Source organism: Halichoerus grypus, chromosome 8 (assembly GCF_964656455.1).
Source record: "Halichoerus grypus chromosome 8, mHalGry1.hap1.1, whole genome shotgun sequence".
Lineage (NCBI taxonomy): Eukaryota > Metazoa > Chordata > Mammalia > Carnivora > Phocidae > Halichoerus > Halichoerus grypus.
In genome coordinates this window covers 132,825,620-132,897,708 of record NC_135719.1, presented here as the reverse complement: position 1 = coordinate 132,897,708, position 72,089 = coordinate 132,825,620, and the positions used below count along the sequence as shown (strand labels likewise).

General features: G+C 35.8%; 3 pseudogenes; 2 read left to right on the top strand and 1 right to left on the bottom strand.

The window, feature by feature from the left end:
- Positions 1 to 16,768: 16,768 nt before the first annotated feature.
- On the bottom strand, positions 16,769 to 17,610 carry LOC118550741 (small ribosomal subunit protein eS6 pseudogene; annotated as a pseudogene).
- A 24,209-nt stretch (positions 17,611 to 41,819) lies between these two features.
- Positions 41,820 to 43,264, top strand: LOC118550749 (tyrosine-protein kinase CSK-like; annotated as a pseudogene).
- A 25,106-nt stretch (positions 43,265 to 68,370) lies between these two features.
- LOC144382799 (elongation factor 1-alpha 1 pseudogene) lies at positions 68,371 to 69,869 on the top strand (annotated as a pseudogene).
- Positions 69,870 to 72,089: the final 2,220 nt, after the last annotated feature.

Here is a 72,089-nt window from a genome sequence, read left to right as displayed (position 1 = left end):
ACTGTCTGAAACTAATGTAACATTGTGTGTCAACTACACTTCAATAAAAAAAGAAAAAGTAATAATTTTGAACTAAAAAAAAAATGTGGGGGGGAGGGGGTGAAGTATTGAAACTTGCTACAATGTCCATGCACCTTGAAAACATTATCCTAAGTGAAAGAAGCCAGACACAGAAGGCCACATATTGTATGATCCTATTTACATGAAATGTCCAGGATTGACAATACTATAGAAACAAAAGTTAGATTAATAGATATCAGGGGAAAGGAGCAGGGGCAAATTAGATGGTGCCAGTTTTCTTTTTACAAATATTTATATGAATATTTAGTGATGCAAATAGTCTGGAATTAGATAGTAACAATGACTATGCTACATTGTAAATATTCTTAAAACCACTGAATTACGCACCTTAAAACTATTTAAATGGTGGATTTTATGTTATATGAATTTTGTGTCCATTAAAATGGTATTACTTTACATGTGATATAAATTATTTGTCACATTTAAACTACACAGGGGCGCCTGGGTGGCTCAGTCGTTAAGCGTCTGCCTTCGGCTCAGGTCATGATCCTGGGGTCCTGGGATCGAACCCCACATCGGGCTCCCTGCTCGGCGGGAAGCCTGCTTCTCCCTCTCCCACTCCCCCTGCTTGTGTTCCCTCTCTCCCTGTGTCTCTCTCTGTCAAATAAATAAAATCTTTAAAAATAAATAAATAAATAAACTACATAAATTTATATATTTCATTCTTTATTTAAATTAAAAAGATGAAATAGAATGAACAAAATATTTTTGAGATCCAAAGTTACCTTTGCCTGAAGAAAATAAATTTTTAAGTATTGATGGACTATTCTTTAAATTTTTCAATTTTATTTCTAAACCTCATTGCTTTCCTAAAGTTGAATCATGCTTTCACATAGCGCGTTCATCAGGCTGAGAAAGACCTAAATCCCATTACTAATTCACTTAAAAATAAATTTCTGAATGAAGATAGATCATCTGAGATAATGAGATAGAGCAATGCAGAAAAATAATGACATAATTCTCTCTCTCTCTCTCTCTCTCTCTCTGTTTTTTTTTTTTTTTTTTTTTTTTCCATTTATACCTTTCACAGATCATCTCTTTTGGAAGATGTCTGCGGTCAGTGCTGCTTATCTGATCTTTCTTCCCATGCCAACATCCATTCTTCAGTTTGTGGGCTTCTGCCAAAACTGAATTCACTTAGCTCTAGAGTTGGGCAGGTAACTAAGGTCTGGGCAATCAGAGCAATACAGTATGCTGGCCCTGTGATTAAGTCATGGGTGAATGTGTTTCAAGCTGAGGAAATAATAGCAATTAGCATTTTGCTTGGAATGTGACTCTAAATCTGTGCTGTCAAATACTGTAGGCAGTAGCACAATGTGACTAATTTAAATTGCAATTAATTAAATTTAAATAAAATTAGCAATTTAGTTTCTCAGTCACACTACCTATACTAGTCAAGTGCTCAATAGTCAACAGTTGCTTGGCTATCATGTTGGACAGCAAATATACAAAAACATTTCCATCATTGCAGAAATTTCTATTGGACAGTACTACTACAGTTCATCTCAATCAGCATTGCTCAATATTTATAGTTTAAAAAGTTTAAGGGGTGCCTGGGTGGCTCAGTCGTTATGCATCTGCCTTCGGCTCAGGTCACGATCCCAGGGTCCTGGGATCGAGCCCCGCATCGGGCTCCCTGCTCAGCGGGAAGCCTGCTTCGCCCTCTCCCACTCCCCCTGCTTGTGTTCCCTCTCTCGCTATGTCTCTCTCTGTCAAATAAATAAATAAAAATCTTTAAAAATAAAAAAAATAAAAAGTTTAAAATTATAGCCACATTAAAAAAGTAAAAGAAACAGATGGTTACTTTTAATAAAACATTTAACCCAATAAATCCAAAATAGTATCATTTTAACTGGTTATCAATATGAAAAATTTTAATGGGAGATTTTGCATTATTTTTCTGTAATAAGTCTTCAAAATCTGCTATGTATTTTACTTAAAGCATACCTCAATTTGGATCAGCTGCATTTCAATTGTCCAATAGCCACATGTGATTAGTGGCTACCATACTGGATATTGTTGATCTAGAGTTGAGGCAGGATTTCTCAACTTGAGCATCATTGATATTTTGGGGGCTATCCTGTACCTTGCAAGGTGGTAAGCCGTATCCCCAGCCCTTACTACTCCCTAGATGCCAGTACTTTCAAACCCAGTTGTGACTAACAAAATATGTACAGACATTGCCAAATGTCCCTTGAGGGGTAAAACTGTCCCATTCAAGAACCACTGCTCTAGAGAAAGGACTGCTCTTTTTTCTGGAACTACTGTCCGTTAGAACAATGTAAACCTTGAGCCATTTGGGTTACCAAGTGGAAACTGAGAATAAAGACAATAGAACAGGAGACAGAGCACAGAAGTGGGAAGCTCTGAGTTTGGTAATATGATTTCAGTCCCGGGGTGCCTGGGGGGTTCAGTTGGTTAGGGCCCAACTCTTGATTTCAGCTCAGATCATGATCTCAGGGTCCTGAGATAGAGCCCTATTTGGGGCTCCATGCTCAGTGGGGAGTCTACTTCAGGATCCTCTCTCTCTCTTTCTCCTCACCTCCTTCACCTCTTTCTCAAATAAATAAATAAATCTTTTAAAAATTTTTGAATATGATTTCAGTCACTTGATGAAGACTCACCTGAATGTACTTATACCTCTGGACATTGCAGTAACATAAACCAATATATTTCTTTCCTTAACCTAAGCCAGTTTGATTGGCTTTTCTCTAATTTGCAACTGTAATAATCTTAAATGATCTGTCATTACAATCTACATACATAAAATACACTCATTAGTATTTCTACCTCAAAAAGCAAAGAAGATTAATTCTTCCTCCCATATGATTTATGACAGCTTTCAATTTCCTTTGCAGAATTACCCCATATAGAATGAAAGCTACTTTTTGCATGCTTTATGCTTCAGATAAATGTATGCAATTGGAAGCCTTGATAGAATTTTATGCTAAGGCATCGGCATTAAATTTGTCTATTATTAATAAAATTCAATCATCAAAATTCTATGATAAGATGGGCTGTTTGTATATCCTTAATTGGCTGTTGCTCTATTTTGATTCTCAAATTTTCAAGGATGAAAATTATGCAGCCAATGTGGCAGTTCCCACTGGGAGTAAAATTGTAGTATTCTTTATGTGATTCTGTTCCTTTTTATCTGAGCTTTACTCAACAATAATGTCACCCTTGGATGAAGCTAAAAAATCGAGATACAATCTAAATAAAGCTTTCATCATGGTGTGAACATGTGTCACCTCCACTGCATGGTGTTTTTGGAAAGATGCTGTGGATTTTTCTGAAAAGGATCTGCTTAATTGCCATTAAAAAGTGAAAACACTTCTTTAAAATAGATCTAGATAAAATAAGAATTCTTTAAAGAAGTAAAGAAGGATGAAAGTCAGTTTGACTTGTACAAAGGAAATTTTAGCTTGATTACACCACTTTTTACATCAATTTTGGGTATTTTACCTAAGTCACATGATTTTCTCTCCACACAAATAAACTCTGCCAATACTTTGCTGTACACATACTTCTCAACATAAAATTTTCAGATCATTTTTCAAAAGATGCATTAGAAAAAAGTAGTTAAGGAGTACTTGGGTGGCTCAGTCGGTTAAGCATCTGCCTTCAGCTCAGGTCATAATCTCTGGGTCCTGGGATTGGATCCAGGGATCAGGTCCTGGGATCAAGCCCTAGGTCAGGCTTCCTGTTCAGTGGTGAGTCTGCTTCTCTCCCTCTCCCTCTGCACCTCCCCAGTGCTCGTTCTATCTCTCTCAAATAAATAAAATCTTTTAAAAAAAAAGAAAAAAGTACTTGAAAATGTTCTCAATAAGAGATACGATGAGTGTCATTTTTTTCTTTTTAAACTTGATGTATCTATATCAGTCCAGAGGCCAGCACACTTCCAGGCATTTCATTGCTTCACTCATATACTTATGAGCCCTTTTACAGAAGAAAGTGAATATACAAAGAATCTGTATAGAGGTATGACCAGAAATAGGCCTTTAGGTCAGCTCATGGTCCCAAAAGAACTGGTGATAGACAAAGCAAATTGGTAGAACCATTCTTTGCCAAGGAAAACTCACAGACATTTTGCAATGAAATAAAATCATGTCATTCCAGAGACTTTCATAACGGTTAAAAATTTGGTTATTTCATTCTGACAATTGACCTCCTTTTTGGAATGGCTTGATGAAAAAGAAATAGGGTAACATCTAAAAAAGAAAATATTTTGAAGTGTTTAATGACAACTGCAATAAAGGTGGTACCATATTATAAGTCTAAAGAACCTCATTTTTAATAATACTTCCTTTAATGTGGTAAAACATAAATAACATAACATTTGCTAATTTAACTATTTTAAGTGCACAATTCAGTGGTATCAAATACATTCATACTGTTGTGCAATTATTACCACCATCCATCTATAGAACTCTTTTCATTTGCAAAGCTCTAACTATACACATTAAACAATTACTTCCCATTCTTTCCTCCCCCTAACCCCTGTTAACACCTTTCTATTTTCTATCTCTATGAATTTGAGTATTCTAGGTACCTCATGTAAGTGGAATCATACAATATCTGTCTTCTTGTGACTGGATTATTTCACTTAGCATAATATCCCCAAGATTCATCCATGTTGTAGTATATGTCAGAATTCCTTTTATTTTTAAGGCTAATATTTCATTTTATGTATATACCACATTTTGTTCATCTATTCATCCATCAATGAGCATATGCATTGTATGAACATGAGTGTACAAATATATTTTTGAGAATGCTTTAAATTATTTTTGGTATATACTAAGGAGTGGAATTGCTGGATCATATGGTGATTCTATTTTGAATTTTTTGAGGAGTCATGATACTTTTTTTCATAGCAGCTGTACCATTTTACATTCTCACCAACAGTGCACAAGAGTTCCAAATTCTCTGCATCTTTGCTGACACTTGTTATTTTCTGTTTTGTTTTTTTATATAGTATCCATTCTGATAAGTGTGAGTGCCAACTCATTGTGGTTTTGATTTTGATTTGTTCAATGATTATGATTCTGAGCATCTTTTTATGTGTTTATTGGTCGTTTGTATATCTTCTTTCAAAAAAGGTCTATTCAAGTTATTTGCTCATTTCTGAATGTTTTTTTTTTTTTTGGTTGCTATTGTTGTTGACTTTTAGAAGTTCTCTATATATTCTGAATATCAATCCTTTATCAGATAAATGATTTATTAATATTTGCTCTCATTCTGTGGATTGTTATTTGACTCTCTTGTTAGTACATTTGACATTTGAAGCCCAAAAGTTTGCTTTTTTTTTTAATTTTCATAAAGTCCAATTTGCCTATTCCTTTTGTTGCTTGTACCTTTGGTGTCATAGCCAAGAAATCATTGCCAAATCCAGTGTTGTCAAGCTTTTGCCCTATGCTATTTACTAAGAGTTTTATAGTTTTAGCTCTCATGTTTAAGTCTTCAATGTATTTTGAGTTATATTTTGTACACAGTATAAGGTAATGGTCCAATTTTAATTTTTGCATGTGGATATCCAGTATTCCTAGAACCAGTTGTTGAAAAGACTGTCCTTTCCTTATTAAATTGTCTTGACAATTTTGATAAAAACCATTTAACTATCTATGCCAAGGTTTGTTTCTGGACTCTGTATTCCATTCCATTGCTCTATATAACTGTCTGTCATTACAAATACGTCTATATGCACTGCCACTGTTTTGATTACTACAGATTTGTAGTGAATCTTAAAATTTGGAAGTGTGAGAATAGGTTTTGAGATTCTTTGAGAAGAGAAAACTAAGAAACAAAAAAACAAAAAATCTTGACATTTTATTATTCAGAACAATCTCACTAAGACAGGTAAAATGTTGGGTTAAATGTAATGAGTGTGTGTGTGAGCATATATGTTTAATTACCAATATCATACTTACAATTCTAATAATTCATAGTAGGTATATAAATGAGGTAGATGACACTGAGAATTAAATCATTGAAAAACATTTTATTTTTAAAAATTTAAATGATTTTTAAAATAAAGTAAAAAAAATTCCGCTAATCTCATTCTTAGTGGATGTGTGTGTGCTGAAGGCTCAGGGCAATTTTCTTCTACATTTTTTCAAAGTATAATGTAATAAATATTTATTAGGTAAATTTTTTTAAGGTCCACATAAAGAAAAACTGACCATGTCAAATTCAGTCTCTCTTAACTGATTACTGAGAGACTAAAAAAGCTAGGACAGAAAGGGAAGGATGACCCTAGTCTGCAAAAATTGGTTTTCCTTTGAAAGGGATAACACTCATCTTAGTTGCTCTTAGAAAAGTGAATGTTAACTTTTGATTGCAAAAGCAAGAGATTTTTACCTTCTTATAAGTAAGCTTTCTAAATTAATTTATCCATTTTTGACTTCTTATTATTTTATTGAATTTATTGATCATTTCAGTGAATCTTTGAAATTAAGCTCCAAGTAGTGATGAGTTTGGAACCAATAGCATATTTTAAATACTTTTCATAAAACCTGTTTAAACACATAGAAGAGTTTTTTAATACATTGGAAATGTTTCAGTATTGATCCAGTTTTACATTCCCTTAATGTATAAATTTATTTCACTTTCTAGGTTTCACCAAAAGTTGTATGATACAGAATGGAGAGTTTTATATGCATCCAACCAGTTTTAAGTAAAACTTTATAATTAAAAATAACAAACATAAATTGACCTCTGAATATATCTAGGAACCTAATAGATTTAATGTATTATCTAGAGGTGGTTATTAATGATAGGCATTAATGTTTTTTTAGAAATAGAAAGGAATGATTGGCATTACATCACTTCAACATTTAAGTCTGTGCAGGAAAAAATGGGCCACTTATTACAGTCAATGAACTTTGGTTGTTGGCTATTAAGAGCATGCCATTTATCAGATGAGACAGTAATATAAATTGGTATTTAGATTCTGATATGTGCTATATAGAGTGTACACTCAAAAGCTTTTCAAGTACAAAGAAGGGAATGAATGAGGGGTATTGAGTTTGTGGAAAGCCTTCCAAGGAAGGGATTTTTGAAATAGGCTTGGAAGAAATGACATTTTCTACATCCCCTTTTTTCTCTAAACTTTCTAATCATTCTACTCCTTCCAGCCTACATCCTATGTTTTAGTTGCTTCCATTTACATGGCTTCTTAGATCCTCCAGAATGACCACAGATTGTACCTGATGCTTTTATAACACATTTGCATATATTACATTATATTGTAATTTCAGGTTTTTTTATGTTAATCGCCATATATTACATCATTAGTTTTTGATGTAGTGTTCCATGAGTCATTGTTTGCATATAACACCCAGTGTTCCATTCAATTCGTGCCCTCTTTAATACCCATCACCAGGCTAACACATCCCCCGACCTCCTCCACTCTAGAACCCTCAGTTTGTTTCTCAGAGTCCATAGTCTCTCATGGTTCGTCTCCCCCTCCAATTTCCCCCCCTTCATTTTTCCCTTCCTACTCTTATTTTTTTTAACATATAATGTATTATTTGTTTCAGAGGTACAAGTCTGTGATTCATCAGTCTTACACAATTCACAGCATTCACCATAGCACATACCCTCCACAATGTCTATCACCCAGCTACCCCATCCTTCCCACCCCACACCACTCCAGCAACCCTCAGTTTGTTTCCTGAGATTAAGAATTCCTCATATCAGTGAGGTCATATGATACTTGTCTTTCTCTGATTGACTTATTTCACTTAGCATAATACCCTATAATTCCATCCATGTTGTTGAAAATTGCAAGATTTCATTTTTTGATGGCTGCATAATATTCCATTGTATATATATACCACATCTTCTTTATCCATTCATCTGTCGATGGACATCTTGGCTCTTTCCATAGTTTGGCTATTGTGGACATTGCCGTTATAAACATTGGGGTGCACGTACCCCTTCAGATCACTATATTTGTATTTTGGGGGTAAATACCCAGTAGTGCAATTACTGGGTCATAGGGTACTTCTATTTTCAACTTTTTGAGGAACCTTCATACTGATTTTCAGAGGGGCTGCACTAGCTTGCATTCCCACCAACAGTGTAGGAGGATTCCCCTTTCTCCGCATCCTCACCAACATCTGTCATTTCCTGACTTGTTAATTTTAGCCATCCTGACAGGTGTGAGGTGGTATCTCATTGAGGTTTTGATTTGGATTTCCCTGATGCTGAGCAATGTTGAGCATTTTTTCATGTGTCTGTTGGCCATTTGGATGTCTTCTTTGGAAAAATGTCTGTTCATGTCTTCTGCCCATTTCTTGATTGGATTATTTGTTCTCTGGGTTTTGAGTTTGAAAAGTTCTTTATAGATTTTGGATACCAGCCCTTTATCTGACAGGTCATTTGCAAGTATCTTCTCCCATTCTGTTGGTTGTCTTTTGGTTTTGTTGACTGTTTTCTTTGCTGTGCAAAAGCTTTTTATCTTGATGAAGTCCCAATAGTTCATTTTTGCCCTTGCTGCCTTTGGCAATGTTACTAGGAAGAAGTTGCTGCGGCTGAGGTCAAAGAGGTTGCTGCCTGTTTTCTCCTCTAGGATTTTGATGGACTCCTGTTTCACATCTAGGTCTTTCATCCATTTTGAGTCCATTTTTGTGTATGGTGTAAGGAAATGGTCCAGTTTCATTCTTCTGCATGTGGCTGTCCAATTTTCCCAACACCTTTTGTTGAAGAGACTGTCTTTTTCCCATTGGACATTCTTTCCTACTTTGTCAAAGACTAGTTGACCATAGAGTTCAGGGTCCATTTCTGGGCTCTCTATTCTGTTCCATTGATCTATGTGTCTGTTTTTGTGATCTGCCTCATCACACTGACTTCCCTGAAGACCACGGGAAGAGGTTTTGTTAATTTATGTAGCAACAGCATGTGAAACAATATCTGTGCCAGCACTAAAAAGAATGGATGAATCAATTAATATATCATATTTTCCCAGATGGAGAATTGGGGGAAAACATATTCCTGAAAGCTGTAATAGCACCAACAAAATGCAGTAAAGAACTAACAAGAATATTTCGTGACACTAGAACTTAGTATGGTTGGAAGTGTCTTACATTATTCTACTTCTTGATTTTTCAGATTTTATCAGGTTCTATACTATTTTTTATATTAATTGTATTTATTTATTTTCTCTCACCCTATAAGATCATCAAAGTAAGGATATAGTGCTCCCCCCCCCCTTTGTGTTTTGCCAGAGTCAAGAATAATGTCAAAGGTGATTTCATTTGGGCAATATTAGAGTTGAAATTCCAACTCAGTTCTCGGTTATTCATAAAGTAATTTTCCAAAATCAACATTCAAAAATGGACATAATAACTAATGATAATCTTTAAAATTCATTTCAACTACAATTGTATATTGAGGACTTAGCATTTCCAAAATAACTTATAAATAATAATAAAATGTAAAAAAGTAAACAAAGTAGAATCTATTCTCTTGAGTGTTAGTCATAGTCTACTATGAAGTTCAGACAATTACAGATCTCATTATAAAGTAGAGAGGTGTTAGTTATGACAGAGATAAGAAAGTATTTTCTTAAAGCATGGGGTTCAATCCTGTTTGGGAAGATTGAAGAAGGATTTATGGATGAAAATTTAAATATCTTCTTTCTTTGAAAAATAAAATAATAATAAAAAATAAGTTATCTAAGCTTAGCACTAAAAAATTAATTTATACAAGGGGAGAGATAGTTAGATGTAGATACATTTGCAGCTCACATTCTTATCATCTGAGGTTCAACATTCAGTTATTTGTTACCTGACAACATTTATGCTTTTCTAGGAAGTGAAAAATGAGAAGTACCCTATGGAAAGACAAATCATGAGGGACAGTCTTGCCTAAATTTTTTAACTTACCATGGTTGTGTCAATTTTCTCCCCTCACTGAAAACTTTTCAAAGGCATTGACTTTACTGTTTTTTTAAAGGAAGATGATTCCTGTGTTGTTAATTTTAGCCATTCTGACAGTTAACAGATATTGGTGAGGATGCAGAGAAAGGGAAATACTCTTATACTGGTAATGGAAATGCAAACTGGTGCAGTCACTCTGGAAAACAGTATGGAGTTTCTTCAAAAAGTTAAAAATAAAACAACCCTACAACCTAGCAATTGCACTATTAGGTATTTACCCAAAGGATACAAAATACTGATTTGAAGGGGCACATGCACTCTGATGTTTATAGCATCATTATCAACAATAGCCAAATTATGGAAACAGTCCAAATGTCCATTGATTGATGAATGGATAAAGAAGATGTGGATATATATATATATATGCACATATACATATATACATATATATATACATATATACATATATATATACATATATATATACAATGGAATATCACTAAGTCATCAAAAAGAGTGAAATCTTGCTATTGAAATGACATGGTTGGAGCTAGAGTGTATTATGCTAAACGAAATAAGTCAGTCAGAGAAAGACGAATACCATATGATCTCACTCATATGTGAAATTTAAAAAATAAAACAGATGAACATATGGGAAGGGAAAAAAGAGAGAGGGGGGCAACCATAAGAGAGTCTCAACTACAGAGAATAGACTGAGGGTTGCTGGATGGAGGTGGGGGAGGATGGGCTCAATTGGTGATGGGTATTAAGGAAGGCACTTGTGATGAGCACTGGGTATTATATATAAGTGAATCACTAAATGAATTAGTGAAACCATTATTACACTATATGTTAACTAACTAGAATTAAATCAAAACTTGATATAAAGAAATAAAGAAAATGATAGTTCCTTTATAGAGAATAAAATTTCAAAAACAGAAACATGGCATAGACACTTCAGCCTCAAGAACAACATACACAAATGCACAATTGTGCAAAAGAAATATTGTCAGGGCATCTGGATGACTTGGTTAGGCATCTGCCTTTGGCTCAGGTCATGATCCTAGGGTTCTATGATTGAGCCCCCTATCATTCTCTTTGCTCCACAGGGAGCCTGCTTCTCCCTCTGCCTGCCACTGCCCCCTGCTTGTGCTCTCTCTCTCTCTGTCAAATAAATAAAAAAGAAATCTTAAAAAAGAGGAAATATTTTCAAATGGAGGATGATTCTGAGTTTGCAGTGTGGAATAAGTATGAGAGTGTGTAATGGGGAAGACTGGAGAATAGACTAAGGCAAGGGTCTTTAGCATCTTATTGATACATTGGATTTTGTTAAACAAATCATGGGGGGTTAGAAAAAATATGCCAATCTGTCTTCAATGTGAAAGATGGATTGAAAAGATCATAAAACAGAAGCACAGATCCTCAAGATAATATGCAGAAATTACTGCCCAAACCTAGGCCAACAGAAAATAAGTCATGAGTGTAAGAGTTCTGAGTAGGTTCTATAAAACGTAAAAACAATAAAGTCACAGAAGCACTGAAGAGTAGAAAGAGATGGAGCTGGGCTTCTTCTGCATTATACCTAGTAAATTCCAGAGAGACAACATTAACCTAGAAAAGATGCCAGGACGGGCGCCTGGGTGGCTCAGTTGGTTAAGCGACTGCCTTCGGCTCAGGCCATGATCCTGGAGTCCCTGGATCGAGTCCCGCATCGGGCTCCCTGCTCAGCAGGGAGCCTGCTTCTCCCTCTGACCTTCCCCCATCTCATGTGCTCTCTCTCTCTGTCTCAAATAAATAAATAAAATCTTTAAAAAAAAAAAAAAAGATGCCAGGGCTAAATTCTATAATGAAAATATCTTAAAGATTCATATAATAATCAAATGGAGTTCTATAGATCCAATTAATAACCAAATCTCAATGTAACATGGAAGATCAAAATCACAAAACTATGAATCTGACAAAGAATTTTCTTTCTAAAATCCACCACAAAGATTTACAGTTAAAAATAGCAAAACTAATCTGAAAAGAAAGACGGTGTGTGGCTTAAAACCCCAAATATGTAAATCTATACTCTATCTTAATGGAAATCTTAGTAGTAGAAAAGGAATAAATAAAATAAGATGACTGATCAGATACATATCTATATATAACATATGTTTGCTTGGTATTTAACTTTCCTTTATTTTTTGACACACAAATATTTTGTGGGAAATTAATTGTTGTTCTTCTGTTTGTAAATTTTTGTGTACACAGAGGCATCTATATTTCTTCTTTTATTTTATAAATAGAAAAGCAATCATCAACCTGAGGTGAAAATAATTATTCACAGATATTTTTTCTAGTTATTTTATTTTAGATTTATGTATTTACCCTTCCTAACTCAGCAGCAAAATATTTTACAATATATTGCTAGATAGGAATCTAGCAATATATTTTCAAACTCTTTAGCTTTAACCTCAATGTCATTTATTCAATACTCTATACTTCCTTCACTAAATTCAGGTGCATTTTTGTTATGTAATAGCTAATTATATAAACACTACTCAAATAATGTTACTAACAAGTAAATTAAAAAGACCATTCAAATTAATATTCCAAGAATATTGGCAAGACTGTACAAGAAAAGAAATATGAAAGGTTATCCATCTTTTATTTTTTTTATTTTTATTTTTTTAAAGATTTTATTTATTTATTTGAGAGAGAGAATGAGACAGAGAGAGAGAGCATGAGATGGGGGAGGATCAGAGGGAGAAGCAGACTCCCTGCCGAGCAGGGAGCCCGACGCGGGACTCGATCCAGGGACTCCAGGATCATGACCTGAGCCGAAGGCAGTCGCTTAACCAACTGAGCCACCCAGGCGCCCGAAAGGTTATCCATCTTTTAAAAATGTTCCACTTCATTATGCTAGTGAAGAGTCTATTTACTCTCCCAGAATGTGTTTTTAGTCATTGAAATACTTTGGATGTTTGCACCCTTTGAGGGAGGGGAGTTGTTTGTTTTTATTGGAGAAAGAGATGGTAATTTGGCTTGGGAAGAAGACAAGTAGACAAGCTGAGGGGAATGGAGTTTAAGGAAAGGTATCTCATAATTTTCTGATCCTAGGCACTTCTTTGGTCTGCTATGGAAATAAGAGAATGCACTCTAAATAGAGGGAATTGTTCATTCTGGACTTCGAGACTATTGATCCTGCAAAGCCACTGTGAGATGCAGGTGACTGAGCTGGGAAGGGACTGCTCTGACATGTCTCTAGGAAACTAACAGCCTCTAAGAATGGAGAGATTTAAGTAAACACAAGGACCGCCGCTGGCAAGCAGGCACATTGCAGCTCCTATGCTGGTCAGTGACCGACGCAGAGACTATAGCACTGCCCTAGTAGGAATAGGAGTAGAAAAGGAAGAATAAAAGATTACTTGGTAGGCATGTGTGGAACAAGCCCTTGAGAAGTTGAGCAAATTACTTTCTCAGAAGCCGATCTTCTCTTTCAGCAGAATTCCACGATTTTTTGTCTATAAAATCAAATGTGATTTTATTCTGTAGAAACAGGCTATTAGGTCTTAGATGTTAAGGTTACACTTGCAATCAAAGAAACAAAAATGAAATAATAGGTAATCATAATAACCAACACAGTTTGAGGTTCTATTATTTTGCTGGATGTTGTTCTATGCACTATAACTATAGTCAGTCTTGTCATATCCTTATATAGGAAGGACCATTAAATTATGTGACCAGAGTCCACACTGTAAGTTTGCAGTGAAGAAATTCCAGTTATCCTTTAAATGTCTATAGTAGTAGCAACCCTAATATACAGAAAAATTAGGAACATAATTCAGAATCTCATGAAGCAGTAAATAGCCTAGTGGAACCTATCAAGTGGTAGAGTACCTAGGTTGATGATACTGATTCTAATTTGCCCTGGAAATTGGGTAATGAGATGACTTAATCTCAAGGATGTAGGTTTCTACTTTCTTAAGTTTTAGAATCAAAGAACATAGTAACTATATAAAAGGGTTTATCTTGATAGATTCATAAGCATAATTTTTCCTTAAAATGCAATAGTTTTAAAAAAACTGAGAGTTTCTAAAAATGTGAAACCTGCAAGTCCCCTGTGCTGGAGCAGTCCCACTGCTGGATACATACCTTAGATAAATAAACACTTATGCTCACTCAAAATCCATACACAAATGTTTAGAGTGGCTGTATTAATAATCATCCCCAAATGAAAGCAACCCAGGGTCCTTCTGTAGATGAATGGATAGACATGCTTTGCTTTATCCATACAATGGAATATTAACAATAAAAAGAAAAGAACAATTGATAAACACAACTGTATAGATGAATCCCAAAGACGTTATGCTAAGGAAATAAACCAGTCTCAAAAATTATATACTGTATGATTTATGTAACTTTCTATGAAAGCTAAACTATAGTGACAAAGAATAGTTTGGTGGTTTCCAACGGTTAAGATTAGAGGGAATTTGTGATGAAAAGGGCAGCAGATGAGAATTTTGGGGGGAATGGTACTGAAAATATGCTGTATCCTGATTGTTGTTACATGATTCTATACAAGTGTTAAAATTCATAGAACTATAGATCACAAAAGAGTCCCTTTTATTTTACATTAACTTTAAATATTTTTATAAATAACTAAAAAGATTGCACTGATAAGATATGCCCTCAAGCATTATTTACTAGTGGATGAACAAAGTTAAAACCAGAAAAAAATAGAATTAAGTGAAAAGATATTTAAAAAAAAAACAAATATTTGTTATTTTCATGGAAAATAGAAACCTAAACATGTGAAATGATTTAAGTGCAAGTAGTTACTTAAAGAAAATTTACCTTATAGGGGCGCCTGGGTGGCTCAGTCGTTAAGCGTCTGCCTTCTGCTCAGGTCATGATCCTGGTCCTGGGATCGAGCCCCGCATCTGGCTGCCTGCTCAGCGGGAAGCCTGCTTCTCCCTCTCCCACTCCCCCTGCTTGTGTTTCCTCTCTCGCTGTCTCTTTCTCTGTCAAATAAATAAATGAATAAAATAAAATCTTTAAAAAAAAAGAAAATTTGGCTTATAAATTTAGTGTAATAGCTTCCTAATTACAATTTAAAATAAATTGTTTAGCAATCTATTTAGACTTTTACTTTAATGAAATCCTACTAACTTTATACAGTCTTATTATCTAACTTATATTTTACCATACTTAGAAATTTATTATACTTCTAATAATTACTTAAGTAACTATAAATATTGTGTTTAAGTCAAGTAATTAGATGATTTAAAGTGAAAACAAATGGTATAATTTTAATTTAACATATTCGGCCTTAATTTCACTATGTATATTAATGATGTCAAGCATTATTCAAAGGCCATTTTTAAATGGTTTTCAAATTTCTTATACTTGTAAATAGAATAATCAAAATCATAGGTTGAACAAAAGCTTATGGAAGAGGTAGGCAATTGGAAATTTGTATATAAATTCTAAGATCAAAATAACACCTAAATAACTTTTTCTTCACATAAACTTGTCTTCAAGAACATCAAAGACCTGACACAAACAAGTACTATTTTTTTCCCCATTTTGCAGAAGAGGAACAAGACACAAAGAGGTTAATTTACATCTCACGTACAGAAATACTACCCAGTATTTCTGCAAAAGTGAAGTATTAAGAGCCCTTGTATGGTTCTGCTTTATTTATTTATTTTTTTAAAGATTTTATTTATTTATTTGACAGAGAGAGACACAGCGAGAGAAGGAACACAAGCAGGGGGAGTGGGAGAGGGAGAAGCAGGCTTCCCGCGGAGCAGGGAGCCCGATGCGGGGCTCGATCCTAGGACGCTGGGATCATGACCTGAGCCTAAGGCAGACGCTTAACGACTGAGCCACCCAGGCGCCTATGGTTCTGCTTTAATTGCAAATTATAAAACCCCAGAGGGCAATTAAGCAGCATTGACTTTTTAAAATATGTCATTATATCTGATAATTCTTTTAGTGGTCATATTTTTCTATTAAAAATTTAACCTTTAAAAAAACCTAACTTTTATTATACTGAAAAATTGGGAAAAATAATGCCCTATGTTAAAGAATTGGTTAAAAAAAAGAATTGGTTAAATCTATACAACATAAATGGCTCAAGAGCTATTTGATATAACACAATAAAGCTCTGAAAATTTTCTTCTAGAAGAATATTTAAATATTGGTATAAAAATTTATTAAGTGAAAAAAGTTTAAAGTAGTAAGGACATATGATTTTAAGTATGCTGATTATATACTCACATAATGAAATGACATGGAGAGAAAAAAGAATTGAATCATATATACTAAAATGATTGCAATGTATTTTCCTAAGTGGTGAGCTGATTTTTGCTTTACTCTTTTTTTAGCTTTCCTGACTGAATGAAAATATATCTGAAAGAGAAAAATATATTCCATTGAAAATAGTCAGGCAGTGCTTATCTGCAATATTGTGTACTGATTCATTCATTCACTGAGAGAAGAAAACATAAGCTTGTCATCGGCTTCATGAGTGCCTTCTCCTATGTAATTGTCTTAACTAATGCTGTTCTCATGGTCAGCATCTTCTCTCATAGGACTTCATGGATCATAATTTCACATACGGGTACTTTTGGTAGTTTGGGAAATTAAACATATAAAGAAAATACCTTTTTCTGGTCGGTATCTTATTTCTTATTTTACTTGTAGTTTTTTCTTCTAAGATGATAAACTCTGTGTCTTTAGAATACATTTTTTCCTTTTATTTTTTAAATTTTATTTTATTATGTTATGTTAATAACCATACATTACATCATTAGTTTTGTTTTGGTTTTGGTTTTGTTTTTTTTTTTTTGATGTCTGATCTTATTTATTTGTCACTCTTAGAAAATCTCATTTTTGACTGGACTCAGACAGAGGTAGAAGCTCTCAGAGAGGACAGGCTCCGTCTCTTGGCAATCTGTTCCTGGCGTTTTTCTTTGGCCTCCTTCATTCTCTTGGCCAAAAGTTTAGCATATTCTGCAGCCTCTTCCTTATTTTTCTGAGTGCACTGCTTCTTCAAAGCAATACACCGACGTTTGTGCTGGAGGACACGTGGAGTGACAAGACGCTGAATCTTAGGCGCTTTGGTTCTAGGTTTCTTACCTTCTTTGTTTAGGGGCTTTCTCACAACATACTGGCGGACATCATCTTCTTTAGAGAGATTGAAAAGTTTGTGGGTTCTGCTGGCTCTTTTGGGCCCCAGGCAACGAGGCACAGTAGTATCAGTGAGTCCAGGAATATCCTTCTCCCCCTTTTTTACAATGACCAAGTTGAGAACACTGAGATTGGCATCCACAGTGCAACCCCGAACACATTTGTGCGTTCTCTCTCCAGTCCTCCTTGGTCTATACCAAGAATGCCCCTTACTCAGCAGCAGGCGAACAGGGTCATGGGTCAAGACACCCTGCTTCATGGGGAAGCCTTGTTTGTCATTGCCACCACTGATTCGGACCACATAACCCTTCCATTCTTCACCCAGAGCATCAGCAGCAACTTCTGTGGCCATACGCTTCTCATAAAAGGTACGAAGTTTGCATTCATCGTCCACTTCAATGAGTTTCTGGCAGCCAGTAGCTGAGATAGAGATGTTGAGCTTCATCCTGAAGCAGCCTACCGCCTCCGAGGCACCACGAGAAAGACATCATTAGTTTTTGATGTAGTGTTCCATGATTCATTGTTTGCGTATAACACCCAGTGCTCCATTCAGTACGTGCCCTCCTTAATACCCATCACCAGGCTGACCCATCCCCCCACCGCCCTCCCCTCTAGAACCCTCAGTTTGGTTCTCAGAGTCCATAGTCTCTCATGGTTTGTCTCCCCCTCCGATTTATCCACCTTCATTTATCTTCTTCCTACTATCTTCTTCTTCTTTCTTTTCTTTAACGTTACATTTTCATAGATACTCTCCAAACTCCAAAGAGCAAACGTATGCATGGATGTTTAACCTCTAAAACTCAGAGCAAAACCAAAGGCCAAGAAAGACACAATAACTTAGCCAAATTCCTGGTTCATGCTCTACATTTTTCTTTCTGGCTAAGATATCGTAACCTGAATTGGATTTCCTTTAGGCCTGAGTGCCACAGACTTCTCCAAAGGGCTGGAGGAACCCTTCTCCTTGCTGTTTTCATTCAGTCATCCAGATTTTTGAACAGGGTCATGTGCAATGTATAAGATTAATCTTCTCCTGAAAACAGCATTTCCCTTGCAGTGGTTAATCCATGAAAGCCTAAAAATTGAAGGAAATCTTTTGGCTTCAAGTAACATAAAGCAGGGATTTGGGATAGTGTGTTAGTCTCTTGTTCTGCCTTTGATATTTAGATCCCTTTCTGAGCCCACTTAGACATTTGTAGACCTCCAGGTATGAGGGATATATGGCTTTGTTTTGACATCAAAGTTCAGGGGGAGCGTGTAGAATGCTAACGAGCAGGGTGAGCTCCAAAGGACATGATTAAGCTATAAATGGTAAGCAGGTGCAGCTCAGTGAATAATTGGTAGGAGAGAACACTCAACCTGAAAAAATAAAATAAAAATAATCTCATCTGATTTGTCTTTTCTTTTTTTCTTTTTTTGGTTTTATTTTAGATAATAGTGCACCGTTAATAACAGGAGATACTGAGTCATTGATTTTTCTGCAGAAATTGCTGATGAAGGTAATAACCAATGGCAAACAGAGCAGATTAAATGTTTGTCACAAGAAACTGGATTGAAAGATCGCAGACTAAAAAAAAAAAAAGATATTTCCAGTTTGGTTGCTGTGAAGTAGAATACGTTGCAACCCATCCTCTACGTCATCCTGCTCATGAAATTCTTGCCCCGACTACTGATACTGTGATGAGCAGTCTACTGGAATCTGTGGGTTCCCCTTCAATGTCAAGCAAAGCAAATCCTGGAATCCATCTGTTGGAGTGTGCCTGCTATGAGGAGTGAAGCCATTCATCTGGGCAGCAACACTACAGGACCTTAATGGGAAAAGAATCTGATTGCCAACACCAAATTTGTTTCACAACGACTAGCCAGCATCTATTTGTAAGGAACTGAGAAAAGACTGGCACTCAGGTAATGGGATGGAATTAAGCATGGTATTGAACGGCTATTCTACCAAACAGTTATCTGAGCTCAGCGTTGAAAGTTACACTCAATTTTAGCCACGAAAATTATGCTTTCTCCTAAAAGCACCTGATTTTTCACTGTGAGAACAAGTGCCCTCACCATTAAAACAATAACAAAAAATACAACAAAATATTCTCGTATAACTCTGCCTCTCATTTTAAATGGGAGAGTAACATATGTAAGCTTTTTTTTTTTTTTTTTTCTTAAAGATTTTTTTTTAAAGATTTTATTTATGGGCGCCTGGGGGGCTCAGTCAGTTAAGCGTCTGCCTTTGGCTCGGGTCATGATCCCAGGGTCCTGGGATCAAGTCCCGCATCAGGCTCCCTGCTCTGTGGGGAGCCTGCTTCTCCCTCTTCTCCCCACTTGTGCTCTCTCTCTCACTATCTCTGTTTCTCTCTCTCAAATAAATAAAATCTAAAAAAAAAATTAAAAAAATAAAATTAAATAAAGATTTTATTTATTTGACAGAGAGAGACACAGTGAGAGAGGGAACACAAACAGGGGGAGTGGGAGAGGGAGAAGCAGGCTTCCAGCTGAGCAGGGAGCCCGATGTGGGGCTCGATCCCAGGACCCTGGGATCATGACCTGAGCCGAAGGCAGACGCCCAGGAGCCCAGATTTGTTATTTTTTTAAAAATTGTATTTCACATAATGATCTGAGATTTTCTTCTGAACCAATGTGTGTGTAGTTTTGTGTGTGTGCGTGTGTGTGTGTGTGTGTGTGTGTGTGAGAGAGAGACAGCAAGAGGGAGAGAGAAAGTTTGTGTGGTTTCTTTATTGTTGTACTTTTGTTATTTTATGGTCCAAATCTGCCACTTATAAAACAAGGTTATTGAATTAAGTGGTGTGAAGGGTACTTTCCACCACATTGATGACATCAATTTCCCCAATGCCTTATAATACAGTTAAAAATATGTAATAGTTTGTATCAGCTGAAAGTTTTTATTTTTTTATAATACTCCTAAAAATCAAATAAATTATTTTTCCCTGACAAATTAGGGAAACATCTGAAAATCCCTTCACCTAGGGATGTTTGGAAGAGATTTGGTCAATAATAATAAGCTGTCTTAAGTCTTTCTATACATACCTTCCCACAGTGCTCTAAACAATTATAGCACTTTTCTTTTACCAGCAGTGACTATGTTCCATTTCACCAAGTCCTCACCAATTTGAACTCATCAATCCTCTTTTTTTCTATTACTTGATTGCTTTTTTTTAAATCTCATTTTAATTCTTTTGATTACTACTGAGTCTAATTTAATACTTGCTTATTTGTATTTCTTCAGTGTATTTTTTGTTTTTTTCATTTATTTACCACTATCACTGGCATGTATATGTAGTATTTATTCATGAGTTTACCTATAGGAATATAGCTCTCTGTAACAATTGATGATATTCATCTGGATTTCTTAGACCACTTCACTGAGGTATGATAGACATTACTTGTTATATCTATAGACTTGTTATGTCTACTTGTTATGTCATTGAGTGTGAGCTGTACACACTCAATGTATACTATAGGATCACCATAGTCTATGTCGTAAACATACCTCTCACCTCCAAAAGTTTCTTCCATTCCTCCTTATTTATTATTGTTGTTATTTTTTGTGTGTGCTAAAAACACACCATAAGATCTATCCTCTTAGCAAATTCTTAAGTATACAACACAGTATTGCTAACTATAGGCACTATGCTGTAGGGTAGATCTCTAAGGCTTATTAATCTTGTATAACCAAAACTTTGTCCCTTTGACTAATACCTCCGCATTTCCCCCTACCTCTGCCCCTGGCAACCACCATTCTCTCTGCTCATCCAGACCTTTCATCTTTTGGTATGTTTTGATTTTTTTTTTACTTTATAAAAACAGTTATTTCAAGATAGTTTCTTTTAGTATGTTTATGAATTACTTTTTATCAGTTAGTTTTTTATGGATTCTTATATTTAACTTTTTAAAATATTATTTTTTTCTGATTAGGGAAAAAACATACATGATCTAAAAGTAGGAAAACATAAAGAAGAAAATAAAAATTATCCATAATATTTATATTTATTTGCTTTACAATGCACATTAAATGCACATCACAACACTCAAACAACTGCTTTCTAATTTGAAAGTTCTTTATCAGGCGATTTGATTCAAATTAATGTGGCCAGCTACTCTGTTTGATTTAATTACCATATGATACCGTAATTCCACTCCTGGGTATTTACCCAAAGAAAATAAAACCACTATCAGTATTTCTGATAGAAATAATTATTAATACTTTGGTTACTAATACTTCTTTTCAGAATATGGTAAATACAGGGATGTCTTGGTGGCTCAGTCAGTTAAGCACCTGCCTTCAGCTCAGGTCATGATCTCAGGGTCCTGGGATCAAGCCCCACATGGGCTTCACGTTCAGCAGGGAGTCTGGTTTTCCCCCTCCCTCTGTGATTGCCCTTACTCTCTCTCAAATAACTAAAATCTTTTTAAAAAAAGAATATGGTAAATACATTCTGTAGAAAAGTGGTAAGTGGCATGTGTATGTGCATATGTGAGCATGTGTGCACTTTTTAATAGTATGTAATAATCATGATGTATTTATCTTTTTTTACTATGGCCCTTTTGTTTACTTTTTACTTTAATTATTATACAAGTTCTGATAAGAATTATATGCATATGTAAATTTCTGAATGTACCCTTGAATATTTCTTCAGGTTAATATCCAGAACTGAAATAATCATGGCAAAGAATTTTCCCTTTCCTTGAAACTCAAAAATTTCACACAACTGCTATTTAAGAGTTTATGTCTTCAAATTTCCTTGGATCTGATGAACCTATTGATTTGCAGATGTAAGTCTTAGGCTCTGGATAATTTTCTCCTATTATATTACACTTGGTGCATCTTTTATTTTTATTCTGTTCTAACGCTCAAAAATATTATGTATGTATACGTAAACATGTACAACACACATCATGTGGATAAATCCTCCTTAGATGACATTTTTGCTGTCATTAATTTAATCTCTTTGGCTTTTTTCTTAGGATTTCTCCCCACCATTGCGTAGATGCTTTACTGCCCATATCCTTCTTATCCATACCACTTCTAATTACTGATTCACATCTCAAACTGCAAACACTATTTGGTCTATTTCTGCCCCTGGATATGTTGCACTATCAGAGGTATAACCTTTAAGTGCATTTTGATATATGATATAGACCAAAGGGCAGTAAGGTGAATAGGGATCTGAAATTCTCATGGACACCTTAGAAAGCAGTTGTTTGAATGTTGTGATGTGCATTTAATGTGCATTGTAAAGCAAAAAAATATATATAAATCAAACAGAGTAGTTGGCCACATTAATTTGAAAGTTCTTTATCAAGTGATTTGACTCTCTCAAATATCCAATAAGTAGGAAGGATTTAGAGCCCTATTTCTATGTATCAATGATGAAACAGAAGCCCAAAGACCTTAGCAATGTTTCTCAATTATGACTGAATATAAGATCACAGATTTGGTTATTTCTGCTGAACTCATTGTAGCATGTACTAATATGGGAGTGAACAGAATGAGAATAATCCTATATTTTTCATGGGCTTTATTTCCCATGGGCAAATCATCTCATGCCAGGCTATATACCATCGTGCCACATATTTATTTTTAATATAAAAGCAAAACCAAATTGTTGGCATAGTTGTCAAAGTATTCATTTGTTTATGAATGTAGCTACAGCTTTTGAAGATCTTTAAGTGTAATAAAATGGAATACTTGGTTTTCAATTTGTCACTAAGAATATCATGCCAGCCCCTAAAGTCTAGATGCCTATAGCTGGTTTATAATAAGACTGAGGAAGGCAACTTGATTCCTTTATGAAATAAGTAACATTTATGATCACAGTTGCACTTCCAACTCTGCACAGTGGTCCCATAACTCCAAGCTCAGAAATGTATTTTTTAAATGCAGAGAGCAAAAAAAAAAAAAAAAAAAAAAAAAAAAAAAAAAATCTGGCTGCTGATTGAAAGCCAGCTCTTGGTATTCATGGTTCACCTACAGTTATTTTTGGTGGTTTGTTATATATACTTACATAAAGAGTCACTTATTATACAAGAGTAATTATTTCACTTTTGTCGAAGACTATGTTCATAGTACACTTAAAGAAATAAATTTTAAAGGATTTGCTCTCTTGGAGGTATGCAGGATTTTCTCTCTGATATTGTAGTATTTTTGATGTTTGTTTTCTCTAAATCCAGTTATACTGTTGAAAAGGATTTTAATTTCAATCAAACTTTGTACATCACTGGAACATATAATTACATTTTAAATGTTATTTCAGTAAAAATTTATTATTTATTCATTCCTTTATTAAATATATATGAATGTAGATATTCATATCAATATAGATATGTACATATATAAAGATCATATATAGATCATGCCTAAAATATGCCAGACACTGTTAGGAAATTCCAGATAAATATGATTCTATAAAGTGTCTTCTCAGTATATCAAGCTTCTCTTTGTATTACAAGTCAAACTTATTTCTAGCTAAATAGTGATTTTATATGCAAACCTGTACTCTGTCAAGCAAGACTGAAAATGTAGAAGGACCTTCTGATATTCATACAGAGAGCTAAGCAAACATATACATGTAACTCTGCCTTTGTTGCAAATATAAAAATCTATAAATTTGGTTTCTGTTTGTGGGTCATTGAGCTGAATAGAGTGAAAAGTTTCCAACAAATTGAGAAGAAATATGTTCTAATAGCTGATATTGCTTAGAAGAATTCAGAACTAATTTCATTAGAGTTGCCCAAATAAAGCTTCATATAGCTGAAAACTTGCTATGGCAAATCATGTGCAACACTAGAATGCCATTACTTGGTCAACACTGACTTATAATTAATGAGTAGTACATTTACAAAATGCTTTATGAAAAATCTGCTAGTTTAATTTAATAGATCTCCTTACTTCATCATACAAGGTGTTAACTGGAAGTAAGAGGGCTTTTTTCTTCAAATATGTGAATAAAATAGGAAGTTATTAAGGCTAGACAGCTATGTGAAAAAATAACAGTTCAATTATCATCAGAAACAAAAGATAGATTTACATAGTCTTTGCAATTCTATTTATTTGGGAAATTAAAAAGAAAGAATGAAAGCAAATAACTTCCACAGTTTTTTTTTTTTAAGTTCATTAAACCATTAATTAATATTATAGTGATTAATTATTTGTATCACTGTACCACACGTTTCGGCCATTGCCTTGAGGAGACTTATAAATAAAAGTGTGTATTAGAATATACTAACATTAAAATATCTGATCAGTAAATAGAAGTTCAAAACTTGTCAAAGTCTAGCTAGTTTTGTGTTGAACTGAATGATGTGAAAATATTCTGATTTTTTTCCTTGCTTCTGTTGTTTTGACTCATGCCATTAATTTAGTTTGGAAAATTATCCTTTCAAATTTGTATTGAGTACCTCTTTCATAGCTGGAATTGATTTCTCTCCTTTTGTATATCTGTCTAATTCTTATACTCATTTTAGTTTGATTTGCATGATGATTGTTGTGGACGTATATGCCTTCTTCCACACATTTGTATATTCTTTTAAAAAAATGTTCATTCTTTCTAGCTACCCAGATTCAAATATGCTGCCTTATGTATAGAAGAAATCCTAACCTTGTTAAAATTCCTTGAGTTTTTTTACTTTATTAAAGCAAATGGATAACTACATCACATGTCACCAATTAATACTTGTTAAAGACGGTGAATAATGTTAAAATATTTAGGCAGAGAGAAACTGAATTCCTGACACCTAGTTTAATCTGTCAGTTCATAATCTTTTCATGAAATTTCTATGATCTTAGTAGGGGCAATAATTTAGCAGCTAAACATAAATGATAATAAACACCATACCTATTCTTTGTTATAAGATTTTATTTGCGCAGAATTCTATGGTTCTGCGTTTCTGACCCTTAACATCAATAGCTAAAACAAAGATTTCCAAGCATGGACATTCACTTTACTAAAATTCAAGCTGTTAGCAAGTGCTTAAAATGCTAGTCATTGATATTTAATTTTGAATTCCTATTTGCCTACAATGCTATTTAGGCTTTTATAAACTTAGAGCAATATGGACAAGGAAAGAATTTGATAGAAATGTAGTCAACGTCCTTAACCTTACAAATCAAGGTAATGCTGTTTTAAAAATAATCATAGAAAATGTGCTATACAAAATAGATCAGAAATTGGGTTATAGGGGTGCCTGGGTGGCTCAGTTGTTAAGCATCTGCCTTCGGGTCAGATCATGATACTAGGGTCCTGGGATCTAGCCCCGCATCGGGCTCCCTGCTCTGCGGGAAGCCTGCTTTTCTCTCTCCCACTCCCCCTGCTTGTGTTCCCTCTCTCGCTGTGTCTCTCTCTGTCGAATTAAAAAAAAAAAAAAAAAAAAAGAAATTGGGTTATATTTTCTATGACCTATATTGCTGAAAATATTATTCATTCATTCTTTTATTTATATATTTATTCAAAAAGTATTAATTAAATGTCTGTAATGCATGAGACAATATGCACGGTGTCTAAACACCACTATCTGTTATTTCATCAATATATTTGAAATAAGTCAGAGATTTTATTTGTCTAATTGGTTTATTTCTCCACATAGTTGGAGTAGAAATTGCTCCATTAAACTGAATATGTTTATTAGTGATCGTTCAAAGTAAATGTACTTGCATTAAAAAAAATAAAATATTTGGTTGTGCTTATAAATAGATAAGAATGATCTCTAAAAGATTCACATAATCCTAAAAAAGATGTGAGATATGAGACACTTTTTTACAGGATGTTTTTATTTTACTTATCTGTTTTATTAATTCATTGAAAAAGAGTGTATTAAGCATCTTTTATATGCCAGCATTGCATTATATACTGGAGCTATAATAGCAAGCTACAATAGTAAATGAAGATACTCAATGATTTCATGGCGAATTTAGCCTACTGAAGGAGTTTTCCATCATCATGGAAATATACAATTAGTTATATAATCTTTTAAGTTTTATATAAGATAGGTATAGAGGGTCTTAGAAATATATCATACAGGGGCAGAACTCAATGACTAACTGGACACAGGGGAGAAAAGGTCATGGACTAAACTTTGGATTTGGGCTGCATACACAGCTGGGGACATTCACAAAACAAATAGAGGAATCTTAAAAATTATTACATTGCACAACTTCATAAGAAATCATTCACAGGTTTGCAGTGAAGATCATTAACTTTGGTTTCGGACATGCTAGCTTGATTTTCATTTAAAACATCTAAGAAAGTTTGACAAGTAGGCAATTGGACATACACATTGTAAACTCAGAAATAGACAATCCATACCATCCCTTCTCATATCAATAAAAGTAATACAGAATACATGAATAAAACAACTTGACAAGTTTAATTATTTTACCCAAATTGATTGTCTAAACTATCCTATTTGATTCATAGTTAATTAATGTATTTGTTGGGTTAGTAGGGTGGGTTAGGGCAAATGCTATAATTCCAGGCCAAATCAATTACTATATTGCTTTTATGAAAAGGAGAAATAGTTCAAGGAACATTCTATCCTCACCATTTTTCATTTCATAATTTTTATACAGACAGTTCTGAAAGTAAAGTGCTGATACACTATTTCCAGTTCATTCAAAAGCAGGAAACAACAAAAATATTGCAAGGTGGGGGTACACACATTTATGAGGTTCTGGTTTACTTTTGCTGACTCCAAATTTTAGGTGTTTCAGATTGGAAGTAATATACATTTTATCCAAGTAATCTACAACTGAAGTATAAACTTCAATACCTGGATCCTGGAGAAATGGAACTAATTCAAAATATCAAATAGACAATCTCCAGTGAATTGGGTCATGCCCTCCAAGTTCCTTCCCTCTGTGGAAGGCACTCTTGTCCTAAGCTGCCAGAAATGTTGATTTCTGAGGGTTTAAAATTGAATCCATCTCCAGAAATTTCAGAGGAATTTGGAAGGAAATCACTTCACCGAATATTACTCCTTTCACAGAGTAGACCTATATTAAATTACTGGTTGATGTTGGGGTAAAAGGGCCTGACCCTGTTGTCTTGATTGGAAACAGCTCTGAGAAGCTGCGCAGCTAAAGATTTCCCATAGAACTGGAGGGGTTCTATGTCCCATGGTGCAGCTTCATCACAGCTCAACATTCTTGCTCCACCCAGTCCTGTCCCTCTCATCCCTTTGAAGTTGTCATTCATAAAAGTACCTTCCATGAATATTCCTTGAGGCAAATCTCTGCCCTAGGGTTTGGTTCCTGAGGACCCCAACCTACACAACGTGCATTCCAAAATGTATTTTTGCCTGTATCCATGCCAAAAATATGAATGTTCTCAAAATCTTCCAAATCTCATTAAAAATAGGGCAATAGTCATTTGAAATATCTTTATTAGGGAGGAAATCACTTATAGTGGTTCCTGTTCACAGTCACTCTCTTAGAACAGTGCTTCAGTGGCCAACAACATCAGTATCATCTAGAGACGTGTTAAAGTGCAAAGATTCAAGACCCACCCCAGCTTCACTGAATCAGAATCTCTAGAAAGGGAACCCAGGAATCTGTGTGGAGATCATCTCTCCAGATGACTTTTACACATGTGTAAGTTTAAAAAGCATAGCAAATATCGGATATTGATGGAGAAAGGATGGATAATATGATTGCATAATTATATTCAAAAATAAATTATATTTTCATTAAATTAATTAATTAAACTGATATGACCTTTTAGTCGCAGACCACTTCTCACTCTACCTGCCCTTTCTTTGCATTCCCCACTCCCTCATCTTCAATTACGAAATAACTAATTTCTCTCTCCAGTTAAGTTCTCTTGGACATCTCCACTTAAATGTCCTGTATGTGCTTTGAACTCAATATATCCCGAACTGAACATATTTTCCTTCTTAAGCCTACTTCTTATATCCCTCAGAGTGTGTAGAACCAGCATACATTTGACCAAACCAGAGATTTGAGATTTCTATCTTATCCCATAATTTTATCTTTTCCCTCACATTTACTCACTATCTGCAGTTTATCACTGAGTAATATCAGTTAGGGTTTCTCTGGTTCCCAGCACAGAAACCAACTCATGTAAGTACAACAATATTTGACGAAGAGTACTGGAGTAGGGATTACTTAAAAATAAAAGCTTAAAAATAAGTAAATAAAGGGATATGAGCAACATCAGTATTAGAGACAAGTATTAGTTGTTACTGTCCCCATGTTTTACAAATAAAATATATAGTTATAGAGTAATAGAAGTAGCTAGATTTCAAAAAAAAAGAAGAAGTAGCTAGATTCCCACTCTGATTTGTAGCTTCATACATTAGATTCTTTTAGTTCCTTCCTTCACCCAAAACCTAATAGTTTAACTTCTCTAATTTTCTATCAAACCACTTTCATCTTTCTGAAAAAGGTCATCAAGAGTCTTTTAGCAAGGCTGTGATTTAAGAGTACAAAACTGGTCACTATTGGGCTACTACTTGCCATTTTACAAATTGCTTTCACATGTCATTTGTTATTTGATGTTAACAAAAATCATGTGCTAGATTTTAATTAACAGATGAGAATGCATGTATGAGAATGTACATATTAATTGAGGTCAGGTGGTTTGCTCAAGATCAAGCTTCTAACTGATAGAATAAGAGTAAGATTCAGGTCATCTGAGTTCACATCCTGTCCATTGTTAAAAGGAGTTCAGACGTTAACTTTGGAAAGATCTATCATCTATCATCATTTATATATGGTGATTTCTTCTTGATGTTACTAGATCACCTCAATGTGTAATTTCCTTAAATTAAGAGAACACAACACAGATTCAAGTCTCAGTATATTCTCCATAAAGGCTGCTGCTTTGTTGCCTTGAATCGATGTGTAAGTATGTATGATGATATGGTCTTATGCTCAAGGAAGATACTAATTGAAGTATCTGGAAACCTGGAATTATTTTCCTATTAATGTCTGGTTTAGTGTATCTGATATTTGGAACAATTTTAGAAAATCTAAACAATCTTTATTAATTTTTAACATATTCTACACTATTTATTGAATGTCTACTCTATGCCTGTCATTTTGCTGGGTAATGTGTAAGAAGAGATGAGAGCAATAAAATACCCATTCTCCTGGAGAATATTACCTAATAAAGTGGAAAGCTGATGACAAGTAAACAAATCCATAATAAAGTAATTACAAAATGCAAAGTGTATGAAGGAAATAACCATGAAAACTGGGGTGCTAAAATTCAGAATAATGTAAGACAGAGGAACTGCCTAACCTGAACATCATTGCTATTAATACTATCTTAATATTAATAATACTACTAGTATTACATATTCAAGCTACAAGCTTCTGTTTTCCTAAGGTATTAAAATACTTGCAGCTATGAACCCATTCAATAAAAAAGGATTATGTGTGCCATACAGTGTTGCAAAGATGCCTTCAGGTTTCTAAAGTTGAAATTTTAAATGCATTCTCATTTTTGTTTATGATTATTTAGATTGATACATCTCAATTAAAACATAAAATATTTCCAATAGCACTTCTATCCAATAGCACATTAACAAAGTGATTGCCTTGACCTTCATTTATTCCCTTTAGGTGAATGTTGAAAGGTTTTGCCACAAGGAAGATTTCTGGTCACCTTTTAATTTTCCTGTAAATTGGAATGGGGATTGCTACTGATGTCGAGTGCAGTGGGTGATTTTACACCTTTCAAGAGCAGGCAGACGGTAGCACAGATGGGACATATTTATAATCCCAAACATCCCCACTGAACAGTCATTTAAACATCTGGGTTTGAGAAAGGGTCACTACTGCTGGAATGAGTTCAAATGTGTTATAACCTGCTTCACCTACCCCATCATGTACACAATGATAGTTAGCAATTCTCAAAACCAACAGGCTGCTCAAATTCTCTCTTCTGTTTCTTCTCTACTCTGATTTTTCTTTTTCTGAAGCAGATTCACTGGGGAAAAAAAAGAAAAAACAGGATTGTACATTTAGCATATCCATAAAAGCACTGGCTAGCCTTATGGACACTTAGTATATGCCAGACATTGTGATAATCACTTACATCCATTATAACATTTAATCTACTAAACTTCCCCTTGAGGTAAAGACTATCATTATCTCATTCCCTAAATTCTTTAGAGTAGAAAAGGGATGAAAAAGGATCCAATAACCTTTCAATAAGATGAATCCAAGTTTTCTCTGGGCTCTGCTTCTCCTCCACTGGGATATTTTAACAATTTTCAAGTAACTTAATCAGTTTTACCCCTGGGGAAGCGGAAGCACAATGGAAGGGAATTTTCTCCCTGAAAATTATCCCTCTCTATCGTGATGAAAATAGTTTGCTGAGATATTGAGAGAAAGATATTTACAATGATTATCATTCTAGACTCTAATATTAATTATTACTTTAGTTTTCTGTCATGTCTCTCCCAATGTCATCAGAAGTCCAGCATCATATATAAAGAGGAGCAAAAAATAGCTCACCTTTCAGAGTTTTAAAAAGGCTAAGTATTGTACTCATGCCATTAAACAAAACCAAAGCAAAATAAAATTCTCAGGAATGTATAAACTTCTTAAAATATCAGGTACTTGGGTGCCTGGGTGGCTCAGTCATTAAGCATCTGCGTTCAGCTCAGGTCACGATCTCAGGGTCCTGGGATTGAGTCCCACATCGGGCTCCCTGCTCAGCAGGAAGCCTGCTTCTCCCTCTCCACCCACCCCCCGGCTTGTGTTTCCTCTCTCGCCGTATCTCTGTCAAATAAATAAAATCTTTAAAAAAATAAATTAATTAAATAAAATATCAGGTTTAGAGCTAGCAATATCTCTTCACTTATGCCACAGACCATATATATATAATATATAATTGATTTGGGTGAAAGTTACTGTATCAGAGAAATAAAGGAGACAAATAAATGATATATTATTGCAGTTACAATAAAAACTAATTTGAATCCCTATCTACTTCATAAAATATCACAGCATAAACCAGAAACTAGGTGGTTATATATGCCATAAGGGTCACAAACAACCCCTCAGACACCCCAGTCCTAACCACTCTTTCCTATAATTAATTCTTCATCTTGCAGGTGTCAGCTGAGAGGCATCCTTCTCTCACCCTCTTGTGCCTGGGTTAGCTGCTTGTCACATGACCTTCCTTAATTCCCCATGCTGACTTTTATTCCAGGAACTCAACGCAGTTTATGGTACAAACACAATTTTGCCAAGAGTTGAATTGGATGTTTCTTGTATTATCAAAGGGCTTTTTGCTTTCTATAATATATTTTCTTACAATCATTCATCTGATTTTTCTCAGTTGAGTTCTGGTTTCATTCACATGGACTACAAAGACCCTAACAATTTTCTCAAAATTGGTCTAATATAACAATTGAACAATAAATTTAAGCAACCATAGTTTGCACCTCTGAGCAGTCTCCTATGTTGTGTGCTGGTATGGTACAATGATGAAAATTGAACACAGTCTCCTGAGAAATATAGACACAGAGATATTGGAAAGTATAATATAAGGTATTTTTAAAATACAGGCTATCATAACACCTTCTGCAGTGTAGAGCTTCTGAGGTGAAATTAATTCCAAGGGTTTACAAGAGAGATAGGGGGCTCAAAAGGCATTTTAGGGAATAGGGATAATCCTTAAATGGTATCTTATGGAAAAGAAAACTTTCCCAACATGTGATTGATAAGAAGAGCTTTGCAGGAGAGAAAACAGTGAGTAAAAAAAAAAAACGGTGGAGGGAAAAGATGGGAATCTGTGAGACCTATGCAAGAATAAACAACTCCTCAAAATAGTTTAATACTGTAAAACCTCTTGGACATTAACCAAAATTAGTTTAGACTAAATCAGTAAAGAGTGGAAAATTATAACTGTAAATATTTCAAATATTTAATAATCATTCATTTTATTTTTTATGGACTCTCAGTTGTAACTAAAGGATATTTATAGGTTGTCAATGTCTTATACTTGAATGCTTTCTCCAATATGTGATTTCATTTTAAAATCAATTTCAACAGATTTGGGGGCAGACTGACTTCCTTTGTGAAATATTTGAGGATTAAGTTTGACTTCCAGTTTTATTATTCTATTATATAAATCTATAAAATGGATTCTGTCATCACATAGACTACTTATGCCTAAAAGTCTTATGATACAGAGTAAATGATGCATTTTTCAATGTACACCATATTTATTTTTCAAGGCCATATTTTTGTCACTCTCAAAAATTAATTTTGATTTCACTGTCATCTCACTTTAAGATTTAACAATGATCAGGCATTAGTGCTCAATCTTATGTCTCTACCCTCTGCTCATGAACAACAAAGAATGATTATTCCTTCCCAAGGAAAGAATCATATACTGTGATGATTTTTTTTATTTTACATTTTTTTTATTTTATTATGTTATGTTAATCACCATACATTACATCATTAATTTTTGATGTAGTGTTCCATGATTCATTGTTTGCATATAACACTCAGTGCTCCATGCAGTACGTGCCCTCTTTAATACCCATCACCAGGCTAACCCATCCCCCCACCCGCCCTCCCCTCTAGAACCCTCAGTTTGTTTCTCAGAGTCCATAGTCTCTCATGGTTCGTCTCCCCCTCCGTGATGATTTTTGAAAGTGGCTGGTAACATTACTTGTTACAATTCCCTCTCAGTGACATGAAAGTGAAGGAATGAGAGAGTTACTCAAATCAAGTTTGAACAAAAACTCAGCAAGCTAATTCTGCTCATTCAGGTCAAATATTGTTGCCTTGTCTAGATAATTGCCCAAGCAATGTGGACTGTCTAATAATGCTCTAACTTTTCTCTCAAACAATTTAATTATCCCATCAGGAAGCTTAAAACAATGAAATATACACAACTTTAACTTTAAATTAATTGCTCATGGATTGGTTCATTTGGGGATAATCAAAGTTTTTCCCTTACCAGGGCTTGGCTCTTCTCGCTCCATGCTCTCCCCATAGGACTCATGTCTATAATCTCTTATCCGAAATTTGGAAATCCATCAACTTTTGAAAGCCACAAGTAACATAATTTGGAACACATTGGGGCCCTCTACTCTTGGAGCAAACACAGGAGTATATTTCCCCTTCAGCTGAAGCCTTATCATTTATAACTTGAGAGCTCTCTTTATCTCAATATCTTGAGTTGATGAATCCATATTCTCTTGGATAATAATAGTTGTCTATTTTTGAACTTACTATGAGATAGGAATTGTTATTATCCCTTTTTCTGGATGAGAAAACAGAGCCTTGAAAGATAAAATAAGAGGACCTCAGTAACACAACTAGAAATCAAGGGAGGTGAAATTCAAACCTGAGCAGCTTGACTCCAGAGTGATCCGCCCTCACCTATTTTCAAACCTTTACTCCATCCTTTCTAATTCTAGAAGGAAAGTTAGAGAAAGAAAAATTATCTCAACTTTTATTCTAGGAAAGGTTTCTAAGCCTATTTTATTGACAGTTCCTTAAAATATATCTACCTGATTATGAGACTATCCTGGGTAGGACCCATTGTGAGCATTTCAATGACACATTTAGCAAAGACTTATAGGGACAGTATCCCCTAGCATGTATTCCACCCCCCCTCAGTTATTAACACTCCCTTCTTATTTACTTCTTTACAACTATGAAGTATTTTCAGACATAAATCATTTTCATTGGGGACTAACTACACAATATTTTAATCATGTTTCTTTGGTTATTTAGGTCAGATAAATGTCATACCTGGCATATCAACATCTTTCATATCAATAGTTATTAACTGACTTTTATAGGTTTGATTCTAATTTATTTAGCTTCATGCAATTATCACACCGTGTTCTCAAAAGACAACCCTAATTTCTCTTAAGAGCTATTTTTTTAATGAACTCATAGCATGGCTCTTTGATTAAAGTACATACCTAAAACTTCCACATAGAAATATAATTTCAGGTATCCCTTTATTTTATAAATGTCTAAGCAATATCAAGAAGAACCAACTTTTAGTATTTGAAAGAAAAAAGCTTATGAGAGAAAAATATTGTAGCCTAGATGGCCACTTGACAAGTGGGACTCAGAGTTAAAAATGATTTTTTCATGATTTCACCATACTGATTTATAGATATTTATAGACATGTACAGAGTTGGAATTTTTTTTTTAATGCTTACTTTTCTGGTTGAATATAATTTAATCTGGGGGCTAAGTGTCTGACAGGAAAACATCTTAGGATGGATCAACTCTACACTTTAGCATCAAAGTGAGTGCTATATTTGGTGACATTTGGGCCTTGAGCAATAATTTGGGTCCACCTGGACCTGATTAGCTGAACGTAAACTAATGTCAGAATAATCTTTAACGTACCACTTGCCCCCCGCCCCCAGTCACCTGGGTCTCCCCCTCTACCCTTAGGGAAAATAACTGTTAACATTCAATCAAGTTAAACAGCATTCTAAGTTTGTTCCTCCGGGAGTTCTATATAACATTGGCTAAAACACTTCTGTTAATATTGTGACCTGAAGGAAAAGAGTAACTGAGTCACCTTGTTTTTGTTGTTGTTGTTTTTAAATTCACAATTGAAACTGGTATGTGTTAGGGAAAAAAAAAAGAAAATCCTAAATAAAAAGCAGGACCACAAGGAGTTAATGCATCAACCTCTCACTTTGGTAGACTTGTAAGAAATTCTGGAACATGTTAAAATATGACATAGGATTGTTGAACTTCACCTCTTGTTTTAAACCTCTGTCCTGAACACAATGGGTTCAAGATACCCTTGCTTATAGTCAACTTCAAAAAAGAACCATGGGTGATTTAAGGCCTCTTTGGAATGAAGTAGAACTGACAAGGAATCAACATGAATCAGGCCTAAACATACAGTTTGTTCCCAAGCAAAAGCCATGAAAAATGGAGGCTCTGCTATAATTACTAGGCACCTAGGAGACCAGTAGATGAAATTTTATGGTGCTCAAGGGTCAAAGATCAACTTAAGACTGATCATCAGCTTTCATCACTGTCTTTCACCAGTTGAGATCAAATTAATTCTGATGTAGCTTCTAATGCTGGTAGTTTTTTTACATCTCTGTGAATGAAAGATTGTGACATGGAATGGCATCTTTTTACGTTAGTATCAGATGAACTCATTAGATTTTTGGCGAAAATTCATGTCTGTGATCTCCAGTTTGGTGTTTGACACCTATTCCATGGCAACAAATAAGCATCATATGATCATATGTATTTCTAAAGAAAACTTTGCTCTTAAAAATGATATTTATAGTTTTCAAATATTAATAAAAAGTTTTCAGATGCTATAAATAAGCGAGAAAAAAATGCTAAAGTGAATAACCTTGGATGGCAAGAGGGCAGTAAAACTACTGCTGTTTTTTGATTTGCAAATCAATACAATTTTAGAAAGTCATTTAATTCCTTGTCAATAACAATTAACAGCAGCCTTAATCTTTTGATTCAGTAATCATGTATGTTACTACTTATCCTAGGTAAATAACCTTAAATGCACAAAATTATGCATTATATACCATTTGTGATTGTAAAATTTAGAAATATGATGGATTGTGATATATGTGATATATTTTATAATGCAGGACATAGGCAAATTATTTGTACATCTGTTTGATGGATTACACTACCACTGTAAAAATAATGAACATACAGCCTATATAGAAACATAATAGGGAACATTATAAAATTTTGATCAAATTTATATAGAAAATTATATCAAGCAAAAAATACAGAATGGAAGTAAAATGAACATATCCATAATATTATATAAGGTCTATTACACAGAAATAGCTATAAAGACCAAAACTAATGTGACATTTAAAGTAAAGAGGTCCTTTACTTTTCCTGCAGCGATATATAAAAATATAAATAAAATTTATTTATGATAGTGGCATAGTTTTTTTTAATGTGTATGTATGTGTGCTAGTATGATGAAGTAGGTATTTTATGCCCAATACCTTATGTTTTCCTTTTTGTTGAATACATATACAGTATTAAATACAAAAGAATTCACCTCCACATCAAGAACAACTGTAGTTGTTTTTAAATTTTTTCTTCACCTGCAAGTTTCTTTAATTTATTTGCTACCCTAATGCGAGATCCAAGATACCACAAATCCATGATTCTTTTCTTAGTTCTTTCTTAGTGAGACAATTCCTCTAAACTTCATTTCTTGTCTGTTCATGGCTTACAATATTACTATTTTATTGTTATTTTCTTGAAAAATTTAGCTACCATTAATTTACTGCATGATAAGTGCCGGACACGCACTGAGCTAAGCTTTTTTATTTATATTTCTTCATTCACTCTTAACATTCTCATCGTCAACTTATTGATAAAGGAACTACAGTAAAGAGGACAATTTGTCCAAAGACATCAAGCCAAAAAGGCCAAATTGAAATTCAAGTTTAGATACATCTTACTTGAAAGCCCAGGTCAGGTTCTTAGTCACTATACTTCTACTTCACATTGTGTGCTTTATTAAATATAAATCCAGGGAACAATAGGAGAGAGCTTAGCCTCTTAAAAAATAAAGGTATGTCGCTGATGATGCGAGGTACTTTTTCTGGGAAATAAGCAGAACTGCTTACTCAAAATTAGTGGAAAGCTTCAAATTGTCTGAGTTATTGAGACAAATCCAGTGGACAGTAATACAAAAGATATTTCTTCTATGAAAATTGTATTGATATGTTAATATTGACAAGATATCAAAGTAAATTCTCTCTCAACTTTATTGAGTCACACTGGCCAAATAACAGTAGGCAAAGATCAAAACAAAATGATGAAAGGGGAAAATGCAATTTAAAAATTAACAAAACTTTCCTTTTTTGGCAGAGGCTGATTTTCACTCTTTTTTTTTTTTTTTTTGGAGGAAAACTGGACATCTCATTGCACTATGGCCCCAAAGAATATAGAAGGGGAAATGCCTGTATTATTAACTCAAACATTTCAACTAATAGGCTAAAAGAGATGAGGGAATTTGTGGAGAGAAGAATAAATCCCTCAGTCATAAAGTTATGTGATGCCAATTAAAATGCACTCCCAGGTTGCAAAGCAGCTGCCAAAATGCAGAGTGTTTTCAGAAAATAATTCTGGAGAGGGTCTAGGTGTCACAAGGGCTTTTAACATTCATCCTCAGAATATTTCATCCACAAATATAACTCCATGCAAAAGCAAAGGGAGTTTGCCAAGCACAGAATTTCATTTAGCACCCTGGTAGTTCACTTAATTAGAATAAACCCAGACTTCCTTAAGACTCTTTTGTAAGCCTAAACCTCATCACCGCAAACTGACTTTTTAATTATGTGGTTCTTAAGAGCCTTTGGGCATGTAATAGGACAGACTGTAAATATAGCCGTTAACACACACACACACACACACACACACACACACACACACACAAAAGCTTTTAGAGTCTAGCAATGGATACAAATGATATTCATATTACTCTCCTGTGATACAAATTCAGGAAAGGCAAATATTAACCTTTACAAGCCTCAATTTCCTATCTGCAAAATAAGATGAAAATAGTTGCTGTTTCATAGCTACTATTTTGTTTTCAAGATTAAATAAGATGACAATTTTTACAAAGTGTATAGTACAGCACTTATGTGACAAATTTAAGCAAACAAAATTTAAGCTAGCATCAGTGCAAAGAATGACAAAGGGAAGTAAAAAGTAAAAAGTCCTGAATTAGAGTCCTTTCACGGCCATTACATAGATGCACAAACTTAGAAAAATCTCATCGTAATAGTTGTCCTCAGTATCCCTATATGCCCCACCAGATTACATTCAGGATATGAGTCCTTAATTTTATTACAATCTAGCTATGATTGAATCTCTTAAGAATTCTTAGCAGCTAATATAACTAAAGTTAAGTTATATAAACCTTTCCATTAAGCTGTCCTTTTAAATTCATATTTGAGAGAGTTTGTATGTAACAAGAACCTTTTATTAATTTACTTGTGAAAAGATGTCAAAAATGAGTAAATTATAATCTTTTTTTTTTTAAAGATTTTTATTTATTTATTTGACAGAGAGAGACACAGCGAGAGAGGGAACACAAGCAGGGGGAGTGGGAGAGGGAGAAGCAGGCTTCCCGCGGAGCAGGACCCCGCGATCATGACCTGAGCCGAAGGCAGACGCTTAACGACTGAGCCACCCAGGCACCCCGAGTAAATTATAATCTTATAATAAATTACTCTCAAGACTAGCTTTACTCGTTCGTTTGGTCCTTCTTTTCAAAAGAAAACATAGAACTGCAATAACTGTAAACAACCATCCTAGTAAAAACAATTGAAATCGAGAAAAAACATGGGAAGAAGGGTAGGAAGACACCATATGAATTGAATCAATGACCAGGAACGATGACAAGGAATTCTCAGAGGACTACTTTAAAGTGAAAGTAGAAAACCTGGGCACTTCACACCAAAGTAAAGTTGTGCCATGCAAGTTGGTAATAAAACCTAGGACATTTGAACTTTTTCTTACCTAGCTGCACTAGGCAAGGGAGCAGGATATTAAGTCCCAGGTAGCTTCAGGTAAGAAATCCAGTAAGAAATAACTACATTGCACAGTTCCCAATTTTGTAAAGACAAAATTTAAACAAATCTCCAGGAAAAAAGAAAACAAGAAAGAAACAAAGTTTTGGAAAGAAGGAAAGCAGTCTTGCAAATTGGTATCCAGAAGCTGACACTCATACGCCCATGGGTCAAAACATAAAACACAGAGGGATTGACTCATTATAACTGAATGAGAGCTAAAACAAGCTGTACCTTAAAAATTGTGAACTGCAACTGTTGTGTTGCACATTTCATGTGGAATTGCTCAACTGACATTTTCGCCATGGAAATATGGGATATTAAAATAAAGCAGGACTTGAAAGGTTTTAATACTTCATGGTTGTGTTACAAAAACACTGAAGCCTAAGTTTGGCAGGCTTCCAATGGATTTAAAATTTCCCTAATTCACCCATAAATAAGACAGTTTCTCAGTTGAAAGACTGTGGTAACTTCAGATCCCACTATACTTCTATTTGCAGTTTATCTTGTTTTCTTTTAGGAAAAGGAAATGGTCACCAATTTCTTAGAAGAACACGAAAACCAAATCCCTGACCAAGCTGTTTTCCCTTTTGTTTGGGAGGAGCCAATTGTAGAGATTGCAAATGACACCATCAGTCATTGAAATTGATGAAGCTGCTAAGATAACATTTTTCACCCCAGTGTAAACAGTGATGGATCCTTCCAGGGATGCCTTACATTGCAAGTCTGGGATTTAGTTTATGGGTCTGACAAGTGTGACCTTTAAAATAACATATTTGCTATAAAAGAGGAAAGAAAACTCTTTATAACTAAAATATATTGGCCACAAAATCACTTTCCAGCAAGTAGTCTGATTACAATCAAAATAACACACCAAAATGAAACAGTTTACCTGTGATCAATTTTATGTGGTTGTAAAATGCTAATTATGAGAGAAAACACATTCAAAGTTTGTGGTACCGTCTATAAAATTTGCAGAGAATCTAACATTCAGTGATGTGTAGCACATATGGGTAAGCAGATGGCCAAAGTATTATTTTTAAAAACAGGACTTTTGCTGACAAAATACAGAATTGGAATGGTGTGATTGGAAAGCTAAGAGGATGTTATTTATGAGGCAGTAAGCTCATGCTCAGTAATTGGATTCTTGCTAAATGGCAGATAAAAAGGACTTGGGAGAAAAAAAGAGTGTTTGCAGCTATAGAAATGAATGAGAAATTCTTCTGACAATATCCTATCTGTAATTTTTATCCCAGCTCATCACCTTTCACTTCTTTACCTTTGGGGGAGCTATAAGAGGAGGGGCTACCTTAACCACTTCAGGCTTGTCATGCAAGATGTCACCTCTTTTCTTTTTGGTAAAATTCTGGGGGTGCGGGCGTGGGGGGAGCGGGATGTGATGAATTCATTCTGAGTGTGCCCAGCTACAAATTAGATATAATATATATTTTAAATCTCCATACAAAAAATAATATATAACAAAGACTAAATTGGCCACTTAAAATAGCTTGATAAAAGGGTTCAAACTTTCAGTCTGTACTGCTGAGAGTATATCATGAATGTTCTCAACACACACCAAAGGTAGCTGTGTGAAGTGATGGATGTGTTGATTAGTTTGATTGTGGTAATTATTTCACAACATATACATATATCAAACATCACGATGTGCACCTTAAATTAATACAATGATACCCCAATAAAACTGGAACAACATAACTTGCTGATTCTGATGCCTCTTCTTTAAGCTATTTCAATATCCTGTTTATAACCCTAATATTCATCATATTTGAATGAAATTTTGGGGGAACCCATATGCTTTCTTGGATTTGCTATTTCCTTGCTGAAAACAGGGATTATCTCTTGTACGTTTTTTTATTCTCCTAACCAAGCATTAGGCTTGGCCTGTGGTAACTGCTCAGTAAAATTTTACTGAATAACTTAATGAAGCTCTATTATTCCATTAATAAATTTTAAACCATCACATTTAAAATTACAACAATTTTGGGGCGCCTGGGTGGCTTGGTCATTAAGCGTCTGCCTTTGGCTCAGGTCATGATCCCAGGGTCCTGGGATCGAGCCCCGCTTCGGACTCCCTGCTCGGCGGGAAGCCTGCTTTTCCCTCTCCCACTCCCCCTGCTTGTGTTCCCTCTCTCGCTGTGTCTCTCTCTGTCAAATAAATAAATAAAATCTTTTAAAAAAAATTAAAAAAATAAAATTACAACAATTTTGGGGAGGATGAAAGTTTAATGTCGCTTTAAAAATGACCATTTTTAATAAAGGACATTTTAATAATTCCATGATAAGAATTAGCTTATATTTCAAATCCCCTGCCTATAGATGAATTAGACGTGTATTAGCATGTATGAATTACATTTTCAAGACATTTAAACCGCAAAATTCACTTAGTAATCTTTCCAAGTTTTTGTGATAAACTAAGTTTTCCTCGTATTTTATTTCGAAATATTTCTTTTTTTTTTTTAAAGATTTTTTTTATTTATTTGACAGAGAGTGATAGCGAGAGCAGGAACACAAGCAGTGGGAGTGGGAGAGGGAGAAGCAGGCTTCCCGCTGAGCAGGGAGCACAATGCAGGGCTCGATCCCAGGACCCCGGGATCATGACCTGAGCCGAAGGCAGACGCTTAACGACTGAACCCTCTATTTTGAAATATTTCAATTCAGTTTCATACCCGAGTCTTATGTCTTGTTATATATCACAGCTGTCTCTTATTATATATAAAATATATCTTCAAATATATATTCCCATAACTGAAATTTGACTAACAGAAAAAGATATGTAAATGGAATGCCATATGTAATTTTGTTTTTGAAATCAACGTTTTGGTAAGCTCTCCCCGCCCTTCCGAAAGTTACTCCAGCAGATTTTCTCTTTGCCCTGGGCATCACAGACACAGAGGTGGGACCAGCTCTAGCCCCTGCTGCATGCCATACGACCAAGCCATGAGCGCATGGCTCCTTTCTGAGGCCAGGCCACCCCAGGGGAGGCTGGGGCCAGGAGCAGAGCAGTCCCAGCCAGGCCTTGGCACAGGCCAGGTTAACCAGTAAGGACTCCAGGGATGTAATGAACTCAGTTCTGTTCCCCCTCCGTGGTGATGGTTGATGGTAAGTGGGGCAGCCCTGCGCCCGGCCTGGCCCCCAGGCGTCACCGAAGGAGGTGGAGCCCCCAGCTGAGCTGCAGCACCACCTAGAGCACCTGCTGTGCCCAGTGGTTGGAGGCAGCTCTGTGCCTGCCAGAGACAGGCCCATCCCAGTGCAGGAGAGCCTGGCCTCCCCTGGAATGGGCTACACACTGTGTGATGTGTGATGGCAAGGTGGGCCTTACTGCAATGTGATACATGCCAGCACGCTCAGCACTGACAACGAGGGGCAGTTCGAGGAGCTCACGCAGCTGGTGGAGACCACACCTCACATGCAGATGGACTCTGCACTCGCCTCATGAAGCCACAGGTCATGGATGGCACATGGCCCTGGAGGAGCTCTTCCCCTGCATCTGGGCGCTGAACAACGACCTGAAGCTGTTGCAGACCCCTGGGCTGGGGAGGTGGGGTGGAGGGGTCGGGGGGGAGGTTGGAAACCAATACGAGTGCTGGGAGGTTACTGCGGGAAAAAAGTCGCTGTTCAGTGCGTGAAGAACGACGCCACTGCCCAGGCCTTCCTGGCTGAATCCTGGGTCATGACACGGTTTGGCCACAGCAAGCAGGCCCAGTTTCTGAGTGTGATCCTGGAGGAGAAAGGCGGGCACTACATTGTCACTGAGCACATGGTCAAGGGAGCCTGGTGGATTATCTGCCTCACAAACATCTCCTCAAATTCTCACTAGAAATCTGAAAGGTCATGAAATACCTGGAGGACAACTACTTTGTCCTTGGACACCAGCATGTTGCAGCCAAGGACAGTGTGGCCAAGGTCAGTGACTTCCACCTCACCAAAAAGGCCGCTAGCTTGCAAGACACAGGCAAGCTTCAGGTCAAGTGGACAGTCCCAGAAGCCCTGAAAGAGAAGAAATTCTCCACCAAGTCTGGAACATAGAGTTTTGGAATCTTTCTCTGGGAAATCTACTCCTTTGAGAGAGCGCCTTGTCCAAGAATTTCCCTGAAGGACCTCGTCCCTCAGGTGAAGGGTTACAAGACAGATGCCCCCAGGGCTGCCCAGCTGCAGTGCCCAAGGTCAGGAAGAACTGCAGGCACAGGGGCGCCTGGGTGGCTTAGCCGTTAAGCGTCTGCCTTCAGCTCAGGTCATGATCCATCCTGGGATGGAGCCCGCATTGGGCTCCCTGCTCGGCGGAGCCTGCTTCTCCCTCTCCCGCTCCCCCTGCTTGTGTTCCCTCTCCCGCTGTGTCTCTCTCTGTCAAGTGAATAAATAAAATCTTAAAAAAAAAAAGAACTGCAGGCACCTGGACTCTGCCCCGAGGCCCTCCTTCCTGCAGCTATGTGAGAAGCTCCAGCATGTCAAAACCCATAAGTTACACTTACAACTGCTGACTGTGACTGCTGACTTCCGCACAGGTCATGGCCCCGTGGGGACAGAACCTGCATAGATTGTGGGCCTGGTGCCCCACTCACTGGTCCCAAACCTGAACTGAGCCCAGAGGGACAGTGGATCTCTTTCCTCTCTTCCAACCTGTGCACCCCCTGTCCCCCACCCCAGGCCCCACCTAGGCCCAGCACCTTCTCTCATAGACCAGACTGTGGGGCTTGACCCACTCTAAGGGTCAAGAAGGGAGGAAGCAGACGCTCCCTACCATGGTCAGGCTTCCTCTAGCCTCCCAATTTGTCTTAGAGTTTTAATTCCTTTCCTTTATTGAAATTTTTATTTTTGATGTGTGTTTTTATCATAATTATTATTATTAATTTTCAAGACGAGAAAGAAAATACCCAGCAAATGGGCATTTTACAAGAAGTACAAATCTTGTTTTTCCTGTCCTGACCACAAAGGTTGGGGAGAGGAGGTCTCTCTTTAGGGACCCATCACTGGAGCCTTGTTCCCCATTCTGTGATCCCCGTTGGGTGATGCCTCAGTCTCTGCCTTTTGTTCTTAACTGTGTTGCACTGTTCGCATGTACTCAAGGAAGACTTCTGTCAGGGACTTATAGCTCGTGTGCCACTGTGGCCCACATTTTTTGTGAGATGTGATCATAATAAACCACTTCACAAGGGAAAATATGCATAAATACATAGTATTAGGACAAACTCTGGCATCCATCAATTAGCGTGTAAAATATTGTTTGTTGACATTATTAGAATAAACAAATAGGTAAACATTAATAATTAGAATTGTACTATCTGGAGACTTTTGATATCTATTAGGCAAACCAATCATATATATTTGCCAGCACCTGTTTTCTGTCACTTTCCTCTTGACCATAGAAGCATCAGTACCAACATTGGACGGTGAGAGAGCAGTGAAATTCTTCACTGGGGCTGTGGCCTGAGAACACTGAATACAGCATCAGTGTTGACATGAAGGACTTTGGAATCAGAAAACCTGGGTTTGTGTCCTATTTGAATCTCTGACTAGATTGGGACTTCAGCTATTAGCTTAATTTATCTAAAATCAAGTTTCCTCACATGCAAAAAAGCAGTCAATATTACCTACCTCATAAGACTCTTCTTAGCACTATGTGAGAAAATACGTTTTACTCTTCAACTAGTTAGTGTCTAGTACAAAGTGACTTCACCCATAATTGTAGTTATTCTTAAGTCAATCTATGAAATGATGATACCCAATGAAGGCTTAGCTGGGCTGGTCATGGTGTGAGAATCATCCATCTATTAAATCAGGGATGCTCAGACCTGGAAGGAAAGGCAAGTTTGCAATCCATAGATTATTTGGGATTTGAAGTAGGAACTCTGCTGACTAAAATTCTCTATGGTTGCAAGATCTGAATTTGGAATCAGAAAGATGGAGTTTCGAATCCCTTAGATCAGTTACTAAAGCATCCACATCTTAGTTTCCTACTACAAACATAGGGATTCATTTTTTCTAATGCTTATCATGCACTAGATAGTTTGCTGGTGATTAAATATTAAGAGGATCTGAGAGATGATGTATATTGTGTTCTTAGTGTAGTTCCTATCAAATACTTAGCTGCTTCCCACATTTGGGGGCCTTTTTTGTTATTCACCAACTACCATATTTATATTTAAGATCTCATTATACTAAAATTATGCATTTCCCTGCCTAGCATATGTCCAATTCTGACAGGGCAATACTTATAGATGACAATGTGACTAGTGTCCCCAGATTTGAAATATACCTGATCTGAAATATACCTCATATTTAAAGTAAATCTTAGCTCACACCATTCTGATGTTAATTCACCATTTAAGATAATATGTAGTTAAATGGTAAATATTTTAGTGGCACACAATATTATTCCCTAATAACCCTTGGGAGAAATTATCAGGCCTAGAATGCTCTTAAGTCTGGTATTACACAGGACAGCTTTCTTGTGGCTACTTGAAGATCTAATAATTTTTTGAGATCATTTTAATTTTTAAATGTCTAAATGTTCTTAAAAATTTCCACATACCTAAATCATTTCAAAAGCCCTTGGAAAGAAAATAAAATCCAAGTATTTTTGATATGTAGGCTAGTTTCAGTCCCAAAAGACCATCAATTAGGAGAAATTTGAACATTACTTTTCCTTTGACTATTAAAAATATTTGATGATGTTCCCTAAACAAAGCATCTTAATCAAAATGTACAAAAACATGCTAAAAGAATCATATTTTCAAATTTTATTATTTTGATTTTGATTCTCTTACAATGACCTGGTTGGAAATAGTGAACATAATTTCTTTTTCTATGAAATGATATCGATATAGTCTTAGGAAAGACCATATTTCAACCTTTTTGAATATTGCTCTGGGTTTATACTCTGCTTACATCTTTTCTTTTACTGTCTCTCAAGAACATACAGACAACCACCCCTAGAAAAAAAGGATCTCATTTCAGATTTCACAACCTGCTTTATTCTAATTTTAGGTTTTCTGTTTTATTTTGTTTTGTTTTGTTTGACTAGGCAAAATCCTAAATTCAAAATCACAGAACAAGTGTTTTATATGAAATTCCCACGCATTGAGTATATCTGCGTTTTCTGATTTTAATACGTAAGAGTTTGTTTTGCATAGTGTGTGTGTGTGTGTGTGTGTTAAGTTTACACATTGACATTGGGAACTTTCTTAGAGCATATTCCCTGTCATAATTTCCACAGAAAATTCTGTATACTGTTGAACATTAAAATGAGGGATGCCTTCATTCAAGACTTGATCACCAAGTGAAACAACTTTGAAAATATTTAAGAACTTGCCATTTGCTGGAATTATTAGTGTTCTCAGCTTTTGACTCACATTGCACAATTAGATGTCAAAGTCTATGTGAGAAAAATTATGAGAGCTTTAATTTTGCATGCTCTTAAGACCCAGAATTATAAGACTATAGACTGAAAAATATTTAATAGAAATGTAAAGTGATGACTTTTTCTCCAAAAATCTCATAGAAGCTTTTCTTTTCTTTGTATTCCCTAATCCTCTTGCAAACACTTATGTCATATCTGCATCATTGTGGCAGAATTATAGGTAAATAATCAAATCCATTCACTTTGAAACATGAGGACTATTACTTCTGGGTTTTCATCCTTACTGTGGCCCATGATTTGTTCCCTAGACTCAAACGGAAGATACATTGCCTTTTTGGTGATCTACAAACCCAGACATTAAACTAGGTCGTTTAAATACATTTTATTATTTTATCTTAATTGTGAACCTTCTGAAGTGTATGAACCCAGATATCACCTGAAGTTACACTACTCTTCTTCTTCTTCTTTTTTTTTTTTTTTAATTGCTCATATTCTGTTTACCGGCTGACAGAATTCCATTACTTTCCCCAATGTTTCTGTGACCATTCAGGGCTTATATTCTTATGATCAACTTTGTTAAGATTTTCTATTCATATTAAATCCTTGGTCAAATTCTACTTGGCCTTTCTGCCTGCCCCCTGTCTTACTTCTTGTGAAATCTAAAGCTATAGTTTTCTGCACTTTCTTAATTTTCTCCCCCTCAAAATACTACTCACACCAACAGTAGTGTTAAATTTACCTGAAGACTAAAAGCAACAGACTAGGACAAAACAGCACAGAGATTCTGCATAAAAGAAAGACAATAAGACAATTTCGAGTGGGTGAGATGTCTGATCATTCTTTAGACATCTATATTCATAGGAAACCCTCATGCCCAACATTGGGAATTACCTTACAAGAAACATCATGTCTTGTTCACTTCTGCTTTCTCAGTGCTGATAATTTTGCCTAACAAATGATATAGACTCAGTACCTGATGAAAAATGGGCAAATTTTCCACCTAACCTCTATTTACCTCCCACTATGATGGTCCTCAATTACTCAAAATTCATCCTAAAGCCCTCCCTTCCATGTTCATGTTTCTCTTCATTAAAATCTCTTAATCATTTCCCACTTTATTTTATAGAGCAATTTAGGTCTTGCTTTGTCTGCTCTGTTTCATTACAGTTGTCCCAACCTGCCACAACCAAAATGACCTATCAGAAGGTTTTCTGTTAAACAAATATGATTCTCCTCCTTCTGTGCTTGCTTTGTTGTGTGTGTGTGTGTGTGTGTGTGTGTGTGTGTGTGTGTGGACATACATGTATATAACACTTACTAGGCCCATTCTACAGAAAAAAAGTAGACCAAACTAATCATTCAATATTATCAGCGGTCTAGAAAGATTTGAACCTTCTTGATAAGCTATGTTGTTTTGATTTGCATATTTTAATATTTAAAAATTGGATACATGTATTTAAAAATTAGATAAGTGTAGGCATTCAATAAATACTTTTTGAAGAATAGATTAAATTAATTTAGATTGGATGATTTGCTTAAATAATCTAAACAAAAGAGTAATTTTCTTCCACAAGGTATTTGTGATCCATAGTTTCTTTCTTTGGTCTGTGATATATAATGTCCTTTACATAGACAACATATTATTTTTTTAAATTTTATAAAATATCCATATATGTTGCTATCACTCCCTGGTCAGTCCACCAATGCTGCATTGTTATAAAACTATTGGATCTTGTTGGGGTTCAGACCCATACATACAGTGAGATGGCTATCTCTCAGATGTTAATATTCCTCCTCTGTGAAAACAACTATCACTGAAGGCCTTGTCTACCTTATCATCCCAAGGACCAGATGCAGTAATTATTCAAAGTATTTGGAAAAATGATAACATAATATATTGCTGTTTTAAAAAATTATTTTTCATACTTAAATGTAATAAAACCAGACAATACCAAAACAAAAATATTAAACATTTGTTTGATACACTTTTTTTTAAAGATTTTATTTATTTATTTGACAGAGAGAGGGAAAGAACAAGCACAAGCAGAGGGAGCGACAAAGGGAGAGGGAGAAGCAAGCTCCCCACCGAGCAGGGACCCAGACATGGGGCTTGATCCCAGGATTATGACCTGAGCCAAAGGCAGATGCTTAACCTACTGAGCCAGCCAGGCGCCCCAGTTTGATACACTTTTAATAAAAAATTGAGACTTCTTTTAAGAAGCTCTGGTCACTTCTTGTCTCCTTTAGACATGTTTTTCAAGGAAGCTCTAATACTACTCTCAAGTATACTTCTGGAAAGCATAATCACAGTTTTATAAAATGTATTCTATTACCAATATCATAAATATCTGATTAGATATTGTTAATGGGATACCATTTAAATATGAATGCCAGTCTGCATCTACTAATGCTATTACTAATGGTGATCTCATATCAGTAAAATATACACCAATTACACAAACAACATTTTTAAACACAGGAATGGTTTTCTAACTAATTCGGTTTTATAGTTCCTGTAAAGTTAAATGGGGAAAGAAAACAAACACATAAATGTCAGAAAAGTAAATTACATTTATGCCATTTTATTTCCACTAAAATAAGGTTTATTTTACTAGAAGCAAAACTAGTAACATCATTAAAAAAAAAAAAAAAAAGAGGTGCAAAATTTCTAAGTTCTACTTTATACTTCACCAGTAAACATATTTCTGCACCTTCTACAGTTTTTTTCAATAATGATTGCAAGTTCTGGACCAGTTTTAAGAAGCTCTTCTTTGAGAATAACAATTGTAAATTGCATTTATTTTTATTTATTTCTTTATTTTGAATAGAGGTCCCTGTTGACTCTGACATCCCTGGTTTAGTCTCACTGTCCTTAAAACCATACAGTCCTTGCCAAATCATCTTGGTGACAGAGTCTGGCTTCAAACAACGGATGACTTATTTCAGTTTACACAAATAATTTATTTGTCTTATAAATCTTCAATTTACTATGCTTAACATTTATTTATCTTATTCAAGTTAACACTGTGATGTTCTAACTAGAAGAACTCACTAACACTTGAAATTCAGGGAAACAAAACAAAAAACAGTCGATATTATTTTAATATTATTTTCATATTTAAAAATACTAGAATTCATTCCATAAGCGGCAAATTGATTGGGAGAATTTAACACAGACACAATCTCCCCACCCTAGCCACGTTCTGAAAAGAAAAGATACAATGGATTCCACAAAAAGTTGAGTCAGGATGCTACCCAGTCATTGCCTTTAAATCAAATCTCTTTGGCACACTGAGAGAGAGAGAGAATAGGTAAAACACAGATGGAGGCAGAATAGTCAAAATGCATCTGTTTTTGAGAAATGCCTGCAAAATTTGCAATCTGTCCTAAAAATCAAACTCTTCTTTCTCTTTTAATCCATATGGCTCTCCACTCTTCTTTCAGCTAGTCTAGTCAACAGGCCCCATGGCAGTGAGAAAGGACCCTCCCTCAAGACCAATTTTGATTGTTCACTTCACAATGGCGCCTGACAGAAGCTTCCCAGATTTGGCTGAGAAAACCCTTGTGAAGTGTCTGCTGGCTGTTATCACATTCCAACCTGCTGGCCACTTGCAAATATGATTCTGTTTAAAAGCCAGTTGATCCTCTGCTGCTGAGAGAGAGAGAAAGTGCGCATTCCCAGAGGCTCAAGCTGCCACCGCATGAGGCCCTATGCTGCTAACGCCAAGGAACAAAACTAATTCCGTTTTTAAGCTCCACATTAGACCAAGAAAGTAATAAAAGGGGTGGTGTGAGGAAAATAGAGTATAAAGGGCTACTAGAAAAGGTTTGCCAAAGAGAAAATATTTTAAGAGATATTATAGAGAGGAATAACTAGAAAGATGCTTCTTATTCAAATGGGTTAGCTCCCTCAACCCCATGCATATGTGGCTTTATGATCCTCCCATGATTTATTATCTGTCCCATCAGAATAAATTCTCCAGGTCCTTGCACGTGCTTGGCATCTAGTTAGCATCCAATAAATATTGATAGAATACATGAATGAATACATTGCTAATGTTAACTTCATGGCCACCTAAACTGCTATCTCTTTCTTCAAATCCTCCATATTTTACATTAAAAATGTATTTCATTTATTCGAGGATATAAACTGTCCTTATGATTCTCTTGAGTTCAATACTTTGTGTTTCTTCTCTTAAAAACACTTAAGCAGCTGCTGAGGGTGAGAATGATCTTGAGCTTCTGGATACTTTTGACAATCTATGGAAGTTTATGCTTATCGAGACTGGGGGGGGTAGAGGAGAGCTGTTATTGCTATATAATAAGCAGAGGCCTGGGATGCTCTAAACATTTTACCATGCACAGGAAAGTCCCCACAACAGATAATTTTCTGACTCAAAATACTCAATAATGTTTGTAGCTGGGTGCAGGGGTCTAAGAGTACATGGCTCTGGGGGCCCCAACCAGACTGGGTTCAGCCACTCCCCTCTGACAAAATCCAAAGGCAGAGAAACTGCTAGAGTAAGCAGTTAGACAGACAAGAGCAGGTGGGGAAAAAGGAGGATGGCAGATGGTCCCATGCCAGGGACTACCCAGTCTCCCTTAGTCCAACCCCTTTTCTGCTTTAGCATAGTCTGATAAGCAGAAGATACAGGCCACAGAGATGTTCCCAACTTTGGAGCATGCACATTTAAGGAAAGCTTTGTCTGTTAGTAACCCCAAGTCTGTTATAATATCATTATAACATCATTTGCATTGTGGTTTTGCACCCCCACCCCCCCGGCCAGGTTTCCCTTAGACACTCTCAGGAAGATGACGGACAAGAACACGGGCAACAGGTTGGAGGGGAGAAAACCAGGGCAGATGCGAGGGCAGTGTGGTAATGACTGCCCTTTCTGATTTTTAAGGAGGAGACCAAATAGGCCCCCACAAAAAAACTCAATTCAGAACTCAGTGGGCTGCTACTCATCCTCAGGTCAGCTCACTCCTGTCTCTGGAGTGTACTTTTGCTTTGCTAAATAAAAGCTTTGCTGCTTTAACTCTCTACTGAGTTTCTTGATTGAATTCTTTCCTTCAAGAATCCAAGAACCGAGGAATTTTACAATCCACTACCAGTAACAAAATACGTGGTGGTGAAACAAGAAAAAAATTTATTTCAGTTAGGCCAACACCAAGAAGACAGTGGACTAGCATCTCAATGACTGTCTCCTGGTGCTTAAAATACTTCCTGGTTTATATAAGGAAAATGTGGGGCAAGGGTGACTGGGTACCTGCAGATAGGCAGTGAAGGTCCAACTAATCATTGTCTGGGAGTCAATCCTGGGTAGAGTCTTGCTGGCTCAGGGTAGTCCTTATTGCTTGAGGGGGTAGTTTCAGTTTCCATCAGGGGATGCTTTGCCCTCAGTCTTCTGCCTGGACCCAGAGACAAGCTGGAAAGAACAACCCAACTAGAAAGTTTGAGGTCAAAATGGAGACAGCTGAAATTCTCTTTCATATTGAGGTTGACAAAATATGTCTTAAAAAAAATTGTTTTTTTCCACTAAAGAGTTTTGGGCTCTCTTGTGTTTGTTGTTGTTGTTGTTGTTTGTGAGTTGTTTTTTTTTTTTTTTCTCTCTCTAAGTTGAAGCTGTATGTCTGCTGACTCTGGGCCCCAGGATGAACATTGTTCCTCCAGGTCACCCTTGTGCCTGTTGCCCCTATTCAGGTAATTGCCTGCAGCCAAAGATCAGTAAAGTTACAACCTGTAGCAAATCAGCACATAGCCAAGGTTGTCCCCATTTTATTTTCTAGACTTTATCTCAAGGAGAAATGAGCCTTAAGAAAAGGGCTGCTGATGCCCCACCACTTTATCTCTTTATCAAGGGCAAAACTGCCTCTTTTCACTGTTCTGAAAATAAGCTTTTATTTTTTTTTATTTTTTTTTATTTTATTTTTAAAGATTTTATTTATTTATTTGACAGATAGATACATAGCGAGAGAGGGAACACAAGCAGGGGGAGTGGGAGAAGGAGAAGCAGGTTTCCTGCCGAGCAGGGAGCCCGATGCGGGGCTCGATCCCAGGACCCTGGGATCACGACCTGAGCCGAAGGCAGGCGCTTAACGACTGAGCCACCCAGGCGCCCCGAAAATAAGCTTTTAAAATGCAAAGGTACTTCGGTAGAGTTCTGGATTTCCACCTATATATATGCACATGAGCATACACACCCACTCATGCACACCCTACACAGATGTTTTGCTTTGCTCTTGCTCTGGAAAATTTAAAGCCAAATTCTAGAATGCAAGATGCATTTGAGTTTTTCCTTCCAGCATTTTTTGGATGGCCAGTTCAATGACAAATTAGGAACATTATGTGAATAAAGTAAAAACATTACATCTTTCCTCTGCCTAATTGTTTGCTCTGCATTTAAAAGACCTAAAATGAAAAAAAAAAAAAAAAATGAATCAGCTTTTGGTATCAGAATGAGGTATACATTAGTATCTTTCTGCTCTATTCAATGTGTGATTACTCAGTAAAAGCTAAATGAATTTTAAAAATAAAACCATTTAAAAATCAGGAATAAGTGACCTTCTGTTTCCTTCTTCCTCCGGAACCACCCTCTTATAAGCTAGAAGAGTTGGCTTCCAAAGTTACAGAGATGAGCTGCTCTAGATTATTTTCTACATTATTTTCTTGTTGCATCTGCCATTGATTTCTCTAGTCTAGGAGTTAATCACAGGTTTAGCCTAGCTCTTGTTCTTAACTTCTATCTTGAGACCACAAAGCCAGTTGTTAAATTTTGGCCTTTCTCTAACTTGCTGTCACTTAATCCAAATCTTAAACCAGCACTTCTCTCTAGGCAACCAAGAAACCAGCCACCAGCGTAAGTAATGAAGGATAGTTGAAAGAAAGGCAGACAGAGGCAAGGGGACCCCTGTCCTAAGAGGAAACCACCCTTAAAAGGAAAAAGACCCCATCCTGCTATTCTACACCAGCCTGGAAGGAGCCCTCCACCCTTTCCCAAGTGAACAACTAACTACCTGATAGGTAGATGAGTGTGTGGACAAAAGCCTGAGTGGGTGACAGGCGCATGGAGGGTTAATCAGATTAAAACAGTCCACCAACAAGCCCATAAAAACCCCTAGACTTAGAAATTTTGCTGGTAACCCTCTTTGGGAGCTTTGTACTGTTGCTGCCCACCACTCTTCCTCTGGTCTACCTCTTCATTCTTTGAAGTGGCATGACCAAGAACCACAGGCACTAAAGGAAAAGAAATCCTGAAACATAAACTGTTTCTCAAACATCTACCTTGTTTGAATTAATAACTCTTAGTCACATCCATATGTTTTGTAACCTTACCTACATACTCTGATTCTAGTAATAGAAACAATAACTCAACTCTTGATTGCAATTAGTGTTTAAAACTCTAAAAACATTCATAAAAACATTTATTCATTAGATTCTCTATCAGTGAATATCTACTAAGTGCCCTTGATCTCTTAGAACTAGGGTTGGGTAAAATGAAGAGCAATGACTGAATAGAGCAAAGTTTACTTCTAAATAAATAAAAAAGAACCATATTGGTAAAAGAAATATAAAGTTAGATCAGGCTGAATTTATTAATATGGACTTATGAAGCAGAGATTCTGCATTTAATGTTGAAGCTTCAGGAATTGGAAAGGTCTTAACAGTTTGGTTGTTTGGCATTGTTGCATGGCCCCAAATGTGGCCCCTAAAGAATGAGTTGGAAATGCCAGTCATGTATTGGTTTAATGTAGTATAAGGGAGTCAGAGGCTTAGAGAGATTAGAATGTGAGAGAGGATTTGTCACTTAAGACCTATTGAAATGTTCATGGTTCTCACTTCTGCTACACTGCCTTCTTTCTCCCAACCAGCATCTACCTATTGTTTCTTAGGGTGTTCCCTATGATCCTTTGACAGAAGAAGAGAAGACTCAGGACTGTTTTTATAGATTGTTCTGTCTGATATGCAGGTAACATCCTAAAGTGGACAGCTGCAGCACTGTAGTCCCTTCCTGGGATATCCCTGGAGGACAGTGGTGAAAGAAAATACTCCCAGTGAGCAGAATTTTAAGTGGTGCACATGGTTGTTCACTTTGTTTGGAAGGAGAAATGGCCAAATGTATGATCATTTATTAATTCATGGGCTGTGGACAATGCTTTGGCTGGTTGGTCAGGGACTTGGAAGGAAGATGATTAAAAAATTAGTCACAAGGAAAATTGGGAAGAAGTATGTGAATGGACCTCTCTGAATAGGTAGAAAAATGTCAAGATACTTGTGTCCCATTTAAATGCTCACTAAAAGGGTGCCTGGGTAGCTCAGTCATTAAGCATCTGCCTTCGGCTCAGGTCATGATCCCAGGGTCCTGGGATCGAGCCCCGCATCAGGCTCCCTGCTCAGCGGGAAGCCTGCTTCTCCCTCTCCCACTCCCCCTGCTTGTGTTCCCTCTCTCACTGTGTCTCTCTCTGTCAAATAAATAAATAAAATCTTTAAAAAAAATAAAAATAAATAAATGCTCACTAAAGGGTGACCCCAGCAGAAGAGGATTTTAATAATCAAGTAGAATAGATGACTCATTCAGTGGACACCTTTCAGCCTCTTTCCCCAGTCACTCCTATCATCATCAATAGGCCCATGAACAAAGTGGCCATGGGTAAGAATAGAGGTTATTAATGAGCTCAGCAACAGACTTTCACTCTCCAAGGCAGACCTGGCTATGTCCACTGATGAATGCCCAGTCTTCCAGTAGCAGAGACCAATGTTCCATCCCCAGCATGGCATCATTCCTCTGGGATGCTCAACTACCTACTTAGTGGCAGGTTGATTACTTGACAGCTTCCATCATGGAAGAGTCAGCATTTTATCCCTGCTGGAATAGACATGTACTTAGATACAGATTTATCTTCCCCACATGCAATGCTTTCACCAGGAGATATAATGATTTCATTGAGCTTGAAGTTAAAACTCTCATCTGATCACTTTGGTTTCCTCACACGTTTGAATCAATAGACAAAAAGGGAGTTAATGTACTTGCTGGGATGATTGATCCTGATTACCAAGGGAAATTGGACTACTTCTCCACAATGGAGGTAAGAAAAAGCATGACTGGAATACAAGATTCCTTAGACTGTCTCTTAGGATTTCCATGCCCCATAATTAAAGCCAATGCAAAACTACAACCCAATCCAGGCAGGACTACTAATGGCCCAGACTCTTCAAAATTTAAGTTTTGAGACATACCACCAGGTAAAGAACTACAACCAGTTGAGGTGCTTGCTGAAGCCAAAGGGAATACCAAATGAGTATTAGAAGAAGGAAACTAGGGACACCTGGGTGGCTCAGTCGTTAAGCGTCTGCCTTTGGCTCAGGTCATGATCCCAGGGTCCTGGGATCGAGCCCCACATTGGGCTCCCTACTCAGCGAGGAGCCAGCTTTTCCCCCTCCCTCTGCCTGCTGCTTCCCCTGCTTATACACTCTCTCTCTGTGTCAAAAATAAATAAAATCTTAAAAAAAAAAAAAAAAAAAAGAAGGAGGAGGAAACTATAGGGTGCCTGAGTGGCTCAGTCGGTTAAGTGTCTGCCTTCCACTCAGGTCATGATCTCAGGGTCCTCTGCTAAGCAGGGAGCCTACTTCTCCCTCTCTCTCTGTCCCTCCCCCCTGCTTGTGTGCTCTCTCTCTCTCAAATAAAAGATAAAATCTCAAAAAAAAAAAAAAAAAAAGAAGAAGAAGAAGAAAAGGAAACTATAAATACCAACTATGGCTATGTGCCTAGTTACAAAAAGGAGGACTGTAATTGTCATGAGTATTTCCTCATTATTTTGTTACGAATATGTTTGTGTGTGTGTTCATATGTATGTATGTATGCAATGTCAATATCTTTTTTCTCTTTTCTTTTGTTCCCTGATCCTGTAACATAAAATATGTTGACTTTATAATATTTAAGTTATAAGATATCGGGGCGCCTGGGTGGCTCAGTCGTTAAGCATCTGCCTTCCTTTGGCTCAGGTCATGATCCCAGGGTCCAGGGATCGAGCCCACATTGGGCTCCCTGCTCAGCGGGAAGCCTGCTTCTCCCTCTCTGTCTGCCCCTGCTTGTGTTCCCTCTCTCACTGTGTCTCTCTGTCAAATAAATAAATAAAATCTTAAAAAAAAAGTTATAAGATATCAAAGAGAAGAGTAAATATAATCCAAGAACTTTACTTCATCTTCTGGGGAAGAGTTTTAGTACATTTCCAGCTGTATGCAGGGTAGTCGTATCATGATGGGTGGAATTGTGACCTTATTATTGCACTTATTTGGAGATTAAGTGTGGTTTAAGGAGATCATATGGGTGGCAAGTTAACCAGGGTTGGACTTGTGATTATCAACTGTATGAGTCAACTTGAATGAGTGATGGAGTGCCCAGATATTTTGTAAAATACCATTCTGAGTATTTCTGTGAGGAAATTTTCAGAAGAGACTAATATTTGAATTGGTAGACTGAGTAAAGCAGATGGGCCTCCTTAGTTTGGATGGTTTTCATCCCATCAGTTGAAGGCTTGGATAGAACAAAAAGCCTGACCCTCCTGAGAAGAAGAGGGAGCTTCCCTTGCCTGACTGTTTGAGCTGAGACATTGTGGGGTTTTTTGGGGTTTTTGTTTGTTTGTTTGTTTTTTTGTTGTCAAACTCAAACTAAAGCTTTGGGACTCCTTGGTTCTAGAGCCTATTGGCTTTTAGACCAGAACTAAACCATTGACACTCTTGGGTCTCCAGCTTGCCAACTGAATATTTTAAGATTTCTCAATATCCTTAATCTGTTATCTTCTAGGAATTTGGGGAAACATACTAAGCAAGACAGATGTAGTGCTATCCTCCTGGTACTCACAATCTAAGAACATAATTGTTCAGTCTTGCACATGACATGAATTATGTCTGATATTAGTTTTAACCAACCCCTTACATCAGAATTTTAGAGCCTATTTTTCACCCTTCATTTTGTGTTTGTACTTTCTTTTTCTTCCTTCTTTTCTGTTCCTTTCTTTCTTTTTATCTGCTACTATATGTACTTATTGAGAATCTGTGATGGGAGCAATACAGAGTGCTAAGGACCTTGCTGGATAAAGATAAAAGTGACTCTGCCTCTCCCTGAATGAGTTCAAAGGGATCTGCTAAGTGACAGTGTTAATATATGAAGAAAGAAATAATTTTAGTATAGGAGCATGTATGAAGGAAGGCTTCAGGGAGGAAGTGATTTTTTAGATGATCCTTTAAAGGAAGCAAGTCTCCCACAGGCCAGTAGTTATAAGGTCATACTAAGCTGATGATTCAAATTGAACAACAATTTCAGAATACCCAATAAATTTATTGAACGTGAAATTTATTGGTCCTGTGTGGTTAGGCTAAAATCTCTACTTTAGGAGAAACTACTAAATGCGAGTCCAGGAAGAGCGTAAAATGGTGTGAGGAGAAATTTAGAGACTATATATCTTCTACCACCAGGATATAACATAAATAAGTGAAGATATGTAGATATTGGAGCTATAAATTATTTACAGAAATAATATTGCAAAATGGAAACTCTAAACCAGTTTTCAATTTCTGTTTCATTCCCTGATAGATTTGGGATTCTATTGAGCTATAAAAACAAAGCATTGTCATGCTGCGTTTATTATGGAAAATCTCTCTGTCCTGCTTAAATGATTTTAGTTTTCAACAACTTCAGATGACAGACTGTAATTTTGCCTTTCAAGCCAACTTACGTTGTCTTTTCTTAAGGAAAATCACCTAGATTTATCATGCCTGTTGCAAATTAATTCTGAATGTGCCTCATATCTTAGTGTGTAATTCATGATTGATACTTTATTTATTTAGCTTTTTTTTTTAACCAAAAGGTTTTCAGGGTATATTAAGAAAATTGGATCAATATATCATCAGAGTGCTTGGAAAATGCACTCCTTTAGGAACATTTTTGGTAGGTGTTCATGAACTTTTTAAATTTCTTTTGAGGACAAATACTAAAAGCTACTTTCAAAGTTACAAATATTTTAGGAAATTTAAGTTGATAGGTAAAGTTGGGAAAAGTTACAATTTTTAATGAAAACTTCAGTACTCTGAATTAGTCTATAGAAGGTGTCATTTTAATGGTTTTTCATGACTTTGCAACTAAACTGACTATAAAATTAGGTTATTTGATTCAGACTACCTCTGCATTCCTTTCCATCTCAAAGTATCTATGACTTAAAATTTCCAAAATGATAGTTTCTTTACCAAAAATCTTGGTAAACATTAGCATAAAGGAGCATGGGAAATAATGTAGATTTCTTCCTACAATTCTGAGCTCACTTTTAGTCATTGAATTAAGTTTCAAAATAGCTTTGTCCCACAAAATTCCAGGGCCATGTATTATTAAAGCTAATTTTCTGATACTTCAGTAATCATATTAGAAAAAAAATATCTTGAAGATATCTTAACTTAAAAGTCATCCTTCAAAACAATTAAAGGTGATAAAATGTGGTAGTTAAAACAATGTGTTTTGGAGTCTGATGACCTGGGGATATATAGTATGGTTGTTTCTGTTAACAAGTTATGTGGTCTTTGATGTGTTACCTAAACTTTTCATGTCAGTTTTCTAAGCTATGACACAGAGATAAAATCTAGTATCCCTATTGCATTGTTTCATGAATTAAATGTGATAGTAAATTCAGAGCATTTAATACAGTGCCTGGCACAGAGCCCATGATCTATAAATTGTGGCTATTGAACTTAATAAAAATATTAAAAACTTAAGAAGCATCTCTGACATTTTAAACAAGACGATATTTTGCTTCTCTGTAGTTTGTAGTTTCCATACCTATATTTTCTACATGATAAAGATATACATATTTTCATAACAAGTAATTTATCCTATTTTCAATTTTGGCATTCAATCAATGATAAATTCTTCATTTATTCATTCATATTTCTTCTATTGTTTTTCCCATCTTTCTTTCTTAGGCTCTTATGCCAATTTTTAACAATTTTTAGACATGGCTACAAATTCTTTGACACTGCTCCCCTCCTCTTCAATTTGGGAAGGCTTATAATTACTTCAACCAAAAAATTATGGAAGTGATGGTAAGTGACTTTCAAAACTGACCAAAAGTATATGCAACTCCTTCTTTGTTCTCTGGAACAGTCCATCTTGCCTTTGTGAACCCGTCGGATAAGAATTCCAACTGTCCTGATTCCACCAAGCTGGAGCTTTGGTCTCTGGTTCTAGTTGAGTGCCATTAATTGGTCAACTCCACTAAGGTGCCAGGTATGCAAGTAAAGCATGGTCAGCTGATCCGCAATGTAGATAAAACAAAATAACCACTTTCAATGCCATGTGGAGTAGGGGAATTGGACAACTGGTTTCTGGCAAATTCCTGAACCATGCAATCATAATATTTGGTAAATGGTTATCGCTAAGGCTCTAAGTTTGGATAGTTTGTAATGCAGCAGCAAAAGATCACCAGAGTGAGTACATCATTAGTGTTTGCCCTTTACACATTCACCATTTTGATACCAAAATCTTTTGCCCTAGCTAAAAATAATGGACTTTATAATGAGGTACTTGCACATATGATTGGAGAGAAGTCCCTTCATTTTAGGGAACAGGTAGCAATGTTATTACTCAAAAAGCCCATTACAAGTACAATTATTTGTAGGCTAGTTTCTCTCCCTATGGCTAATTATATGCAGAAGATTTGAATGAAAAATCATATGCCTATTAGAAACTCCTCAGAAATGCATTTTTTTATTACTCCATACAGGTTTTGGGTGACCTGTGTCCATTTATATCATAAGACATTATTCAGAGTGGAACTGGTGCTACTGATACTCTAAGCTAAAACTGTGCCATTAACTTACCTTTGCATAAAATTGCTTTTATGTTTTTGTATTTTATTTTTTATCCTTAACCTTGATGTACTATTAACATGTCTTTTGGCTTCTTAGATGAGTCTAATTGTGACAACTCCATTATATTGCAAAATGGAAGAACACTGGCCTATTCATAGGATTCTAAAGGGAAAAATGGTAAATAATATTCTTTTTAATATATACTGCATATTTATTATAGATAAGTGGAAAATTAGTACAGCCTGAAGGAAAATACAGTAATTTGAATTACTATAACCCCAGAACAAGAAAAAATAAATGTGTACTTTGTACCTTTATAAAAATATGTATATTATATAGGTGTAATATATTACAAGAATGGTTTATTTCTACACATTGTTTATAAACTTCTTTATTTACATAACAAATATTAAGAACAGTAATGCATGCTAAACAAAGATGGTCATTTTTAATCTCCACAAATTTCTTTCCTAAAATCACTTGACCTATTATTATTATACATTTATATGGTTCTTAATTTTTTACTAATATGAACAATGTATCAAAGAAAATCATATATATCTTTGTGCACTTGTCTAGTTATATATTTTTTTTTTTTTTTTAAAGATTTTATTTATTTGACAGAGAGAGACACAGTGAGAGAGGGAACACAAGCAGGGGGAGTGGGAGAGGGAGAAGCAGGCTTCCCGCGGAGCAGGGAGCCCGATATGGGGCTCGATCCCAGGACCCTGGGATCATGACCTGAGCCGAAGGCAGACGCCCAACGACTGAGCCACCCAGGTGCCCCTCTAGTTATATTTTTAAGGGTGTGTTTCTAAAGGTAGAATTTATAGATCAAAATTTATAAATGTGTTAAGTAGGAGATGCCTCCTGACGTATGAATACAGGATAGTTTTTTTAAGTGGTCAGTATTATAGGTATTATAGGTATAAGAAAAATATTTTGCTTGAATTTAAGAGAAGAAAGCACTCAGTACCACTTATAAAAAAGTAATTTCTCCACTTAATACAACTTTGTTTAAAGAAAAGTTGAATATGTATTCAGGTTCATCATAATAATTGTTTAACTTCTAAATGAAGACATGTCAGCAATACATAGCACCAAAAGGCAGGGAGCGGAGAGATGTTGGGACTTGCCCCACTTGTCTCTGGATTCCTGGGGATAATTATTAGGTTTTCACTTTGCAAAATAGTAGATTTTGTTACCATTTGTAGAAATCAGACAAATGATTGCAAATTCTTGGGCCTGGGATGATAGTGAACTGGGTAGGTGGGGTGACAGCTGTATCACACATAATTTCATCTCTCAACCTTACATTTTTTTCCCACAAATTCCGCATGCACCTAGTGATTTAATCAAAACACAAAAAAACACTACCATAGTCATTTCTGATGAGTTAAGCTTTATATCCATGTAGAATAATTTGGAAGAGTTTGAACACACATATGTATACACACATACTATTGGACACTAAAATTGCTAAAATTTATCTCAATTTAGCTTCTCTTCATAGTTAGAAAACAAAAGTTATAGTTTGAAAAATTTCCAACAAAATTAGTGTCTAAAAATTAAAAATGTAAACATTTAGGGGCGCCTGGGTGGCTCAGTCGGTTAAGCGGCTGCCTTCGGCTCAGGTCATGATCCCGGGGTCCTGGGATCGAGCCCCGCGTCGGGCTCCCTGCTCAGTGGAGAGTCTGCTTCTCCCTCTCCCTCTGCCTGCCTCTCTGCCTACTTGTGCTCTCTATCTCTCTGTCAAATAAATAAATAAAATCTTTAAAAAAAAAAAATGTAAACATTTGTAAAAACTAGTGAAAACTAGAATATGCAAGATATATATAAAGAATCATATCCTTTTCATTTGAGAATTAATAACGATTATGACCAAGAAAAGAAAAAGCAATTTAATACTGCCTTTATTTTTTTTTTAAAGATTTTATTTATTTATTTGACAGAGAGAGACACAGCGAGAGAGGGAATACAAGCAGGGGGAGTGGGAGAGGGAGAAGCAGGCTTCCCGCGGAGCAGGGAGCCCAATGCAGGGCTCGATCCCAGGACCCTGGGATCATGATCTGAGCCGAAGGCAGACGCTTAGTGACTGAGCCACCCAGGCGCCCCTTAATACTGCCTTTAAAATAAAATTATTTATTTATTTATTTATTTTTAATTTATTTTTTATTTTTATTTATTTATTTGACAGAGAGAGACACAGCGAGAGAGGGAACACAAGCAGGGGAGTGGGAGAGGGAGAAGCAGGTTTCCCGCCGGGTGGGGAGCCTGATGTGGGGCTCGATCCCAGGACCCTGAGATCATGACCTGAGCCGAAGGCAGACGCTTAACGACTGAGCCACCCAGGCGCCCCAAAATAAAATTCTTTAATATAAAAAACACATAAGAAGGAAAATTATGCGCTAAGAAAATATTTATAAATCCATAAAAGATAGATAGCTAATATCTATATTATTGTTGCCTTAAAAAGAGAAGAATCATCCAATGAGGAAGGAATGTGTTTATAGAGTTGGATAGACCGACTACTTTGTGATTTTCCATATTTTCAAAATGTTGAGATAGTTGCTATTAATCTTGTAAAGTTAACAGTAAAGGATTCAAGGGGCACCTGGGTGGCTCAGTCAGTTTAGCGTCTGCCTTCGGCTCAGGTCATGATTGGGGTCCTGGGATCAAGCCGCATCAGACTCCCTGCTCAGCCAGGGGTCTGCTTGTCCCTCTGCATCTGCCCTTCTGCCCCTCTCCCCCTCATGCTCTCTCTCTTCTCAAATAAATAAATAAAATTAAAAAAAAAAAAAAACAGTAAAGGACTTAAATTTCTTAATTATTAAAATCATTTTGCTATGTTATATTAAAACATTCAAAATCTTCAAAAATCTGAAATCCAGGTGAAGAGAAGGATAAAGATTATTAATAAGCATACACTTGAAGTGTACATAAAGACATTGAATATAGTCATTTTAAACAACATTGAAATATTAATTTATTGACCAAGAATTTTAAAATCATATAAAAGGTTGATAGCCATTAGAACCCATTCTTTATAAATGGGATTTTTGTTGACAAAAAAAGATAATTAATAATCAGAAAAGGTTTAGTACCCTTTGACCAATTAATTATTTTATAAAAATGTCCTTTAAACAATAATTAACAAGAAAAATTACATGAACAAAAATATGAATTTCAGCATTGTGTAACAGTAATTTAAAAGTTTATCATTCTTTATTGTCACTAATGAGTAGAGTAAAATAAATTAATATATAGATTAATATAAATTTTATAACATTATGGTTTATAATGAACAGTATCTCTGAAAGCAGATAGAAAAATAATGCAAAGGATCAGAAAAATATTTCAGTCTTCTTACTTCATCATGTGGCTTATTTCCTCATTGACAAATTCCTCAGATTAGCCAGATACTTTTATAATGGCTTTTTTATTAATTTTTTTTCTATTTATGTCAACTAATTGATTTAGAATATTAACAAGATTTCCTGCATCCCTTTGACAGGAACCAGTTCTGCTAATATGTGATGATTTGTAACTCAGAATTTTCAAAACCAAGACAAATCCCTGGGGGACTTTGGATAAAAAAAAAAAAAAAAAAAATCTTTCTAGTTGTAATTATCATTACTTGCCTTAACATAGTGATGGGAGAGAATGTTTCCTGGGAGGAGATTGGATTTTATAAAATCTTTATTGAAATCTCCTACAAGAAAATCCTGAGATAGGATATTGTCTTAAAATTATAAATGAAATATAGTGATATGTTAGATTATTTTAGTTAAATATGTCTCTATCTTGCTCTGCGTAATCCTAACACCCTAAACTTCTGTAACCCTGAATGAATGAGTCTTAAAAAATCATGATATGATGCTGTACTTCAAAAGTCTAATAATGAATATTATGTAGACACATGAAGAAATATGTTTCTAAATGAAACAAAACTGTAATAAAATATATCCCCAGCCATAATTAGAAGTACTTAAGTAATTCTATGGAGAAAGGCTAGAAAGAAATTTAACTGTAAAAACATTGTATTATGATTTGAAAACTCATGAAATCACCCATTCATTTATCTTTTCAAAAATAGTTACTGAACACTTGCTATATTTCAAGTGTTTTTGCACTTAGAATTATGGGCAATTGCCCTTTCCATTTTTCTCTGAATTTTTCTTAAATTGGGAGGGCTACATATTAAAAATATAATCATATTTTTCTTGTTTTCATATGATACTAAACAAAACATTATTTGCTTAAATAAGAACAAAAGCTGGGGGGAAAAGGTTGTGACTCAGCTGAATGATAGGCCTAAAAACTGGATTATTGGCATAAAACTACAGAAGACAGTGGGAAATACAAAGAAGTTCAAGGAATTGAAAAAGGAAGATATAAAAATGAGTGAGAGATTGAAAAACTACAAAACCTTGGTGAGAGAAATTAAAGAAGGACCTAAATAAATGGAAAGATATCATACATTCATGGATTGGAAGACTTATTATTTTTAAGATGGCAATACTACCCAAAGAATTCTATAGATAGGTACCATTTCTATCAACATTCCAATGCCCCCCCTTTTTTTGACAAAAGTGGAAAAGCTGATTCTCAAATTCATAGGAAATTTAAAGGGGCTCTGAGTAATCAAAACAATATTGAAAGAGAAGAAAGATGATTCACACTTTCAAATTTCAAAACTTACTACAAAGGTACAGTAATAGGGCACCTGGGTGGCTCAGTAAGTTAAGCATCTGCCTTCAGCTCAGGTCATGATCCCAGAGTCTTGGGATCAAGCCCTGCATTGGCTCCTTGCTCATCAGGGAGCCTGCTTCTCCCTCTCTTTCTGCCCCTCCCCTCAGCATGTGCTCTCTCTCCTCTCTCTCTCAAATAAATAAAATCTTAAACAACAACAACAACAACAACAAAAGGTACAGTAATAAAAACTGTGTGGTACTGGCATAAGGATAGACATATAGACCAAAGAAATAGAACTGAGTCCATAAATAAGCACATACATTTATAGCTAATGGATTTCAACAAGGGTGTTGTAACCATTCAATGGGGAAAAATATAGTCCCTTCAATAAATGGTGGTAAGACAACTGATATCAACATACAAAAGAAGAAGAAGAAGAAGCTAGAACCCTATTTTACTCCTACAAAAAAAAAAAAAAAAAAAACTCAAGGTGGATCAACAACTTAAATGTAATAGTTAAACACATAAAACTCTTAGAAGAAAGCATAGGTAGAAATATTCACTACCTTGTATTTGGCAATGGATTTTTAGATATAACACCAAAAGCACAATCAACAAAAGAAAAAAATAAACTAGACTTCATTAAAATTAAAAACTTTTGTGCATCAAAGGGCATTATCAAGAAAGAGAAAAGACAATCTACAGAATGGGAAAGAATATTGCACATCACATATCTGATGAGGGTTTTGTATTAGTCACAGTTCTCCAGAGAAACAGAATCAATAGAAGAGAGAGAATACGTAGATGATAGATAGATGATAGACAGATAGATGATAGATAGATAGATAGAGATGATGATAGATAGTTGATAGATACATAGATGATAGATACATAGATACATAGATAGATGATAGATAATATAAATGGGCATTTAATATTGGAATTACCTTACACTGTTAATGGAAGTGGAGAAATCCCACAGTCTGTCATCTGCAAGCTGGAGAACCAGGGAAGCCCACAGTATAATTCAGTCAGAGTCTGAAGGTCTGAGAAGCGGGGAGGCTGATGGTGTAAGTGCCAGAGTCCGAAAATCCGAAAACCTGGAACTTTGATGTCTAAGATAAAAGATGGGCATCCCAGCTCAGGAAAAATTCATCCTTCATTTCTCTTTTTGTTTCAACAGGCCCTGAAGGTTTGAATGATGCTGACCTATTTTGGTGAGAGTGATTCTCTTTACTCAGTCTACTGAATCAAATGTTAATCCACACCCAGAAATAATATTTTGGCAGCTATCTGAGCATCCCCTACCCCAGTCAAGTTGACACATAAAATTAACCAGCAAAGGTTTAATATTCAGAATATATAAGGAACTCCTAAAACTCAATAATAAAAGACAAACAACCTACTTAAAAGGGCAAAGACTTGAATAGATATTTGTCTAAGAAGATATATGAATGTCCCAAAAGCACATGAAAGATACACAATGTCATTAGTCATTAGGGAAATGCAAGTCAAAATCCTGAGATACCACTTGACACCTACTAGGATAGTTATAACAATATTTTGAAAATGGAAAATAACAGCGTTGGAAAGAATGTGGACAAATTGAAACCCTGGTATAGTGCTAGTGAGAACATAAATGGTGTATCTCTGTGGAAAGCAGTCTGGTGGTTCCTCAAAAATTTAAATATAGAATTATCATAGGACCACTCAACTATATTCCTAGGTGTGTACCCAAAAGGAGACAGATACTCAAACATACTCATAATAGCAGCACTATCCACAATACTCAAGAGGTAGAAAAAACCCAATGTCCAAAAATGGGTGAATGGGTAAACAAATTGCACTATACACATAAAATGGAATATTCTTCAACCATGAAAAGAAATACCACAATGATATACAGATGAACCTTGAAAACATCCTGCATAGTGAAAGAACCAGACATAAAAGCCACATATTATAGAATTCTGTATATGAAATAAACAGAATAGGGAAATTCAAAGAAATAGAAAGTGGATTGGTGGTTTCCAGGAGCTCATGGAAGGAGAGACTGGGGAGTGGCTTCTGGGTGCAGGGTTTTATTTTGGGGTGATGAAAATATTTTAGAGCTAGATAGATGTGATGGCTGTACAACACTGAGAATGTACTAAATGTCATTGAGTTACTCACATAAAAATGGGTAATTTGCCAGCAATTTTGCTTAGTATTTGCCCAAATGAGTTGAAAACTTAATTTTACATAAAAACCTGCATGCAAATGTTATAACAGCTTGATTCATAACTGCCAAAGCTCATAAGCAACCAAAATTTCCTTCTATACATGAATGGGTAAACAAACTGTGACACAAGGAATATTATTCATCAATAAAAAGAAATGAGTTATCAAGATGCAAAAAAATACAAGCAGGAAACTTGAATGCATATTGGTGAGTGAAGGAAGCCAATCTGAAAAGGCTACATACTGTATTATTCCAAATATATGATGTTCTGGAAAAGGCAAATCTATGGAGAAAGTAAAATGATCAGTGATTGCTTGCAGTTGAGGGTTGAGGAAGAGGAATGAGTAAGCAGAACACAGAGGATTTTTAGGGTAATGAAACTATTCTATATGATACTATAATAATAGATGCATATCCTTTTTTTATTTCCAAAATAAATTTATTTATTATTTATTTAAATTCAATTAATTAACATATAATGTATTATTGGTTTCAGAGGTAGAGGTCAGTGATTCATCAGTCTTATATAATACCCAGTGCTCATTACATCACGTGTCCTCCTTAATGTCCATCACCCAGTTACCCCATCTCCCCACCCCCCTCCAGCTTCCTCTTAGTTTGTTTCCTATAATTAAGAGTGTCTTATGTTTGTCTCCCTCTCTGATTTCATCTGTTTTATTTTTTCCTTTCTTCCCCTATAGTACATATCCTTACACATTTTTCAAAACCTGTAAATGTACAACCCTAAGATAAACCCTAATGTAAGCTATAGATTCTTGTTAATAATTATATATAATATTATACTAGTTCATCAATTATAACAAATGTACCAGATTAATGGAAGATGTTAATAATAGGGAAAACCAAGAGAGGAGTAAATGGGAACATTGTACTCTCTACTGTATTTGTCTGTAAATCTAAATTGTTTTCTAAAAGTAAAGTCTATCAATTTAAAACACAGGTCAGTCTGTATTAATGTTAACCCTCTTGTTAATGAACTCCATTTCCTTAAAAACATGACCTCTAGGGGCACCTGGGTGGCTCAGTCATTAAGTGTCTCCCTTCAGCTCAGTTCATGATCCCAGGATCCTCGGATTGAGCTCCGCACCAGGCTCCCTGCTCAGGGGGAAGCCTGCTTCTCCCTCTCCCTCTGCCTGTTGCTTGTGTTCCCTGTCTCGCTGTCTCTCTCTGTCAAATAAATAAATAAAATCTTTAAGAAAAAAAAAAAATGACCTCTGTATTTATATGGTATGTAAATATCACCTCAATAAAAAAATAACAAAGAAAGAATAACATAAAATTATGCAAACAGTCTACTATTGAGGAGTCAAATATATCATTGGCTTTCTAACACTTGCTTTTGAAGACCAAAAGTAATAATAAAAATCTCTGCACTTCCTTGTGCATATGTAAGTTGATATCTAAAAAATGTCATTAGTTTTCACAACGGGTTTGCCTCCAGAACACAGGTGCCATGAAAACCACTGCTAAACCTAGACCAAAATTGGAAAGGAAAAGACTCATATCAACATCATCATCACTGGACATGTAGATTCAGGCAAATCTAACACTACTGGTCATCTGATCTACAACTGTGGTGGGATCAACAAAAGAACTATCGAAAAATTTGAGAAGGAGCCTACTGAGATGGGAAAGGGCTCCTTCCAGTATGTCTGGGTCTTGGATAAACTAAAAGTTGAATGTGAACATGGTATCACCATTGATATCTCTCTGTGGAAATTTGAGACCAGCAAGTATTATGTGAACATCACTGATGCCCCAGGACACAGAGACTTTACCAAAAACATGATTGCAGGCACATCTCAGGCTGACTGTGCTGTCCTGATTGTTGCTGCTGGTGTTGGTGAATTTGAAGCAGGTATCTCCAAGAATGGGCAGACCCATGAGCATGTCCTTGTGTTTTACACACTGGGTGTAAAACAACTAATTGTTGGTCTTAACAAAATGGATTCCACTGAGCCACCTACAGCCAGAAGAGATATGAGGAAATCATTAAGGAAGTCAGCATCTGCACTAAGGAAATTGGCTACAACCCTGACACACTAGCATTTGTGCCACTTTCTGGTTGTAATGGTGACAACATGCTAGAGCCATGTGCTAACATGCCTCGGTTCAAGGGATGGAAAATCACCTGTAAAGATGGGAATACCAGTGGAACCACACGGCCCGAAGCTCTGGATTGCATTTCTGCCACCAACTTATCCAACTGACAAGCACTTGTGTTTGCCTCTCCAGGATGTCTACAAAATTGGTGGTATTGGTGCTGTCCCTGTCGCCTGAGTGGAGCCTGGTGTTCTTAAACCTGGCATGGCAGTCACCTTTGCTCCAGTCAGTGTTACCACTGAAGTAAAGTCTGTTGAAATGCACCATGAAGTGAGACTCTTCCTGAGGACAAGGTAGGCTTCAATGTCACGAATGTATCTGTCAAAGATGTTGGTCAATGGCAATGTGGCTGGTGACAGCAAAAATGACCCACCAGTGGAAGCAGCTGGCTTCACAGCTCATGTGATTATCCTGAACCATCCAGGCCAAATCAGTGCTGGATATGCACCTTGGCTGGATTGTCACACAGCTCACATTGCTTGCAAGTTTGCTGAGCTGAAGGAGAAGATAGTTTGTCATTCTGGAAAAAACCTGGAAGATGGTCACAAGTCCTTGAAATCTGGTGATGCTGCCATTGTTGATATGGCTCCTGGCAAGCCCATGTGTGTTGAAAGCTTCTCTGCCTATCCTCCTCTGGGCCTTTTTGCTGTTCATGACATGAGACAGACGGTTGCTATGGGTGTCATCAAAGCAGTGGACAAAAAGGCAGCTGGAGCTGGCAAGGACACCAAGACTGCCCAGAAATCTCAGAAGGCTAAAAGAATATTATCCCCAATACCTGCCACCCCAGTCTTAACCAGTGGTTGAAGAACGGTCTCAGAACTGTTTGTGTCAATTGGCCAGTTAAGTTTAGTAATAAAAGACTGGTTAATGATAACAGTGCATCATAAAACCTTCAGAAGGAAAGGAGAATATTTTGTGGACCATTTGTTTTTTTGTGTGTGTGGCAGTTTTATTAGTTTTTAAAATCAGTAGTTTTTAATGGAAACAACTTGACCAAAAATATGTCACAGAATTTTGAGACCCATTAAAACAAAAGTTTAATGAGAAAAATAAATAAATAAAAAGTGTCATCATAAAATTAAATAGCTGAAAAGAACTAGTTTTCAACATATTTTAAATATCAAAAACTATATAAATTAAAGTGTTTTATAATACTTCTAAATATATGTAATGGAATCTAAAAATGCAGCATCATTCATTTAAAAACGTACAAACATTAACTTCATTAATATTCATATATTTGATATTTTTCCTGTCCTTGAATGAGCATGTAGTTCTACTCTAAGTCTTACACACGATGTTTTTTGTTATATTTTTAGATGTAAAATATTTTCTTCATCACTCTATTATAATTTTATTAAACAAAATATGAAAAGTTTTTTAAAATTTTCCTGTAACCATAAGACTGAAGTATAAAATGAAAAATTTTCTGGAGATTATTGTAATTGTTATTAGTACATATTTGATCAAAAACAAAGAAATGAAAAACTGTTAGCATTTATTAAACGTAAAAAATTAATTGGAAATACATTTCTTAATGAGATAAATGATCTTTTTTTCCATCAGCCTTTGTTTTTGTTTTTGTTTTTGTTTTAAAGATTTTTTATTTATTTATTTGAGAGAGACAGAATGCGAGAGAGCAAGCACATGAGAGGGGGGAGGGTCAGAGGGAGAAGCAGACTCCCTGCCGAGCAGGGAGCCCGATGCGGGACTCGATCCAGGGACTCCAGGATCATGACCTGAGCCGAAGGCAGTCGCTTAACCAACTGAGCCACCCAGGCGCCCTCCATCAGCCTTTGTATCCATCGATTAAAAAAATCATGCTAAAAAGTGTCATGTTTCTTTTTTTTTTAGATTTTATTTATTTGTCAGAGAGAGAGAGAGACAGAGCGAGAGAGAGCACAAGCTGGGGGAGCAACAGGCAAAAGGAGAAGCAGGCTCTCTGCTGAGCAAGGAGCCCGAGGCAGAACTCGATCCCAGGACCCTGGGATCATGAACTGAGCCGAAGGCAACTGCTTAACTGACTGAGCCACTCAGGTATCCCAAGTGTCATGTTTCTGCATAAATTTATTCTATTAATTGTTTTACAAATGCTATCAGCTGAGAATTAGTATTCATAGAAATAAATAGAAGTGAAAGAAGTTTTCTTCTATCAAATTCACTCATTTTTAAAAATCTTTCTGAGGTGTGTGCTGAAAATTAAAACATGATCTATTACTAAAATTTATCTGCACTGATTCCTTAGCTTACAACTCAATTAGGTTTTCTCTCAATCAATGAAAACAAGATTGTAAACCACCTCCCTTGAAAAAAAGTATTTGTTAACAAGGAATTGGCATTTTATGTCTTAGGTTCTAAGAATTATGCCATATTTTACCTGAATACTAAACAAATGGCCATTAATCTTTCACCGAGAGGCACCAGGTTTTATCTAATATACCTGGAAAGGATTGAAAAAATTAAAATAATGTTAATGTTGTTAAAATTTTCAACATAAATATTTTTAAATTATCACATGCTTTAAATATAGAACTATAAATAGAAAACATAGAAATATAGAATTATAAATAGAAATATAGATATAGAAATGTAAGTAAATATAAGTATAAACATAGTTTCTCCAAGAAAAGAAATGCCCTGTGGAAATTAAAATATGCATAGAATGTTAAAATGTATGTAGAATTTAAAACTTGACAAAAATCCTCAAAAACAATGGAAGTGTGTTAAGAGTTTGGTGATCTCAAACATTGTATTTCAAAGTTGTTATTTTCCTCAGTTTATAAAGAGAGACTGAGGATCAAACAGTCAAAGTAATTTCTTCAAAGACAGTCAAGAATCAACATCGAGGCTCTCTGTCATTAAAAGTCGTGATCTAGCCTTGACTTTTTGTGTGTATCATTAGCATCTACCCTCCTTCCCATCATCCCTGCCTTCTCCAATTATTATATTATTAATGAGTCCTGTTTCTGCTCATCAGCATTACTTCCATGATATAACTAAACTTCCCATTCTAGATTTTTCAAATTAAATTCAAATATTGACACATATGTAGGAAAGACGAGAAAATCGGTCCACTTAAACTTCTTCCCACATCTCTGCTG